Source organism: Mesocricetus auratus, unplaced genomic scaffold, assembly GCF_017639785.1.
Source record: "Mesocricetus auratus isolate SY011 unplaced genomic scaffold, BCM_Maur_2.0 Super-Scaffold_15014, whole genome shotgun sequence".
Taxonomy (NCBI): domain Eukaryota; kingdom Metazoa; phylum Chordata; class Mammalia; order Rodentia; family Cricetidae; genus Mesocricetus; species Mesocricetus auratus.
The window spans coordinates 887,195-959,283 of record NW_024429186.1 but is presented as its reverse complement, the minus strand read 5'-3'; the positions used below and the strand labels follow the sequence as shown (position 1 = coordinate 959,283).

At 43.3% G+C, this 72,089-nt stretch overlaps 1 protein-coding gene and 1 long non-coding RNA gene across 7 annotated transcripts; one reads left to right on the top strand and one right to left on the bottom strand.

The window, feature by feature from the left end:
* Window positions 1-50,805: 50,805 nt before the first annotated feature.
* LOC121139185 lies at window positions 50,806-56,471 on the bottom strand. Of its 4 annotated transcripts, XR_005876033.1 has the most exons (4): window positions 56,337-56,471; window positions 54,782-54,888; window positions 53,981-54,049; window positions 50,806-52,325 (listed from the first exon to the last, which is right to left on the bottom strand). It is a non-coding gene; the product is annotated as an uncharacterized LOC121139185 (long non-coding RNA). The 4 variants fall into 4 exon arrangements; XR_005876031.1 differs by having other exon boundaries at window positions 50,806-54,049; XR_005876032.1 differs by lacking the exon at window positions 56,337-56,471 and adding an exon at window positions 54,986-55,061 and having other exon boundaries at window positions 50,806-54,049.
* On the top strand, window positions 55,610-61,064 carry Sp8 (Sp8 transcription factor). Of its 3 annotated transcripts, none has more exons than XM_005084464.3 (2): window positions 55,610-55,799; window positions 56,846-61,064. In XM_005084464.3, the coding sequence occupies exons 1-2, from the start codon at window positions 55,779-55,781 to the stop codon at window positions 58,337-58,339; spliced, it is 1,515 nt and encodes a 504-aa protein (XP_005084521.1). In that variant the 5' UTR covers window positions 55,610-55,778; the 3' UTR covers window positions 58,340-61,064. The 3 variants fall into 3 exon arrangements, with proteins under 3 accessions (XP_005084521.1, XP_040598244.1, XP_040598245.1); XM_040742310.1 differs by lacking the exon at window positions 55,610-55,799 and adding an exon at window positions 55,810-56,200; XM_040742311.1 differs by lacking the exon at window positions 55,610-55,799 and adding an exon at window positions 56,556-56,690.
* Window positions 61,065-72,089: the final 11,025 nt, after the last annotated feature.

Genomic DNA, 72,089 nt, shown 5'->3' with positions numbered 1-72,089 from the left:
CATGATCACAGAACATAAGCATCTCTCTATTTTAAGAGAAAAAAAACTCATGACAGCCAATGCATGATGACTGCTTTGTAGGACTTGGAAGTTAAGGTCAGAGGGTCTATAGACTGTGCTCCAGGTACTCACATCGAGAAGGTGCTTGTTTTGTTTTGTTGTGAGGTACTGTGTGGTACTGGAGGTTGAACATAGGGCCTCATGCACGTGGGAATACACTCTACCCCTGAGCTACATCCCCAACCTCTACACTGAGAAATTGTAATAAAATAATCCAAATTAAATATAATCTTGTGAACTGTTTCATCTGTATTCAATGACTTTCCCATTATTTTTTTAATGTCGGTTTCATAATTTGGCAATTTGGGGCCCCACTAGGAGAAGAGTGTATCTGGACCAGAGTGCTTGGTGCAATTCACCGGTCACTACCCATGTGGCCCTGAACAAGCCATTCATCTCCTTCTGAAGATGGAAGGTCACATAGAGATGGGTAGGTGTCATAGTCAACGTCCTATTGCTGTGAAGCTACACCATGACCACACAACTCTCATAAAGGAAAATTGTTTAATTGGGACTTACTTACAGTTTCAGAGGTTTAGCCCGTTATTAGCAAAGCGGGAAGCATGGTGACACTCAGGCAGACATGGTACTGCAGGAGTTGTGAATTCTGCATCCTTTTCACGGGCAGCAGGAAGAACAAAATGCCACTGCCCCTGGTTTAGACTTTTGAAACCTAAGAGACCATCCCCCGCCTCCACAAACTTCTTCCAACAAGGCCACACCTCCTAATCCCTCAAATAACGTGAGTCCCTAGGAGATTCTGGGGGCCATTTCCATTCAAATTACCACAGCAGGGGATTCTCTTTTGTTGTCTTTGAGCTTTTCCTGGAATTCATGTTCTCAGATCTATGACAAACTTCTGTGAGTTCCTTGGGTTTGGGTTTGGAGTCGCAGTTCTCCATCATGAGGGAGTACAACGTCCCATTACAGAGTTCCCACTTTGCATTGGGAGCAATGCCCTGCTAGGTATTTGAATATGTGAATACTCTCAGACCCAGCTCATTTGAGCCTCTGATGGAGGCTATGGCTGGCTGTTTGGCAATTCTTCAGAAAATGACAAAGAGCTAATTTCATTGTCAACCACTACTAACACTAAGCTGATGCTCTGGAGGGATTCTATATTTCCTCTTCTTTATGCAAAAGGAAAGAAGCCTATGCCTCAACTTTTTATTCTGTTCAGGAGGATATACAGCACTAGTGGAGTTTATGAGGAAGACCTGTGGTGTATGTGGTGGTAAGAGTCTAATTAAGAACTTCCCTAAGCACAGAAGTACCTGAGTCCTATACTGTGGAAAGATCACCGTGAAGACAGGCCACAGAAGGACGATGCCCTTGGAAGTCAATCAGAATACATGTAAACCCTTCTGTAGCCTTTCAGGGCACAGGTCAACCATCTATTGTGCATCAGCCCGGTTCATGGGTCAGCTTTGTCAAGCACTCCAACACTCTGGCCTTCCTTCACATCCTTAGACATGCCAAGTTGTTCCCACCTCCGGGTCATTGTCCACCTATTTCTTCTTTCAGAATTGCTCTTTTCCTCTTTCTTGGCTAATTAATCCTCCTCAGTTTTCAAATTTCCAAGCCAGTGTTAAGTCTCCAAAGAAACCATTCCCCTGGAAATTATCACTACTCTCCCACTGCCCCAGAACCACCACCAATCATATTTCAATTACGCTATAAATAACTGATGAAGTGTTCCCAGAGGACAAGTTATGACTTGAACAGGGAGCTAAAGACCAGTATCTCCAGGCAGACCTGTAAGACCAGCGACTGAGCAACTGGGGCAGGGAGCAAAAAAGTTCAAAGCTCCCCTGGGGAATTTAGTGAGTCTTTAGCTCAAAATATAAAAGTAACAATAAGGCTTGGAATACAAAGACTAACTGGTTGAGTGCTTGTCTAGCACCTATGAGACTCCTGGTCAAATTTCCTTCACTGGGGAAAAAGTTTACAATGTTTGCAAAAGTATATTAAACCAATAGAGCAATCTATGTGGAGTTTATAGTCAATGGGAGTCAGTGAAATATGTGAATTAGTCCTGCTTTTTTTCTGGAATGTTATAGTTATAGCCAATAGTTTTTGAAGTATGGCTATATATTACGTTCCTTTTTTTGTATTTGTAAATGTATGTTTGTGTGTGTGTGCGTGCATGTGAAGGCATGAGTTGACACTGACTATCTTCCACTATCACTCTCTACCTTATTTGAGACAGAGTCTCTCATTAGTCCAGCATTTACTGATTGGCTGGACTGACTGGCCGGGTAGCTTCAAGTATTCTCCTGTCTCTGTACCACCAATCCCTCTGTCAGCTTTAGGGTCTCAAACATGTAACCCAAACCACCATACCTGGATTTTACAGGGCTCCTGGGGATCCAGAAACAGGTCTCCATGCTTGGATCAGGCACTTTACTGTCTCTCCAGCCCTGACAGGTTTCACTTTGAACATTAAGATCTGATAACCTTCCTATCCTCAATGGAAGATCAGTCCTAGTCACTTAGGTTAGGGCTCTCTGGTTTCAATATTCAAAATACATTTAATGGCACTGTAGACCATCTTACTTTGACTCATAAGTTTGCTTCATAGCTAGCTGTACCACCATGTCAAAGTTCTAAAGCCTGGCTGCTTTCCCAGGGGCTGAATAGCTGAAAGTTAATTGTGCCAAGATGGAAAACAACACACAGGTTTAGATTCCTTGAATATAGCAAAAGGAACATAAAGCCCAAAGGTTTTCTCCCCCAACACACACAGTAATGAAAACCTAGGAATTGGAACTGATTAAGAACAGACAGAACTGAAGAAGGGCTGTTTATTAAAGTCCAAAGCAGCAGAGAAACCAGTATTTAGTGTAAAACAAGTGTTCAATCTTACTGTTGGATGGATGTAACACAAAAAAATAAAAGCCCAGAGTCTGATATTGGGGTTCAAGCTTCAAGTGGAAGATCAGAGAAGCAAAGCAGTCAGCAACTAGCTCTTAACTCTACTTTAGATTTAAAGGGTTGATCCTGTCTCCACTAGCTCTCCTCCAAGCATCAGACTGCTGCCTCTCCTCAACTTGGTTGGAGACTAAATTTCAGAATGCAGCTCATGTCTTTCATATACGTCTCTAGGACTGGGATTAAAGGCATGAGCTCTGTTCATCTTTTACACTGATTCACTCTCCTGTAGCCCTGGGTGGACTTGAACTCACAAAAATTCATCCTGAGTCCTGGAATTAAAGGTGTGTGCCACCACTTCCTAGCTTCTATAGCTAACTAGTGTGGCTGGCTTTGTATTCTGATACTTCAGGCAACCTTTATTAAATCATAAATAATATATCACCACAGATGAGCTCATGCTCTGTAAAACAGGAAAGCCAACTGAACCTATTGGGTACATATCTATCTTTCCTGGGCCCCCCAAGGTCTTATGCTCTGAACTCTAGGTATGTTGTAGTCAACATTTAGTTTCCTCTCTGTGATACAGATGTATACCTGATAGGTGAAGTCCTTCTGTGTATATGTTGATGAATAAAGCACTGTTGGCCAATAGGGAAGTAAGATGTGTGGGACTAGAAGTCTAGGAGGATTCCGGGAAATGTAGTGAAGTGAGTCATCAGGATGCCGTCCTTAGAAAGATAAGCCTTTATAGAAATATATATTAGTAATGTGGGTTAGTAATTAACTCAGAGCTAGCCATTAAGAAACCATAGCAAAAGGCCAACAGCTTCATAATTAATATAGCGTCTCGTGTGTTATTTGGGAGCTAAGTGCTGGCAGGACCCAGGCGGCTGGCGGGAAGAATACATATATGTCTTTTCTTAAAGATTAGACAATAAGAAACTTAGTAAGGTTCTTTTTGTCTTTTAGTAAGTTTTATCCCTGCTTCTCTTGGAAATAACTTGAGAACTGTGTCTCATTGCAGAGAAAGTAATAAATATCTCTACTCTGCCTTCAGAAGGGCAAGGCCAAAAAAAAAAAAAAAAAAAAAGAAAAGAAACCACACAACTTTCATTCCTCCAAAGAAAGAGGGTATAAATGTGACACATTTTTATACCAAGCAGCTACAGCTTTTAGCAAGGAAAAACCATTTTAAAAGATTAGAATTGTCATTATTTTGCAGTACAACAAAATAACTGAAACATCAGGATAAAATTCATAACCCTGCAGCTAAGTGTGGTGGTGGTCCATACATTAATCCCAGCCCTTAAAAGGCAAATCTCTGCGAATTCAAGGTCAGTCTGGTCTACATAGCAAGTACCAGGTTTAAATATCAACCACACCTATGAAAATCTGAAAGAAAATTTACTTGATAGGCCATCTGCTGGTACAACTAAATCTTGGAGATATTTTTTTTCTTGTTTTGATAGTTATCATGACCTGTATCTACAACTCTAGATCTCTTAACATTGTTACTATGACTATCTAGTCTCAGGTTCCTGGTCACCCTAGCACTGTCTGGTATGGGTTCCATCTTGTGAACTGGACCTTGAGTCAGATAAGATGTCGGCTGGTTAGTCCCATACACTTTGAGCCGCCATTGCAGTAGCTTATCTTGCAGGCAGGATATCATTGCAGATCAAAGAGTTTGTGACTGGGTTGGAGTGTTTATGTTTCTCCTTTGGTAGTATGCAGAGTACATTCCTATACCAGACACTAGAACTTAGGAGTGAAGGCACCAGCTTGACTTTCCACATTACGCGAGTTGTGTAGGTGTTGTCTTCAGCCATGGGGCCTTGCTACGTGTTTGTGGAGAGCAACCTGTAGTCAACAGCAGCCTGGGTTGTTTGGGGACTCTCATGGAGACCCTTTTGGAAAGCAACTCAATTAGATGCAACCCATCCTCAGTACTAGGTATCAAACCATGGGGCTTTCCAATTGGGCCTCTGTGTCTCCTTATGGTCTCCATTGAGAAGTTAGGTGTTATTGTAATAGGTCTGCTCTTATGTGTTATTTGGTCTTGTTCCTCTGCAGATTTTAGTAGTCTTTCTTTGTTCTGTAAGTGTTTTGATTATTACATGCTGAAGGCCCCAGAGAATAGCTGCTATTGTTGGAGGCTGTGATAATAGGTTGAGTGTGGAGGAAAGTAAGAGGAGAAAAATCTTCACAATCTATTATCTGCTGTATATGGGGGCAAAAAAAGGGCCCCTACATAGTTTGGGCGTTTGGTTTGGAGAAGAGGCAAGAGAAATGAAGATATGAATTTAGTCTACCTATTTCCCTGGCCAGATTGGCCTGTGGGTTTTCAGGGAATACCTGCTGGAGTTGAGGACTGAACTAAAGTAGTCTGTAGGGGAAGGTAAATTTGAGGGGAAGTGTAGACAGAAGTTTCTGTTTCACCCTATCCTGCAGCCATTCAGTCCCAAATAAAAACACAGAGGCTTATATTAAATATAAACTGTTCAGCCTATTGCTCAGGCTTATTACTAACTATTACAACTTTAATTAACCCCTAATTCTTATCTATGTTTAGCCAAGTGGCTTGGTACCTTTTCTCAATAAGGCATTCCCATCTTGCTTCCTCTGCTTCTGGCTGGTGTCTGTGTCTCTGCCTTTCCTCTTCCCAGAATTCTCCTAGTCTGGTTGCCCCATCTGTACTTCCTTCCTGACTACTGGCCAATCAGCATTTTGCTAAACTAATACGTGTGACAAATCTTTACAGTGTACAAGAGCCTTATCCCACAGCAGGATCAATCTGTGTGATCCACTCACTGGAGATGGGGCAAATGGGAGGGGGGCTACAGTAGGCTGTCTGCTACAGAGCTGGGGATGAGACTGAGGCATTGGATTTGGAGGAGAAGAGGTAGAGGTAAAGATCTGCAGTTAGCCTACTGCTTCCCTGGATGGAGTCTACTTCATTTTTAAAATAATAACATTGATTGTTTTTATTTGTTTCTAACCTTCTGGTTTTCAATCTTCTCATTTAATATGACTAGGAAGGAGTGGGCTTATCACTCACTGGCAGACTGCTTGTCTAGCATGTAAAAGGCTCTAGGTTCAATCCTTATCAAACACACACATACATGCACACACATACACACACATGCACGCATGCACACACACGCACAGAGAAAGAGAGAGAGAAAGATAGTGAGAGAGAGAGAGAGAGAGAGAGAGAAAGAGAGAGATGGAGAGAGAGGGAGAGAGAGGGAGAGGCAGAGACAGAGAGCCAGGCATACATGCAGGTACACACACATACAGGTATATACATATACAGGTACACACAAATGCATGTGCACACAAACACGTCTTTGAAGTTTTGAGTTCCAAACAACTTTTAGATTCTTCATCTAGAAGGCAATATGCATCCTCCACGTTTTATCTGAAGTCAATCATGAAACCTCTGAACCTAAGCCACTTTCAGCAGAGGTGAAAAGATGATGAATGTCCCCAGTTCTTTATAACAATAATTACAGAAAATCTGCTAGGTGCTAAATAGCACAAATCACCCACCTTTGAAGGTTCACCAACTTGGCCTGGTCACTGGGGGATATGCTTAGCATCTTGGAAGAAGTAATTAAATAAATGGGCCGTTGTGGCCCAAAAAAGCTAATAGCACTGCCTCTTTAATAATAAAACATGCCATTTCCTCCTGACAAGATAGCAGTTAATTTCTAATCTGAAAAATAGGAGCTGCCAGCATTGGCTGTGTTGTTCCTTTCAAATATGCTGCCGATGACTCGGAATTACAGTTTTTTAGCCAACTTACCTGTATTCAATCTTAAACTCCTCCCTGAGTTTAGATGAAATGAAAAAATGCGAAGGTGCAGACGTGTTTTGCTGCGTCTCCAATTTCTGTCCCTCAATGCTTTTACCCCTCTGACATGTTCTTAAGTGACTATTTTAAAGAGTAGCAGCCGCCTTTGCTTCTAGTCTTATCTATTACCAACAGCATCGTCAAATAATGTAGCTTTGGAGTCTTTTGGAGAATTAAATAAATCATTTGATTACTTTCAAACCTAAAATTAAGGTCAGGATGGTGGCACATGCCTTTAGTCCTAGCATTCTGTAGGCAGAGGCAGGCAGATCTCTGTGAATTCAGGGCCAGCCTGTTCTACATAGAAAGTTCAAGCCTAGCCAAGACTACATTGTAAAAACAAAATAAAATAGAAAGATTGAAATTTATATGAATTACATTAAATCTGAAGATTATTCTGGAACAATGTTGTATGCCTTCTTACACAATCGGTTTCTTTTCATTCCTCATGTCTGTATCATGATTTTTGGGAGATGACATCTCTGACTCCTTTGTTCATGACATCATACATCCAACATCATCCCTCTCCCTCACCCTTAGACACAGATACCTGGGTTCATACATACACACACATACATACATATACAAACACATGTACCACATACACACACATACATACACACACACGATACTAATCAAAATATATAATCGTCTCTTCTACCTGCTGTTTCCTGTTGTACAAAAAAAAAGGTTTTTTTGTGCAAAGAATAAGAATCCACCTACCTTATCAGAGGCACACTGCCAGAGTTTGCACAATATGGAACTCACAGGTTCTAGGTTCTCAAGTATTTACTGAGAGGATGAAACAAACTCAAAACCAAATTCACATATTATAAACTGGACATACTATACAGTTTAAATCTTGCAATCTGTGACGAGACAATGCCATTCCTATATAAATATGTATGGGTGGCTATGACTTTGTAATGAACATTTATTGGAGATTTTTCTGTGTGTGTCAGACATTCAATAAATGTTATGAATGAGTGAATGAATTGATCAATCCTGGAATTCCAGTGTACCTCTATGGTGAGATATTGTTTATGAGTTATCAAAGCCACTGAAGATCAAAATAGCAATGCAGTCATACTAGTTAGCCATAGAAGCAAGGCAGTGGTGGCACACACCTCTAATCCCAGGATTCAGGATTAAGAGGTAGACAGATCTCTGTTAGTTCAAGGCCACCTGACTAAACAAAATTGATCCAGTCCTAAAAGAAACAGCTCACACAAAGGTGGTCTCAGCACCTGAGATCACATGCCTTTAATCCCAGCACTAGGGAGGCGGAGACAGGAGTGATATGGTTGGTCGGAGAAAGGAATAAAAGGCAAGAGGAGACAGGAACTGAGAGTCTTTGCCTCTGAGGATTGCCATTTCAGCTGGGTAGAGGTAGGATCTTCTGACTTGGCTGCTTTGTTTCTCTGATCTTCAGCTTGAAGCTTGAACCCCAATATCAGTCCCTGGGTCTTTTATTTTCCATGCTACATAACTCCATGATCAGAGGAAAGCAACAGAAATTTGCAAGCAAATACTGTTGCCTTAATTTGGGCTTAAAATCTCTTAAGATGATACCATGTGCATAATCGTTTAAATATGATCAAAAGTGCCGGGTATTGGTGGCACTTAACCTTTAATTCAATCACTTGGGAAGCAGAGTGGTTTATGTAGTGAGTTCCAGGACAGCCAGGACTATGTAGCAAGACCCGGCCTCAAAAATAACAACAACAAAAACAAAATACAATCAAAAGTGAATAAGATAAATGATTAGATATTTAGCATGGCAATGGTATAAGTGGGCCATTGCCATTCATTATTCATTTTTAATGTTAAAATCTAGTTATATTTCAAATTATTTTTAAATTAAAATTGCATTCCTCTGTGTGTGCATGTATTTGTATGTATGTGCTTTTGAATGTATGTTCGAATGTATGTATATGTGTGTGCATGTATTCATTGTGCATGTGTGTGCATGGCTGTATATGTGTATATGCATGCATATGTGTGTATGCATGTCTATGTGTGTATATTTGTGTACATGCATGCATATGCATGCACATGTGTCTGTGTGAATTTGCATGTGTGTGTAGGCCAGAGGACATCTTGTGGGAGTCAGTTGTTTTGCCCTCCCAACATGTGGTTTCTGGGGAACAAACTCAGGTCCTCAGACTTGGTGGCAAGAGCTGTTAGCAGCTGAAATCATATTGCCGCTACATTTTCTAAACCTCAACAAAATTTCACTTACTTGCAGAGAACATCTCAAAACTGTCAGGATGCTATGAAACATCTTAAAAATGCATGTAAACAATTATTGTAGAAGGCACCAATATCACCTCACTTTCCATCCCGAGGTGCCCTCGGGTGGGTGAGATGTAACTTCATGGGATGATATACAAAGCAGAGAGCGCTAGGTAATTTACTGACTCTCCACCCCACTGCTAAACTGATCAGCAGCAGAACACACAGGTCCTCGGGTTATTTTGTGTGATCTTCATAAAAAAACACACACACAAAAACACATCTTCACTGCCCTCCATATCTGCGCCATTCTTTGAAGAGCAAGCACCTGGTTCTCACAGCGTTTCACATAATTCTTCAGGAGACATGTCTCTTGCAACCTATTTTTGTTTCCAATGAGACCACAGCTGTCTTTCATTAGACATGTTTAACTTGCCAGCTCTACATATGCAGTGTTTTACATGCTTAACGTAGATTTTAATACAGTTTTGGCTCCTGCTTGAGATAAATCAAACTCAAAGTGACAAATAAGCAAGTGTCTGCAGGAAGTGTGGGGGGGTTGCTGATTTAAAACTCCAAGAGGCTTAGCGAGCCTTCAATCTCAGATTGCACAAATGCACATTTTATTCAGCAAGACATGATAGATACTTTATTGCGGGGCTGTTCTTTTTTAAATTCACTAGATGCAACTGAGAACAATCTAAAGCTATAATATATTAATAAGATTAGCCAGGGATAGAGAAAGAAAAACTGGTAATCTAAGTAGTGTAATTTATCAAATGCTTTGAAGATGTTGCATAAACATTTTCTGATCTTAAGTGCCTTTCCTGGCTCCCTTGTTTTCCATTTTTCTCTTCTGTTGTACTCACAACCAGCCCTTTGTGTATGTGTGAGAGCGTACACTCTAAACAGTTTCCTGATTATTAGGAAGCATGATTGTATGTAAATGCAAAGCAATTTAGCATTATGCAGGGGAGATGGCTGGCATTTGAGTTTTACTACATGGACCTGACTTGTGATCTCCCTGCTGCTTGATGAAAATTCATACATTTATTGAAGCAGCTTGGCTATCCAATGAGTGTAGTTTTTTTGGGGGGGGATTGCCTCTCTTAATTACATATAATAACATTTTGCCCTTTTAATTGTATAAGATGGATTAATTCCTGTTCCTACTTTAAAAAAAAATATATATATATGCTTAACCCAAAATTCAAACTTGAGCATCCTCCCCACCTCCTTCTGACAAAAATACATGGGAGAAATAACTTAACTGATTTGGTCGCAAAGTCCCGAATTTAGAGACAGCAGTCACCCCTTTGAGAGAGTTGTCGGGTTAGTTTTACCAAGAGCACGCTAACTCAGCGTCACATGCCAGGTGATGAGATACACTGGAAAGGACCAAAATCTGTGGAGATAGTATTGCTGCAGCAACAACAAAATCAAGTGTCCATTTAGGCTGTCACCCTGAATCTCTCACCAGGAGGAAGCAAGCACAGCCTGACGAGATGTCGTACCTGCCCCCTGCAAAACTGTGAGCACTAGAAGGATTGGCGAGCTGGTATAACCAAGACAGACGGGGTGATGACCCTGTGGGTAAACTGCTTACTGTGCTAGTGTGAGGACCTGGGTGCACATCCACAGCACCCACACAAATGCAGCACATGTCTGGAACCATAGGACTGGGAAGGGGTGGAGATGGGTGGGGACGGCCAGTTCCCAGGGACTTGCTGATGGTCATCAGCCAGCCGCCAGTTGGTGAGCTCCGGGTTCAGTGAGAGAGATCTTGCCCCTGCAAACAAGCCGGAGAGATGCTCAGTGTGGATCTCGGACCTCCACACATGCCAGAGAACCCTCTCTCACACACAGAAGGAACTAAAGCGACAACAGCTAAGCACAAGATGTAATTCAGACTGATGGCAGTGGGGGCGGGGTGGGGTGGGGAGGGGTTGGCTCTGGGATTACTTGTTTAGATTTATTGTTTAGGCAAAATTGAATATAAACTTATTTTAGGTGACTAATGTTGGATTTAAACTTAAATTTTTTTTTAATTTGAGAGTCTCCGGTTTCCTCGATCTGTTGGTACACAGGAGAGTGTAAGGACACTTGTAAGTGTTTAAAGATGAAGAGTAAAGATGCCTGGAGACAGGCTGAAGATGGCAAGACAGATGGATGGATAGAAAGATGGATGGATAGACTGATAGATGACAGGTGGATTATAGGCACAGAAAGATAAAGCAAACACCAGAAACTCTCCTGGCTTTTGGGAGCCTTATGTGAAGTGTATGCTGGCGCTCATTGTTCTCCGCAGTTCTTAGTTTTATGTTTGACACTTCCAAAGCAAAAAGTAAAAATAGAGGGCTATCTGTGAACCTCGTCACAAAGACAGTCATGAAGAAAAGAAGAAAACAGACGCTAAGAAGAAAGTAGGCTTCTCTCATTTAGTGGTTTTGTTTTTTTAATGATTTATTTTTAGTGCGTTTGGTGTTTCTGCCTGCATGTTTGTCTGTGTGAGGCTAGTGGGTCCCCTAGAACTTGTTGTAAACAGTCATATGGATACCGAGAATTGAACCCAGATTCTCTGGAAGAGCGGTCGTTGGTCCTAACCACTGAGTCATCTCCAGCCCATTTTTTTTTAACTTTTTCTTAGCATTGGGCTACTGTGTCAATACTGGTTTTCCTTTTCTTTTAAAGTGGGAGCTCCCTCAAACCTTCCATAAACTAGAGCTTCCTAATAAAAACAGAAAACACAACGATCCTGTAGCTTTGAAATCAGGTGCCCGATGAAAAAACTACACAGAATAGTGGGCATACTGCCGATGAGAAGGCGGTAATAAAACCGCCGCGGGCTAGAGAATGCAACAATTCCAAGTGAGGTCCTTGTGGAACAATCTAGGAAAACATCACTGAAGGTAACTAGTAAACTCCCGGAGTGGGTGGATGTGATGGCCTCACGGAAAGTCAGACGTATTAATCGGCTTCTTTTAGCCGCCTATCATAAGGTACCACTAAGGACATACGCACTTAGGGAAGAAGAGAGGAGCCAGAGCACGCTAGAAAGGAAATACATTGCCCCTTATCTTCTATCTTCCGTCTCCCCAGTCAGTAAAAAAAAAATTGTCAACCTAAGAAATGGCTTCGGGGTCAAGATCAAGTCAAAGTGTGGCTGTAGCTCCCTTGTTAAAAACTCTGAAATCTCTAAGGTGGTGTGTAATGCTTTCAGACGAAATTGGCTCTTAAGACTTGGAAGGTTGTGTTCACCCTCAGACTGGCACACCACAGACAGAGGAAGCCTGTCTCTGTAAGAATTGTGGATGTGGCTCCTGTGGCACCAAATGAACCTGCCTTGGCTTTACAGCATGTTGTTGCTTCGCTGCAGCTGCGGGAGATGAAACACACGAACCACAAAACTCAACAAACCCATGTGAAGTTTATTGGGGAAAGGGAACAAGTTGGGTGGGGTAGATGTTGGCCAACAGTGATCCAAAGGGGCAAAGGGGTGGGGGGTGCTCGCTTAAAAGGGGAAGCTTGCACATGGGTACAGAGCCCTTAAGCAGTCCCGTAACGAATGACGTAAGTAGTCATGCCTTAGCCTCGCCACACAGGGTCCTTTGAACTATCTAAGTATCTGCCTGAATGCCGATATGCGTATCCCACCTACTGTCGGGGGCGGAGTCAACATAATGCCAGGATACCAACAACTCATACAAACAGAAGTGCCACTGTCTTAGACTAAAATGTTCATGTTAGCTCAAAAAAATAAAAAATAAAAGGATGTACCTGGGAGTCAGGGGCTAGAGAAGACACTCGGCTGAACGCAGAGGACATTTCTCAACTTTTCCTAAAAGGAAATGCCATTCACAAAGTAGAATTAAGGGCTGTAAGGACTAGTAAGCTGAATACCAAGCAGTAATGAACCAGTAAGAAGGCTCTCAGGAGGCATCTCAGCCTCCCAAGGGGAGTTCCCTCGTCTTGGTGTGCAAGTACCCAAGTGTAGGTCTGGATGGGTTTACATGTGCGTTGGTGCATGTGTGGGACTCAGGAAACCTTGCATGACTGGAGCCTCTCCTTTCTACTATGGTGGACCCAGGGACTGAATTCGTATCCCTGGACTTGGCAGCAAGCGCCTCTACCCACTGAACAGCCTTGCTAGCTTTAAATAGTAGTTGTCAACTGCTAACTTTGAGATTGGCAGGACACACAGCAAAGAATGTTCCAGGTCAAGACCAGAATGACAGTTTGAACAAAAATGGCTCCATAGGCTCATAAGAATTGGCATTATTAGGAGGTGTGGTTTTGTCAGAGTGGGTATGGCTTTGTAGGAGGTATATCACTGAGTGGGAGGGGGCCTTAAGGGTTCAGAAGATCGAGCCAGGCTGATCTCTTCCTGTCTCTTCCTGCTGCCTGTGGATCCAGACGTAGAACTCTCAGTTCCTTCTCCGGTACCATGTCTGCCTGCCTGTCACCATGCTGCAGGCCATGATGATAACGGACTCAGCCCCTGAACTGCATGTCAGGCCCAATTAAACACCTTCCTTTATAAGGGTGGCTGTGGACGTGGTATCTCTTCACAGCAATAGAAACCCTAAATAAGACAACCGGGAAACTACAGCCCTAAGATGAAATCCAGTCTACTGTGCTATTTTGCAATCCAACTAAGAGCTAAAAATGATTGATGAATGAATCTGGGTGCAGATGTGTATACCTGTGAGGCACACCTGGGCTGCATAATGAGTTTCAGGCTACCCTGGGCTGCATAGCAAGCCCTGTCACCAAAAAAAAAAAGAAAATGAAGGAGGAGGAGGAGAAGAAGAAGAGGAGGAGGAGGAGAAGAAGAAGTGGAGGAGGAGGAGGAGGAGGATGGAGGAAAAAATTAAAAGATGAAATAACTTTGTGAATGTAATACGATATGAAATTCAATTTTCAGTGTCTAAATAAATAAACTTTACTTAACAGATTGGTTTCACCCTTCAGTGACAAAGTTGGATACTTGTGGCAGAGTCTACATTGCCTGAAAACCCTGAAGTATCTGCTCTCTGGCTCTTTCCATAGAGTCTGGGGAGCTCTGCTCCAGTTGTGGCTCAGAATTGTTTACTTGCGGTCAAACAGAGCCCCGCCTAAGCCTGGCATGAAGAAGGAAAAACGGGTGTGCTGTGTCTTGGCACCCATACCCAGTCAAGACCATCCGAAGCCAGAGCTTGGGGAAACGCATCAGAAGCTGAGAGTGCAGCACCCATGACCAAGGACTGCCCTGCGGCGAGAAAAGTTTGGAACTGAAACAAGGGCACGGTGGCTACATGAGTCCCAGGAGGGAATCCGGGTTGTCAGTACCTCTCCTCACCTCCCCTCTGCAGGTTGAAGCTGTAGCAACATAGGTATCAACAGAACTGTGGCTTCGGTAATCCAGGTTACCTACTGCGTTAAGGAAATCTAAGTCTTCAAGCCAGCAAGCCAGCAAGCAGGCAGGCAACTAAGATGTCTAATCTTACCATGAATACTCCCCAAGCACAGACTTGGAGAAAGAGGATGACAGAGGCCTGGAAACAAATGACTGATGTGACTTTTATGGATTACTCTCCTTCTTCCCTTATTTCTTTTCTAATTAAACTGACTGAAGCAAGAGCCAGGATGTTACCACCAAATAAATGCCGAGGCCCATGATACCAAACCTAGACTCTTCAGTAACTATTCTGGGTGTCTAGAGAAAAGCCAGCAAGACAGGACAAGCAACCATGAAATGAGGCAAAGCAAAAGAAGAGGAGGGAGGACAAAAAACAAAACGCAAAATCTGATCTGTTTACACATAAGCAGATATATAATACCGAAGCCTTGTGGCTACCAGAGGATAGCAGTAAAACAATTCTCACTGGCCTATAGTCCTAGCTACTCAAGAGGCAGAGGCAGGAGGCTGACATATTCAAGTTCTCCCTAGGCTATAAGGCGAGTTCAAGGCCTCCACCAGAAATTTATCAAAAACCTGTCTCAAAGAGAAAGAAGCCTGGTGAAGAAGCAGTAGGGTGCTTGCTTGACATGCACAAAGTCTGATGTTCAAATCTGTGGCCACAAACAGAACTGCTACAGATGAAGTCTGTAGTTATATGGGATTTAGAAGTTCCTTAGCTATATAGGTACCTACTGTGTCTCCAGTCTGGGAAAAAGAACAAGCCCCTGATTTAAGTTACTAGAACACTCGTGTGTGTGTGTGTGTGTGTGTGTGTGTGTGTGTGTGTGTGTGTGTGTGTGTGTGTGTGTTGTGCGTGATGCTAGCTAAACACTTTACCTGCTTAACCATCCCCAGATCACTTTATTTGGTTGGTTGGTTGGTTGGTTGGTTGGTTGGTTGGTTGGTTGGTTGGCTGGTTGGTTTTTGAGCCAGGGTTTCTCTAACAGCACTAGCTGTCCTGGAACTCACTCCCGTAGGCCAGGTTGGCCTCCACCTCACAGAGATCCACCTGCCTCTGCCTCCCAAATGCTGGGATTATGGCCAGTTTACTTTAAATTAAAGCTCTTTGCTAATTTTTAATGTCAGATAAAAGCAGGAGAGTGTCAAGGGTAGTCCCCCTTCCATCAGGGGCACATGCAGAATGAGTTTACTAATATAATAAAAAATAAATAGGACTGGTGAGATAGCTTAGCAGACAAAAAGCAAATGTTTAATGCACAAGGCTCACAACTTGAGTTTGATACCTGAACCCATGTAAAAGTAGAGAGAGGTGATCCCACAAAGTTGTTCTCTGACTTCCATATGAATGTCACAGCACATACATTTTATACGCTCTACCCTCACAATAATAACAAATAAAATTAACTTCTAAAAATAAGTATCAGTCTGCTGGGTTGAGGATGCTTTAAATCCAGCCACACAAAGACATGTGGCACAAAAGAAGTAGAAACACCCAGAAAGCACCGACCAGCGACTGGCTTTCCCGGACGTCATTTCCCTCCTCAGCCCAGCCCTCTTCTGTCTTGGTTCCAAACCCTTGTGTTCTTGCCTCCTTTTCCTGACCCTTCCCTCTGGAGAAACTCGTCCAGCTTGCATCTTTAGCTAGTGCCTTCTCCATAAACTAAAGTAATAAAAAAAAAAACGTGTCCGGGATTATCTGGCCCCTTTCAACAACCTAGAAGATCAGAGGTGGGTATGAACATATACAAAACAAAACCAGGTGGGGGTGGAGCACACCTTTAATCCCCACATGTGGGAGGCAGTGGCAGGCCAGTCTCTGAGTTCCAGGCCAGCCTGGTCTACAGAGCGAGTTCCAGGACAGGTTTCAAAGCCACATCGAGAAACCCTGTCTCAAAAAAACAAAACAAAACAAAACAAGTAAATCATATAAATAACAATGAATTAACCTACCCAGTTACCCCAGGACTGATGGTGTGGGCACCACATGATAAAATATGCATAGGGTGAGCTATAATACTCACTTAAAACACATTACAGAAAATCACAAATGCATTAAAGCCGAGAGAGGAAGCATTCTCCGGGGGCGTTCTCTTTTATTTACATCACACCTCCTACAAGAAAGACAGCATATTTACCCACTAGTTTAGCGTTTCTGACTTCTGATCTTACAGAATCTTTAATGCCAAAGGAGAATTCCCAATAAATTAAAAAAGAAAGAAGGCTAGCATTCTGAGAGTCCAGAACCACCTAAAGTGCTTATCTGGAGTGCGTTTTTCTGTAGTAACCCTCTTTAGAGAAGTTGCTTATAATGAAATTCTCCAATAGTGAAGTAGAATAAAAGCCCTAAATTGCTTCAGCACAATTCAGAGAGATTTCAACCGTACTTATTGAAGTATGCCTTTCCCCACAAGCATGTGTGGCTCCTAATGACACACTTAGTACTCATCGGGGCAAAGTGCCTACAACCATCCGTGCTTGCCCAGAGCTCAGGAATGAGGAAGCCAAATGGATTCCCTTCTTGCAATCTGAAGTGACAGGACACTGCTGTGTGAGGTTTAGCTCCTCCTGATAATGATTCCCACAGCATCAGGAGGAAAACAGTCGATTTGACAGGTTTTCCGTAGTCGTGCGTGTCAGGAAAAATGCTATGTAGGCACGGTGTGGGATGTGCATAGACTCAGTTCTCAGAAATGGAGGCAGAAAACTCAGGACTCAAGGTTTTCTTCAACTATGGAGTAAGTTCGAAGCCAACCTGAGCTACATCTCAAAACAAGTGCACACACCCACATGCACTCACGCACATGCACGCGCACACACACACACACACAGTTACTTGTTTGTGTGTGTGAACATGTGTGTGTGTAGCTAAATATCTGAACAGCACTTATTTACAGAGGATGGCCTACTCAGAAATGTGCTATCCACAGTGCGTGCTAAACAAAATGTTTTCAGAGAACCATCTCTCACTCATCCCTTTGGACAGACTCTTACCATATCTAGTGCCAGTGATTTGCCTGAAGATGAATCTAAGCCAGCTGGACTCTCTTGCCCATTAAAATATAAAAACTGTGTATTCCTGTTTGCAGCCTTTTGGTTAACAATCAGAAAATTTGTTATTGATCACTCAAGGAAGACTTTTGTATGATTTGTGTGCTCTAGAATTCAGGCTTGAAATTACTATATCAATAAAAAGCAAGCATAAACTGCAAATAATTATGAATGTATTCTCTTGATTTTATACATATACATGTACATATACACACATATATACATATATGTGCATATATACACATATATATATACTTAGGTGATTTTCAAAATGCAAAACTTAAAACTGGGCTTGCAGCTCACTGGTAGAGCACTTACTTGGCATGCTCAAAACTCTGAGATCAGGGACATACATTAGTTTAAAAAAACTGCAAGTTTATAGATTAAGATAACTTTACACAGTGTGTTTCTTAAGTGCTTCTGAAGCCATTTGTTTTGTTTTTGAGGTGCTGGGTTCAAACCACAGCTTCACACATGCTAGGCAAATGCTGTACCACTGGACTATACCCACAGCCTTGATATAAAAAGGAAAAAGCAATTCTTGTCAAAAATGTTATATCTACTAAACAAGTAAGATAATACATTTCAATAGCTTTACATGGATGTGTGACACTACTGCATACAAACACACACACAATAAAACTTAAAAATATGCTGGGCATTGGTGGCGCAAGCCTTTAATCCCAGCACTGGGGAGGCAGAGGCAGGTGGATCTCTGTGAGTTCGAGGTCAGCCTGGTCCACAGAGCAAGTTCCAGGACAGCCTCCAAAACAATACAGAGAAACCCTATCTTGAAAAAAACAAAAAAACAAAAACCAAACAAACAAAACTTAAAAACACAAAAGACAAACTGCATAGGCTTAGCATGGTGGCATCTACCTGCAGCCTAGAACTTGCTGATACTGAAATTTCTAGTTTCACATCCCTGACCAAACTCGGGAGACTGAGGCAGGAGGATTACGAGTTGAAAGCTAACCGGGGCTACACAGTGAATTCCAGATCAGCCTGGACTGTACAGAAAGACTATGACCTGAACAACAGTCAGCCGATATTTTTTTTAAGAAAATAAGATCTATACAGCACAAGATAGGCTGGCACTGACACCAAAAGAACATCCAGCCATGCAAAAGCTAGTCACCGTCTACTGTTTCCCTCCCTCTGGGCCTCCTCACTCAGTGAAGTGCAATGGCATTGCCTTTCCTGAGCTACTGGCACTTCCTAGACTGTCAAGCAGTAATCAGCTTGGGTAGGAAGCAGAAAAGCTGGGAAGGAGAGGGAGCCAATGGAAGACAGATGGTTGTCACTGAGGCATTCTGGCCATGTGGGACAGAGTTCTTGCCAGGGTATGCATTCCTCTGCATGCTGGGGAGATGGAAGGTATTGAGACGTACGGCAAGCAAAGTCCTAAATACTCGGATAATAGAGGAGAGCAAAGCTGAGACCTCAGGCCACTCAGGGCACGTTCGAGATCATTCACGGGGATACAATATTCCAGGGCCCAGGGCTCAACATGGTCTCTAAGATTCTTTCCCCTAATCAACCTAGGGGTCAACAGAACACAGAGCTGAGCTGGTGGCCTCCATTTCAAAGGCGAATGTGGTGTCATTAATACATGGTCTAGGAAATGAGTGGCCTGACCATGCACTAATAGTCTGAGAAAAGCAAAGATGCAATGAGTGACTAAAACTTCACCCTGTGTGCTAATCTTTTCATTCACTCATTGAACAAACTTACCAGGCTTACACTAGGTGCCCAAAAACTGCATTGATTTCTGGAGTTATAGTGTTACATAAGGCCTAAGTGCTGGGGGTAAGGTGTTAAGTTGAGTCCAGTGTAGTAAATCTTTCTCTGTCCCACCAGCCAGCTCCAGAATAGCTCCCTGGGAAGGTGGCATTGTAACTTAGACTTACTGGTAGATAGAACAAGTCAGAATCTGATAGAAATGCAAACAGCAGGTAGAAGACATCTGGTGCAAGAATGTCCTTGAAGAAGGTGCTGAGGCTGAAGCAGAATGAGCTGAGAGGAAACCCTATAAAATAGGAATGGCAGGAATTTGGTGGCAGATTTGTCAGTCAGTGGTGGGTTTGAGATGCCCCAAGTTCAACTGGGAACCTTATCGGCAGCACAAGTCTTTATGAATCACCTAGTACAACTCACTGATAGTAATGTCTATGGTTCCCGTTAGTTGCCTCCACCAAGCTGAGGAGTTTGGGACATCTACCTGGACAACACCACCATGCCCTTTGGCCTTCAAGCAAACCAGCATCAAAGGCTAGAGCAAGTAGAACATTAAAAATAATCTAAGGCAGCTTCCTACATCACCAATCAATGAGGCTTCTCAGCCTTGCGGTGTCGTGGTCTTCAGCATCCCCTGAATGAGCCTGTCCCTTTATTCTTTACATTTATATTTGTTTAGTATTGTGGGGTGGGGTAGGGAGGTGTTCAGGCCTTCGCATCAATACTGGAGCTTGTCCTGAACACTGGGATTGGAAGTCACAGGACAATTTGTGGGAGACTGCTCAGTCTTTCCATGAGGTAATCAAACTCAGGTCCCCAGGCTTGGTGACAAATCATCTCGGCAGCCTCAGAGCCTGTCCCTTTTGGTGACCTTAGAAGCTCTGTTTGTCTTGAGGTTTTCCTCCGTCTTAACCATCCTCACCATAGGAAGACTCACTCTGAATGCAACTCTTGAGAAATTTACTTTGGGTTGGGGTTTGGTGGTAACATAGTAGCTTAGGGTAGCAACAACCCTCCTCCAACAATTTTTTTTTTTTACATTGAGACTTGGCTCTCAGGCTGTGATCTGGCTTGGTAGCTAAAAGGCTCTTGCTTCCACGTTTGATGTCCTGAGTTTAATCCTCAGAAGCTACATGGCAGAAGGAGAGATCCAACTTCTGCTGGTTATCCTCTGGCATCCACATGAAAATTGTGGGATATATACATATAACGTAATTTAAAAATAAAACGACTTCGGTCTTGCTTCCCTTTCCCTTGATTGACAGCTCTGAGACTCAGTTGCTGTGGTACGTAGACTGGCATCCATGATTGGGTACTGCAGTGGAGGACGGTTCGATATCTGTGTACCTCATTGAATTCTTGAGTGCAGAGCACACAAGATGGCGAGTCTCCCTGGGTTACTTTCACAGCCTCAGGACTTTCCCAGGCACAAGGCACTTTCTCAAATGCATGCTCTGCTATTGGCTGAAAATCTAGCAGGGCTGCTCATGTCCTGTAGTCGAATGTATCTACTGAGTTAGAGTGGCAGGTCATATTTGCTCCCTCTGTGAATCTCTTCAGTTGTGGGCTACTATGAAATTGCTGTGTCCCTGCCCTAAAGCTCTCCTGTTATTGAAGGACTGTGATTAGTAATTACCTCTTCACTTCTGTCTCACCTCTTCAAAATGATTTTGTAGTACATCAAAATGCTGTACTCTGTGTATGTGTGTGTGTGTGTGTGTAAGCCATCATTAAAATATTTGAGATCATTGTTAAGCAAATTATAGGCAAATTTCTTTTCCCTTTTCTTTTCTGGTTTTGGGATTTTTTGTTTGTTTTGGTGGTAATAGGGGGTTGAACCTGGGGTCTTCTGCATGCTAGGCAAGCATTCTACCCCAGAGCAATATCTAAAGGTTTATTTGTTTGTTTGTTGTTGTTTAATCTTGCATTTCGAGACAGGTTATCACTAAACTGTCCAAGCTGACAACAATCTTCCAGTCTCAGTCTCCCAAGTACCTGATATTATAGACTATGCATGCAGCACAGCAAATTTCTCCCATTGTTTAAAACACAACAACAACAACAAACTTCTTACCTCCTAATGAGCCTGTTTAAAATTTGGAATATTTTTAATGATCTGTTAGCTGACAGGTGTGAGTGTCAGGCCCAAGGTGTATTGTGGGGAAATCCTGTGAGTCTGTCAGTGTTTCTTTAAAGATACCAGAGCCTGGTATTGTAACTTGCTGGTTAAGTGCTTACCTGGCTCCCTCCTAACCAAAGCTACCCTGTCTGAGAGAAAAAGTTGAGGTGGCTGCCTTCTAGCCAGGGGATGGGATCTTGGGGGGGGGCACTCCGGGAGAAGGGATCCCTGCCCGTGCAGCCAGCGTGGGCCAAGGACATTTTTCTTAGGCATTCAGAGCCCCTGACTGGCATCACCTCCCAGGACTCCGAATGCTTCCTTTCTTGTTTTAATCCTCTTAAATTCTTTTTCCCATTCCCGGGTGGCTCGCCGGGTTCCTAGTCCCTCGAGGGGAGCCTCACCCGGCAGCCCAGGGAGGCTCGCGCTTTCAAGTTTATGGCCCATTCGAGGTGCTGCGCAGGGCTGCGGAACTAATCAGTAATCTTAACACCACCGCCGTCCGGCCAGCGTTTGTGGACGGCGAAATGTCACCGCGTATTTTAATTGTGAGGACACAAGGAAATTGGTCTTATGAATCGCTGATCAATTCTATGATTTCAAAAGTCCACAGAATCACACCTCAGAAAAAGACCAACTCAAGAAAGAAAGAACTGAAAAGAGAATTCTTTGCTCAGGGAACAAAACCGAGGGGGAGGAAATTCAATGTACTGCAAAAATTGCTAATGAAACAAAGAGCCAGGCTGCATGCTCAGATGGGGTTCTTAGGACCTACACTGAGGGTCCACACTCAGGGTTAATCACAGAACCATAGAATGTGGATTAAAACCACCATGGAAGGGAAAACACAAAGCAGCCGAGCAGAGAAATTTTAATCAGGAACAAAGATTACCATAATCCCCTCGATGGGCTTCCTTTGCGAAGAAGAGACGTTTGTAGAGGACAAACCTCTGAAAAACAATAGGAGCGGTGTGCTAAATTAACCCGGGAAACATCTAGGCTGGGGAAATACTCAGAAGGCTTGTCCGCCGCAGGTAAACTAACCTTTCCTCTGCACCTGCTCAGCATGGTCGGATTGCTCCAGTCCTTGAGGATAAGCGTTTCTGCATGCCTCGTGGTTTCCTTGTATGTTAGGATTACCTCATTCAAAAAATTAAATAGCCCACTCTCCTAAGACTGTCTTATTTTCTCAGGCATTCCTGCGGTATAATTATTACTGTAAAGCTTCTTTACCATTCATTTCATTTTCCTGGGGATTGGGAGAAAAGTCCAAAAGGATTATTGCACAAACAAAATCATAGGCAGTTATAACGAAGTTACTGTTTGGCAATAACCCCATTGGTTCAACAACCATAGAGAATACTGCAGGGGAAATGCACCGGTAAGGATTTACAGGTGTCATCACACCTACCAGGCTCGACACACACACAGACCAAACAAGTTCCTTCCCCCGCCCCCAGTACCCTTCCAGAGAAGCACTGCGGAGAAATGGAGATTCCTTCTCCAAAGAGTGCTCCAGACATTTGTTAAGAATACTGCATTCAAAGTCCAAAGTGTTGGTGACAAAAATAATTGGTAAGACATAAATATGGTTTGTGAGCCAAGCATGGTAGCAAATGCCAACAACCCGAGCATTTGGCAGATGGGAGAAAAGGAGGGTGAGCTCCAGGTCGGACTGAGCTAGTGGGACCCTGTCTAAAAAAATACATATATTTTTAAAGAAGTAATTTGTAGAAAATTAATATTAATATCAAAGGAGAAATTACGAATTGTAGAATGGAAGCTAGCATTGTACAACTAGCTAATTGTGATACTGATAACGTAAGATTTTACTATGTTACTCTCTTTTATGCCAAAATTGCTTATATTTACCATCCCACTTTTGTTTAGCAGATCACACTTTGAACTCTTCAGGACATAGTAGAAAAATAAGCAGGGCATGATGGAGCACACCTTTAATCCCAGCACTCAGTAGGCAGAGGCAGGCAGATCTCTATGACTTCAAGGTCAGACTGATTTACAAAACTAGATTCAAGACAGCCAGGATTGTTACATAGAGAAACACTATCTACCTGGGGGAAAGAGGCTGCAAAGATAAAAGTACAATGCCCTATGAAGCCCAGCCCCTTGTTAAACCAATACAGGTAACACCTGTAAGAGCAGACTGCTAACACTTTTATGATAATGATACTGTAATAATAACAATCTTGCATTTATAGAAATCTTTTCACTCTCCAGAGTGCTTTTCCATTTATTTATAGTCTCTTTGATATTCCCCCAAATAGTAAGCATTCATCATTGGCCCCTGAGGAAAATGTGTTCTTCATTCAGAGAGTCCTTAGCCGGCTGGCTTTTTGTAAGAAAACAGCTACAGTGGGTGAGTAACTTCGCTCACAAGTATGAGTCTTGCTTTCGATATAGCACGATAAAGCATCACTCTCACGGACTATGAAAGCAAGTTTAAATCTCTATGAAGTCGGTTGAAAAGAAAGCTTGTTGAAATAACTGTTTGTCTTGGAGATAATCCTGCAAGTCAACAAAATAATGTTTTGATGAAAATAGCTAGCAGTCTACCTAACCTATTTCCTTTCATTCCTGGCCATATGGCTTCCATGAGAGACCATTGTGGGCTAGTGTAGCCATGGAATATGAAGAGAAAGGACCGGTTCCTTGTGCTGAACCTGAAGGCACTGAACATGTTTCCTTGTGTCCTAGAAAACTAGAGAAGGAACAATTAGTTGCACTGTATCCATGCAGATGGCAACAGTGCCCCGGCACCTGCTTGCACAAGCTGAAGGAAGACACCTGATCACTTGAGTGATTTCAAAGACACAAACTACCCAGTGCTATTCTCCAGTGTTACCTATGAGAAGATAAACATCTATGCTCTTCAGGCATACATAGATATACATATATCATATATATGTACATATATACACACACAAATTTATCATTACTAAAGAATGTTTTCCTCAAGAGTAGAAGATTTTCTCATCATAATAATTCTTACATATTTGTGAGAACTGAGGTAACGCAGGGTTTTTTGTTTTGTTTTGTTTTTTTAAATCTTGTTGGGGGTTGTTATTATTTATGATTTTGGGTTTGGGACCTGGATGGATGTCTGCGTGTTCACAAGGATAGAGGTCAAATGTGTTTCTCGGTTGCTCTCAACCTCAGTTTTTGAGGATCTGTCACTGAACCTGGAGCCTGCCAGTTTGGGTACACCCAAGACGCAAGGATCCTCCTATCTCTGGCTCCCCAGCATGGGGCTGACAGGCACACACCGCTGCGCCTGATTTTTATACGTGGGTGACTGGGATTGAACTCATGCCCTTACACTTGTACAGCAACTGCTTCACCACGGAGCCCTCTCCCCAGCCACACTGGGCTTTTGTTTGCTTGCTTTGTTGTTGTTACTTGTTTGCTTGAGATAAGGTATCACGTAGCTCAGACTGATCTAAAGATCGCTAAGTAGCCGAGAGTGGCCTTAAACTCATGACCTTCCAAGTGCTTGGATTGCAGGTATGAGGCACTGAGCCTGACAAAGCAATTTCATCTTCCTGGATTTTACTTCGCTTTATTGATTGATTGATCGATTGTGTAAAGGGGTCTAAAGGTTGAACTCAGGGCCTTGCACGTGGTATTCAAGAGTCCTGCCATTGAGATAACTTTATTTCATCACTGTTAAATGCGACAATGTTCACATATACATGGTAGTCTCCAGTCGTTATTCAACTAAACAAGCAAGTTAACCTGTTGTGAAGCTTGTAAAGTCTAATAATGGCAGTAAGTGAATACCATTCATCCCAAGCAATTTAAATAGTTTAGTAAATGAAACCAAGGAACAAAGGGCATAGTGTCCCATCGGTGTCTCTAATATCAAGGAGGCCTGGGCTTTACCTGGAAACAATTTTTTCCCCAGTGCTTGGGATCAAACCCACACTCTTGCATGTCACATACCACCACTGAGGTATGTGCCCAGCTATAAAAATTGTTAACATTTGTTAAGTGTGGCCAGAGCTCAATCTCCACGCTTAGGATTCTACTGTCCTCTATGTTTACTCCAAAAGTGAACTGGAAGATGTATTTTATTGCACATATTTGGTACCCAGGTTTATTCATTTATCTTGGGCTCTCTAACAAATGGCAACCTTGATTCTGTGACATGGCAAACTTTTGAGGCTGCTTATCTACACAAAGTTTCTATTTTTGTGAAGACTTTATATTTCTTGTGAGAGTGGAGTATAAGACAGCTATCTTATGCAGAGTAAGTTTGTGTAAAAATGTTACAAAAGATTAAACAAGATTCTAAAATAGTCCTCTCAGTGTCTTCAAGACATTGGCTGAAGAGCCAACTCCCCACCCCGTATTTAAGCCCTCATATGTCCCTTTTATAAAATGCTCTGGTATTGGGGGGCTGGAGAGATGGCTCAGAGGTTAAGAGCACTGACTGCTCTTCCAGAGGTCTTGAGTTCAATTCCCAGCAACCATATGGTGGCTGACAACCATCTACAATTCAATCTAGTGTATATGTAATAAATAAATACATCTTTAAAAAATGCTCTGGTATTTATAACTTTCACGTATCTCTGCATTACTTCTGATACCCAATGCAATGTAAATGCTGTGTCAAAATGTACTATCCTCTGTTGTTGAAGGAACAATATCGGTAAAGATTCCTCAAAAGTCCATGCACTATTTGACTTCTAAATATGGTTCATTCATAGTTGGTGAAGGTACAAAGAGCTGTGCGTAAATAGTAGTGCATCCTAAGCAATATACGCTGTGTGCTATTCCAAACACTTTAATTTCCTGTTTGTAGCCATGGTCTGGTCCAAAGACTCTGATGCTCTTAACTATGACCCACTCTGTCTCACAGAAAGTAGACAATAATTAGAACTTGTTATACATTAAACAATGTTTTTTTGTATCCTATTAAACTGAGTTTTCACAGCTTCATGGGGTAGAATGTATGAGTCAGGGACTAGGAATCATTTGAAAACATCAGTCACTTGCCCTATATTCTTTAACATGAGAGTTCAGAGACTGGCAGATCAAAGAAAGGGATCTGAATCTGAGCTTCTAATCCAAGTCTAACATCTCCCATTTCAACAAACTCTCAGCATTGTACTTGTCCCAAGTCAAATAAGGTTTGGTAATTACTGTGCTTCTGTCCTTGTGGTTTTTGACTGGCTGTGTCTGGCATATGGTTGAGATTTTACTGCAACCTAGCTTTGTGAGAACCCTTATAATCTTAGCCATACCAGAGGTCAGGAAAGCACTGTAAGGCTTGCTACGAACAACTGAAAAGTGTGTTTATAAAGGGAAAGCTCCCACAATAAGATTGTTACAAACCAGAAGGGATGTGGGTTCTTCAGGATGACAGAGTTTCTTATCTCTTGGTGAGCTTAACCCAGGGAGCTAGGAATGCTGGACAACCATGATGACCAAAGCTGCCCAAGACAGAGAATCCTAGGTTCATGTCCATGCCAAAGAATAAAGATAAACATCACAAAGAATAAGCAGAGTAAATGAAGTAACTATATTAAGACAAAGTGAGGAAAACCTCTCAAATGGAAAGGGTTATCCTGAGAGAGACAGAGATAGCCTATTTTAGAGGCCTTTAATGGGTGAGACTTATGGCAAGAATGGGTGGACATCAAGGTAAACTTTATTGAGACTGATCTTTCTTTGAGTGCATTTTCTGCTGAACCAGTGAGTGATCCATATACCCTTTGTGTGGCTATTGAGCCCAACCAGAGGGGTGACTAGATGTTGCTCATCCGGTTAAGAGAGTGGTTATGATTCATGGTTTTCTCTGTTCATGCTCCTTCAGTTCATTTTTCTCTCTCTGTAGACTTCTGATCCAGTCAAGACCCTTTTGGGGGCTATGTGACTAGTTTATGTTTTACCTTGTGTCCTTGTCCTGGCTGCTCATGGAGAACTCACTCCTATCCTAGTACAAAGATTAATATACATCCTGTAATCTCAGTAGTTAGGGTGCAGAGGTGGAAGGATCCCAAGCTGGAGCCTAGACTAAGTTCCATAGTGAGACCCTGTCTGGGAAAAAAAATTAGGAGGCTGATTAAGGAGAGATTAATATTCAAGTCGATTTATTTAAAGATTAGTAAATGAGTATATTATTTTAAATCTAAAATGACTAGTTACAGAATAAATTATGCTGGTTCCTTTCAATCTATTTCAAACACAGTGATAAGAGATACGCAAAATCCCCAAAGTTAACAGTAGCCTAACTGACCACACGCATGGACTTCCTGTGGCTTGAGGCACCTGATGAGTTTGCACATTCCACATGACAAGACAAATGTTATGGTCAGTGAAAAACCACGGTGTTCATTGACTTCTGTGGGTTGCTTTATAAATTCAAATTGTTGGGTTGAAGGTGCAAGATAGATCGTCTAGAGAAACTGACCAGCACTCACTAATGAGGAAAGAACTTCTGAGGCTCTCCACCAAGTATTATGAATTATGTGGCCAGGATCACAATATCATAGTCAGGGCTCTGCTAGCAAATCAAAATTTCTTTAGAAAGGCTTACACATTAGGATCACACTGGATTTTTTTTTTGAAAGACTGTTTTTTGATTCTGAGATGGGCTCAGTCACTTTAATCTAGTGTCTGTGTCTTGGAATTTGATTGCTGTGGGTTTTATCACTTCATTATAAATGAGAAAGGTATTCAGTCATGCTGAAGGGGGATATTTATATGGAAATAGAGGATGCTTGCATTGACAATACCACTACTCCTGGGACTGAAATACATATGACTTTCTGACTGCTGCACTAGACTCTAAAAAGTTTTTTTGAAAGAACCAAAGACTCTATGCATTTTGAATATTAATGTTCTTCCCATTTTAGATTAATGTTCAGGATGGAACAAGAGAAGAATATGAAGCACTGTGTCTTACATAAATAACTCTGTGTTCACCCAAACTCTGTGTTCACAGTTATTTGGAGAAAAATACCTTGACTGAAATATTTCACTAAGAAAAATTGCCTAGAATCCAAGTATTTAATTAGTATTATTTTCTAAAATCTCATGTCTGATCTAATATTAAATTAACTTAGAGACTGATTTTCTAACAACAGACAGAAGTTGAAAGTCTCCTGAATATCAAAGGCTATTAGAACTGTGACAGAACTTGAATGGAGGGTTCCTTCCAAACATGCAGATCCAGAACCTGTCATATTCATGAATTCATTCGTTTCCTCTTCTCTATGTGAAAAGAAGGTGATGTGTGTTACAAGGAAAGCAAAGAGGCATGAAATGCTGCTGCCACTCTTGGAGAACAGTCAAACAAACTGAAAAGACAGACAAGAGCTCCGAGAAATTATTGATTTGGGCTTCTAAGTGGTTCTGCTACCTTATCTTTGATTCATAAGCGTCATTTAGACCTCAGGTTCATTTCAGATCGACTTTACATGGGAAGCAAACCTTTCAAAACTCCATCGAGTATTCTTCTTTTAAAAATTGCCCCCAGAGAGGAACAAGAGGTGTGGCTTATCGGTGAAGATCATAGACTGCTCTTGCAGAGGACCCCAAGTTCAGCTCCTAACTTTCATGCTTACAAGTGCCTGTAACTCCGCAGAGGATGTGATGTCTGTAGCTTCCTTCAGCACCTGTAGTCACGTGTGCACCAATATATAGACAGCCATGCTTAAAGCTAATGAAAACAAATAGTTTATTGTTTTAAGAAGAATTGCCTTGAGGTCTGGTGACATAGCTTAAGTGGGTGACAATACTTGCCCCAGGAGGGTGAAGACCTGAATTCCATTCCTGAGACACACAAAGGAGGAGGAGAGAATCAACTCCTACAAGTTGTCCTCTGATCTCCACACACACTCTGTGGTACTTCCCATTCCGCCACCACAAGAAATGAATACAGCAAATTATTTATAGGGAGAAAGGGCTTATTTTGGCTTAAAGTTCCAGTAGGATATAGTCCACCATGGAGGGAAAGACAGGGCAGCAGGAAGGGAAGGGCGGTGTGGCAGGAACAGAAGTCCGGCTGTTCACAAAGTATTTGCACTTAGCAAGCAGAGAACGTTGAGCTCATGCTCTTTTCCCAGTTCCTTTTTCCAACTTCTTCCGTCCAGGGTCACAGCCAAGGAACCGACACTGCTCACAACAGGTGAGTCTTCCACATCATCTAATGTATTCAAGATAAGTAAATAGGTGAGTCTTCCACATCAACTAACGTATTCAAGATAATTTCCCACAAGCGTTCCCCACCTCCCAGGTGATTCTAAACTGTCACATTAACAGTTAATACTAGCCATCATAATCAGTAATGTGCACAAGCCACTTAGCAGGACCCTAAATTCCGCCTCAGGTGTTTGTAATGGTTCATGTTTATCTAATCTTCACAACTATGTGAAAGTAACTGATACTACTATGCTGTCCCTTTGCAGAAGAGGGAAATTGGCACTAGAAGGTTAAGTGCCTAGCTCAGGATGACCACAAACTGTAGTTAATAGTCATACCACCGCACACTTGGCCAGAATATTCCACCTTGCCAGAGATGTGTTAGGAAATGCAGTCACTCACCCGTACCCCTTCATAGCATTCCAGCACAAAGAATTCACAGTTGCAACGAACAGACCAGAGCAGCACATCCTAACTCATGAGGAATCAGCTTGTGACCCTTAAAGAGATCCCATATTCCTCCTGTTTCCAAAGGTACCAGAACTTGCCAGAGGTCATGAGAAATTTATATTTCTCAAGTGTCTTCATGAGCTGAGACCCAGAGAAGTAAACTCAGTCAGCTATTCAGTTAAAAGTTGGCCTCTGGGGCCAGGAAAGTGGCTCAATGGGTAAAGGTGCCTTCTTCAAAGTCTGGTGACCTTAGTTCCATCTGTGGGACCAACACAGCAGAAGGATAGAACTGACCCCTACCGGCTGTCTCTGACAATTGGTAAGTACAAGAAACACACACACACACACACACACACACACACACACACAAATAAAACCTTAGAAGAAATTATTCAAATCAAGCAAGATAACTGTTTGTCCTGGCAAGTAAAGATCTATGCATTAAGATTTAGATAATAGGATGTGAGGGAGATCTGGCTGCAACATCTGTCATCCCATTGATCGCCAGGGTTGATTAGGCTGATCTGGCTGGCTAGGTGGGTGTCCCTTTCCTCCCTCCCCGCTCCATGTGTGTCCCTCTGGGTCGAAGAAGACAATCTTCCCCAATAGAGGAGGGCCGGTCTTCTGTCAAGGGTATGCGAGTAGCTGTGCTCCCCTGCTAGACCCTCCAAACAAGCTCTCAAGGTTTAGATAATGATTCACGTTTCCCAATTTACAGTGAGCTGGCAATGACTTCTTTGACTGTGCGATAACATCACTGCAAAGTGCATTCATCACAAACCGTGCTTTTGTGTTTGTGTCTGTTTGGTCTGTTCTGCATTGTGACACTTTAGTGTAAATCTGGGGATAGCAAGCTCCCAACCATGAGAACAAACAACCAGACTGTAGCACATGTTCAGCAGCTCAACTGCGATCTGCATTTTTTGAGTTCCGGTATTCTGATTTTGCAATCTGTTCTGTTATTCTAGAGGACCCTGGCCAACGCACCCTAATAGATAGGGTGCATCTGGTATCAACGCTCTTAGTCTCACCAAAATCCCACTTCTCAGTCTCAACCTTGCCACCAAATCTTACGGCCCAAATCACATACATGCAAAATCGTAACATACAACACGTTGATATCCTATGAATGATGTGGCTAGCAATTGTTTTTGTTTGTTTGCTTGTTTGTTTTTAAGGAGAAAAGACAACTAAACACAGTTTCTTCCCTGCCTCAGTGCTTTGGGAGCGCCTGAGTTAAATGTGTGAACAACTGTGCCCTGCCTGAGTTTTTGCAAACCAACCCACCTTCCAAAAAAAAAAAAGACACACTTCTCTCCCCGGCTATTCCATATAGTTACATCAAAAGATTTACTTAAATCAGTAACTGGAATCACCCCGTTATAAACTTATACTACTTACACTGTTGTTTATATTGTTTATACTGACTGTGTGTATATTGCTTGCTATTGAGCTAAGTGACACTTCAAATGTTTCTTTTTCTCCTTTCCCTTTTTCTCCCTTGTGGTAATTTATTCCCTTAATGGTTTGATTTTCTGTGTAATTTACAGGTATTTCCTTTCCCCCAAAAGTCGTAATAGATTCATAAAATGTTTATAAACTTTTCTAAAGGTTCATGAACATCAAATAACCTGTTCTTTTTGTATTTTTGTTTTCAAAATTCTCCATTTTAACTCTTCTGCTTTAGGATATGGTCTGGCCACTCCTAAATCTAGAAGCATTTGTTCCCTCCCCCCCCCCCCCCTTCCATTCACTTTGCTGCTTGGATGCTGTTTGCTGGGTCCCATGACTGCTCATTTCTCGGTTTGATATCTGGTCGCTGGTCCCAACTCCTCCCTCTCATATTCTTTATGACCTCATAAGTTTCTATGGAGGGGACACAAAAGTGTGTGTGATCAGCCTATGGAGTTTAACTGGAAGTCCCTAAGCCACATTTTTCTTCTGATCCTGCTTATACTGAGGTAGCCTTTGATACTGCGATTGGACTCCTTGACTTTATGAACTTCAAAAAAGGAGAGACAACTATAAGTGCAACTTAAATTACCACCACCACCAGCTGCCCCCTGACTGACCTGATTACATAAATAATTTGCCCATATGGCTGTAGCACAAATAATAAAAACCCAGAGACGGATATGGGGGGGGGGGGGTGGAAGCTGAAAGATCAGAGAAGCAAAGCAGCCAGCCACTAGAGTTCTTACCTCTACCAAGGCTCAGCCCAAAAGGGGCCATCCTGTCCCCAGCGTGGCTGCAGACTGAATACCCTGCACTCCTGTCTCTACCCGCCTTATATTCCTCTCTAGTGCTGGGGTTAAAGGTGTGCATCATCACTGACCAGCTTCTATGGCTAGCTAGTGTGGCCAATGGGTTTAAAGGCATGTGTATGCCACCACTTCCGGTGGGGACACCAGACCTTGAGCAGAGACCCACTTCCCCTTCGGCCTGGGAGCAGGCAGCTGTGAGATAATGTTTACTGAAAACAATTCAGTGCTATAAAGCTCTTGATAGGGCTCAGATAAGGGCTCGCTCACTGAAACACCATGATTTTGATCCCCCCTAAGGCTAGATGCTTCTTCCTGCTCCCTGCGGTTTCTCCCCGATTCTGGGGCTGGAGATTAAACCACCAGCCAGGAGGGTGAGAAGTCTGGGAGAGAGCTATGAGAGGTGTGTGAGAGCTGTTGGAGAATTGTATGTAGTTGGATGGCAGAAGTCCTTAAAAGGGGAAGCATTTTTTTCTTGGGGAGTTCTCCTAAGCCGACTTGGGGAGCATAAAGTTTTCTTAAAGCAACCGACCCATCTCTGTGTCATCTATCCCGACCACCTCGCTACATTCTCGGATGCAGGCTGCATAGCAGGTGCGACAACTTCCTGGCCTCTATGGCTGACTTAGTGTGGCTAGCTTTGCACTCTGATCTTCAGCCAAGCTTTAATTGTTAGATCATAAACAAATATCACCACACGCAGTTGCTTGCTACACAGTTTTTTGTCTGTTCAATGGTCTGCAGTTGACTGAGGGGAAAAGGAAGTACTATTTTTCATACTGTACACACCGAATTTAAAAAGCAAATCTTGCTCAACTTATTTTTTAGCATAATTACCCTTCAATATAAAATGAAAGCTTCTGTTGCAGTCAGTGGGTATTTCCTCCATTAGTAAAATAGAGCAGAACTGATTTCACCATTTAAGGAATTTTAGCCGAGAGAGCTGGGAGATGGCTCAGTCTGTCATGTGCTTCCTGTGAAAGCAAGAGGTCCTGAGTTCAAATCCAGCAGTCCCCACATTAAAAGAAAAATGTCTGACATGGTGATCCACAGTTGTAGTCCCTAGGGAGTCAGAGATAGGCAGATGGTCAGGTCCCTCCAGTGTATTAAGACACTAGTCTTAAAGTGTGCCTGTCTCAAAACACTAGGTAGATGGTGCCTGAGAAAGGAAACTGCATGCACACAAATTTACCAACACGAACAAATGGTATTTGTGGAGACAAATTCAGGGTAAGCTTTTTTTTTTCTCTTCCCACCAATAACTGCACATGGAGCAAGGATGGAAAGTAACGGAAGGGTTCCGAGGGTCAGTAGGACAGCTGGTTCAGTGTTGGTAAGGCGCTTGCTTCAACCCAAATGTGATCCCTAGAGCCTACACAAAGGTCAAAGGAGAAAACAAACTTCATGAAGTTTTCCTCTGACCTCCACACGTGTTAATTGTGCATATACACACCATAAAAGAGGAAGGTCATTAAGAAGACTGTTATTCGAATAGATGGACAAAGCTATTAAAAGCACATGGTATCATACACACAAAAATGTAAATTGTCTTTAAGGGTTGACTAAATTATCTAACACGGAAACAATAGCACATAAGAGCAAACGTTTATGTCACAGTGTAGCAGCACAAATAATGGTTGTCTCCTTCCACCATGTGGGTCCCAGGTCATCAGGCTCATTGGCATACACCTGCTATACCATCACACCGGCTCCTAATCTCGTATTTTTGGCTTTCTTTCTTTATGGTCCAAATACAAGAAACAGCTAATTCTTCCTTAAAACTTTGCAGTAGTAGAATATGTCTTCACTTTGGATCCAAAGGTGAGAGACAATAGACTTGCCACCAGATAGTGTGTTTATAAATCACAGTAGCTATAATTACAACTGTGGATCAAATGATCGTAACAATCACAGTTGTCCAATGGGCCAGAATGTGACTGTATTTATCATCTTCCCCATCGAGGTATCTGCTGTCCATTTCCTGTGGTTGGAAATAATGATTCCAGTAATATTTGGGGGTTGTTGTCCCTTCATCTTCTTAACTAAAGTGAAATAACTGCAAGACCAACATTGCACAATTTTTTATTTAATTGCTGAAATGTATATCTTAAGATGTGTAGTCTGCCTTCTGATTGAGTGATTATCCAGCAAGCTTTCCCGCCAGCTTTGCCTAGTGTCGTGTCTTGGTCATGCTTCTTCTACTCAATGTTAGGTAATTATTGTTCAACTCTAGCCATTTGGTGCTGTGTTTGGTGTGGTTTTTTGGAGTGTTAGTGAATATCTTCACCATGTTTCAGGTGTAGGTCTACCACATGATGGCATGGGCTTTCAAGTTTGACTATGGACCTCCCATCCAGTGAGGAGGGATTAAGACACAGAAGATCTTGGGGACTGATACATTTTAGGGCAGCACTTACATACAACTCTGCCTCTAGGTATGCAAGTCCTTATGTGACCTCTTCCCTTTAAGTATGACAGTGAGTTACTGTCATCAAAGGTAATGAGATTCTCTCCTAGGGCTACATACATTTCATAAATACATGATGTAAGATTCCACATTGATAATAGCCTTGCTCTGAATGCTTTCTTTACTGGCTTGATGAAGGCAACAGAAGCTTGACATGGGACTGTCGCAGTCTCTAGTTTCTGGGCAGCACACATAACAGGGCCGTTAATCATACATTAATCATGTATTAAGCACACATTTGAAACAGGTGAGTGGCTCTCATTCTTGGTAGAAGTACCTGACCTTGGCTTTTGCGGTGGTGAGCACTGGACTGCCATTGATTGGAATACCTTTGAGAGCAGAGAAGACCTTGGATGGAGAAGGAACAATAACATTTGCCGATGATACTCGTACAATAATCACTGGATTTCTCTGTGTTCCCAGGGCCCTGTTTTGATGTCAATAGATCATTTGGCCTTATGTTTGTGCAGTATTGATATTAGCCATACACTTTGCTGTATTACTCAGCCTCTCTCTACACCTGCCAAAACAGACACAAATTGCTAATTGGCATGCCTAATGTCACACGTCCACTTGTATTAACAGAGTCAAAATTTGAATTCTGAACTACAGAGCCACATCTAGCTATGTCATCAGATTTATTTATTTATTTGTTTGTTTGTTTGTTTGCTTATTTATTTATTTGTGACTGAGGGTTCTATTGTAACTTTCACCACCAGGCTGATCTCTGCTTTAACTCACCACCACAGGGTGAGCTTCCCAGAAGCAGATCCTGACCCAGAATGTCAGGAGACTTCTAAAGAAACACCTCAGAGGGAGGCATGAACTGACACACAGCTGTGACAAAGCGTCACCCAGTGTCACAATCCACCTGAAGCAAGGGTCATTTTTGGGAGCTGTGTGTTGAGGCATAGAATGGGACTTTATCCTGAGCATGGGTCATCACTAGTGTGGTATGCTCTGGTGACAGAGGCATCGTCTGTCTTAATTCCCGGATAAAGGTGACAATCTTCCAGAAGGTTCTCCCAGGTGAAGCTTTCTCAGGGCTGCCTTTCCTCTGTCTCCTTCTACCTGATCTTGCTGACCTTGCTCACGGTTGCTTCTGAAGGTACTAATACTGAAGAGGGATCAGAGCTCCATAGATTAGTACTTATTACACTGGGTTCCTATCCAGCTCAATCATAAAGACACATACTACCTAAGATCATTCCCTCCTTCGATCCCTGCTGTGAGATTTCTATAAAGGATCCTCACTGCAAGCACAGGGACTCAAGTTCAGTTCCCCCAACATCCACATAAAATAAAACAAAACAAATAAACCAAGCATGACCATGTAAGCTCTTGTAACGCCAGCACTGTGAAAAACAGACACAGAAGGATGACTGAGGCTTGCAGGCCAGTCAGATTAGTGGAAACCAGCTAGGTCCAGGTTGAGTGACTCTGTCTCAAGGTAATGAGGTGGGCACAGCATTCTCCTCTGGCCTCTGCACATGCACCTTCACATACACAAATAAGCAAACCAATAAACAGAAAGGATCCTCTGTAGCCAGAATATGCGAACTCTACAAAAGGAATTAGAAAAAAAAAAAAGGAGACCCTTTGTGGTAAATGCAGTGGTTGAGAGAAGGAGACACACAACATGGAAGGTTGGTGAAGGAAGTGAGCCCTGATAACTACTGAACTAATAATAATTTGTCCGGCCACCCAGACTAAAAACAGTTTCCTGGCAATGTTTTAAAATACCAAGACTTGACCTACAAAAGGAGGCCCAAATGAATTATCCTTAAGTAATTTCAAGAGCAGATCTCTGTGGACCAAGATCATTTGGCAGCAATTCAGTATGGGCTATTCCTTTTATGTGGACATGGCCTTTACTCACTGACCTAACTTGCTTTTTTTTTTCTTGTTGGTATTTGAGATGTTCAACCCTTACTAAAGACCTACAGGAATGCCCCACTCTCTTGTAACCTCTCACACATACTCCAAATAGCACATCCTTGGTCCACAGTTTTCCAGTTTACCTGAAGATTAGTCATCTCTCAAGGCTCTGATATGTGTGTGTAGGGGGTGTCAAAATTCCCACTGATCGGCTGGGCATTGGTGGGACACGCCTTTAATCCCAGCACTCGGGAGGCAGAGGCAGGCGGATCTCTGTGAGTTCGAGGCCATAATGGTCTCCAGAGCTAGTTCCAGGACAGCCTCCAAAACAATACAGGGAAACCCTGTCTTGGAAAAAAAAATTCCCACTGATCACGCACATGTCAGGCCACTTACATCAATATCTGAGAGTCAATTCAAGACAGTGGGATTGCTCAAAACCCAAGAGAAAATGAAGTAAACAGTCAAAGTTAAGAACTACTGAGACTTGAAGGGAGAAGCCAAAGGATGTGACAAGGCAGGCAATAAATGTACACATTTAAGTCCACAGCAACTGTGTATCAATGACCAGATAGAGCCCAAGAGATGGTTTAAAACAATGAATAGGGTAAAACACCAAGGACCAAAGTTTAACAAAATGTCATTCCAAAGTAGACCCAGCTTGGTTCAAACTCAATGATTCCCATCTTCTTCACAAATTGAGCTTCTAAATAATCAAGGATTACTAAATTTCCCCAACAACTAACAATTTTTAAAGTTTCACTTTATCTTGCCTCTCTTCCTCATCTACCTTCTGTCCTTTCTTTACCCCTTTCTCTCTCTCTCTCTCTCTCTCTCTCTCTCTCTCTCTCTCTCTCTTCCTTTCTCCTTCCTTTCTTTCAAAGGGAGGTTGTCTTATTAGTATTCCTTTTGGCATTAATTCAAGTTAGATCTGTTCGGTTATCAGTGTGCAGGGGGAATGTATATGCAGAAATCTTATATTCTGCATTATTCCTATCACTAACATTCTTGAGGTGCACAGGGTAGAATTCTCTGGCAAAATACACTTAGATGTAAATAAAAAAAAACTAAAAACGAAACAAAATTCCAAAACAAATAGAATTTGCAAATAGAAAATGTCTTCAGAATTCTTGTTTGTCTCATAATGTGTACTTTCCATGTCTTCCAAGGAACCTGGCTCACTGTCAAGTGACTCCAAATCATACTTCATGGAACTCTTCAAAGCCACATGTGGAGTGACAGAAATTGATGGAGTTAGAATTACCATAGCTCTTTTCCATCAGGATTACTGGGACAGTCACAGACAAATTCAAATACACACCACAGGCACACACACACACACACACACACCACACCACATGTATGATACAAATTCCAACTGAAAGCTGAAAAGTTTGACCAGAATTCACTCAAATCAAAATTTTTTTTAAAAATTAGACTTTTCTACATTCAAGTTCCTGTGACAAGGCCAGGGCATCAGTGCTGAATTAATAGAACTGGCTACTTCTAAACACAAAGGACTCTGCTTATGTCCACAATTTTTATTTGGTCAGTCAACAGATTAGTTCGTGTTTAGAACGAAACCCAAGTGGAACTTTCTGGACTGTCCTACTCTCTTCCTTTTCCTAACTGCTTCCGGCTACACAAATGCACCCATGTGGACATCAGGCATAAGTTATGGCTACAATTTGGCACCATTGTTTTATTAACAAATGTGATCCAGAGTAGAATAGTCAAATGGGCACACATCGTAAAATAAAAATCAACATTCCATTGACCTTTTAAACTGAAAAATTTTTTTTTGCCCCACAAACAAAGGGGAAACAATACAATTACACGATAGTACTCGTATGGGCTTGCTGAATGTGTGATGGAGCCTTGGCTGGCTGGGCCAGTCTTCTCGACCTTTCCACTCAAGAAAAGACTGAAAGGAACAGGACAGCTGTCGTGTCTCGACTGAGACTCAGTAGTGAACGGAGTGACAGATGTAGAGCTCGTGCCCCAAAGTGGGCAGGGTCCTGTCCCCAACAAACAAAAGAGGGTGACAGCTCGGAGACCCATTTATTTTAGTAACATTTTTTAAAAGCCAGCTGTCTTTATGTATATGATGCTAGTATGAGGCCGTATTTACCTACCTGTTCTCAAATGCCGTCTCCTCTGATAAGCCAAGCAAATCAACTTCCCCCACTTCATGACTACTGACTTTATATTGCACTATGTTCTGCTACGTGCAGACTGTATGCTATCACTCTGTCCATTACTTTGGTTCATGTCTCAAGTATGAGCTACTGCAGTTTATTTTAAGATGTCCCATCAACAACCTGAAACGTTTTGTTCTACCCGCTGTGTTACTCCTGGATTTCTTGGCACAGGGTCTCCCTTGGTAATGCAAGCTGGTATGGAATTCATGATTTTGTAATCACAGGTATGCACCACCATGCCCGACTACACAATATCATCTGCATTAAAAAAACGAACAAACAAACAAACAAAAACACCCCTGGTGAGGTCATGCGTGACTTAACTCCCAGAAATGAGGAAGCATGTAGATCTCTGAATTAGAGGTCATTCCTGGTTTACATAATGGGTTTCCAGACCAGACCAGCCAGAGATGCATAGTGAGACTCTGTCTCAGCAAAATAAAAGAATTAAACCAAAGCAACCCCCCAAAACTCTTGGCTTTGTCTTCTAGTGGGTCTCTATTACCCAAAGTATTGACCTTGATAAACCCATTGAACATGTCTTGTACAGCCTCCCGCATGCTGCAATGGCAACTTCCTGTGTTGTGTTTTTTTGTTTGTTTGTTTTGTTTTTTGTTTTTGTTTTTTTTGCTTTTCTCACTAGGGACTATTCATATCTTACAACTGAGCATGGCTATTGCTTAACTGTGTCTAGAGTAGATGTTCAGTAGGTATTTATTTCTTAGTGGTTTCCCTGTACAGTTGGCAGGGCAGCAACATATTTATTTAGTAAATAAGCAAACAGGGGCTTGGGTGGAATCATTGATACGTCAACTAACCGTCAGGGAAAAGCAGTGAAATTAGAGAGACCAGTTTCCCTAGTCTATAAGTTAGTGTCCATTTCATTATAGCACAGTTTCTCCAAATGGATGGAAAACTTAATTGGTTTTAGATAGAAATATGTCAATTTCCTCTTTTTTGAAATATGTAAATTTCTTTAAGTTGATCAGCAATAATAAATTTCTCAGGGACAGAAACAGTAACCAGAAAGCATGATTTTTTCCTCATTTGTGGCTTCTAGATTTTATAAAGACACAAAAAATATGTGTGTGTATTTGTCATGAAAGCAAATGTGAAACCATCCAGTAAACAAGGGGACTATCAAGAGGGTAGAGTGATATATAATGTATACCATGTACGATGAATACATACAATTAAAATTTAAAAATTTAGGCTCTTAATGTATTTTATTGAGTAAAATAAGCAAACTTTCTAAGGAAGGAGGAGGAGGAGGCATAAATTCAATATTCAGGGGGCTTAGGTAGGAAATAGTCACTCACTTCTAGGTCGTTCTGGGCCAGATAACAAGATTGTGTTAGTTATTTTTCTATTGCTATTTTAAAACACATGACCAAGGCAACTTACAGAAGGAAGAGTTCATTTGAGTTTTTGGTTCCAGATTGGAGCCAACAGCAGGTAGGATAACAGGAATAGAAGCTGAGGGTTACTATCTTGAACCCCAAGCATGAAGCAGAGTCCAGGAAAGGAGTTCACAGTTGTCCCAGTGACAAGCTTCACCCAACAAAGCCATACCTCCCAAACCTACCCACACAATTCTACCAGGTGAGGACCAGGTATTCAAATGTCCGGGACTATAAGGGGAATCTCATACAAACCCCCACACAAAGGCCCTGTCACAAAAAGCAGACAAAGGATGGTGATAAATCAGCAGGTAAAGACACCTGCTACCAAGCCTGACAATCGAAACTGGATTCCGAGACCCACAGGTTGGAAGGAGAGAACTGGCTCCTGCAAGTGTCCTCTGACCTCACATGTGTGCTGTGATATGTTTTCACACACACACAAACCACTACCATCACCACCACACACACACACACACATGCACACCCATAAGTGTAAGAAAAAATTAATTAAAAAAATAAGGTGCACTATATGGCATAGTTCTAGAATCACTCTGGAGGCTGAGGGGAGAGGGCTGCTGTGAGATCATGGCCAGCCTGGGATACATAGCATGTTCCCATCCAGCCAGAGCTATATATCAAGATCTGGTCTCAAAGAACTAACAATAACAACAAAAGCACAGCTTATAATGTATTATTATGATGACGATGTATTACTACTTTATATGTATTATAACTTAACTGTACAGGCTGGAGTACGGTTTCTATAGCTAAAACTCAGGTTTACAAATCCACATTGCAATTCTTTAATAAGCTTAACACAATCATGAGCATCTTTTTTTACTCTGCCTTAAAAATATAGCTTTGGAAGATGAAATAGTTATTGAACTATGGAAGGGCATGCTTTACAACGTGAACTACATAAGAATAAGAGAAAACATTAAATCAAGCTTTTTTTGTTTTGTTTTGTTTGTTCTGTTTTTATGACAGAATTTCTCTGTGTAACATCACTGGCTGTCCTGGAACTCACTCTGTAGACCAGGCTTGCCTGGAATTCACAGAGATCCTACTGCCTCTGACTTGCGTGCTGGGATAAAGATATGCACCACCAGGCCTAGCTAAATTAAACTGAAATAATCAAAATAAGAGTAAATTAGAACCAAGGAGGTAATTACGTATATAAAAATTTGATGTTCCCATTAATTTTTACATAAGGCTGTATGAATGTCACACCTAACAAACTGCAAAAATTCATCTACATTGATTTAAGAGATGGGCTCCAGCTCCAGGAATATCATGCAGTATGAAGTTGACTTTTTATCAGAAGAGAAAATAACGCTAATGAGCAAATACTAAATACAACACAGTAATTTTACAGAGGTAAATACCTAATTACATCTATTTCCCAAAGTGGGATAAATCACACATTAAGTTATATAATAATTTAAGGACTTGTAAGAGATGAGAAGATGTGCTTGATATTCTTCAACTAATTACTTTTAATTAACATGCCTATATTATAAAAACATATTTTGAAATTAAAAATGTAAAAATATTCAATGCAAGAAGAATATGGATTTGTACAGCTAATGGCAACTTACTATTGGGGGGATGAGAGGTCTTACTTCCATTTCCCCATTAAAGACTAAGTCTAGACATTCATAATTACACCAATTAATTGGCCATTTTGGCTAAATTATGTAAATTGTCTACATACACTTCTCAAAGTACATAACTGCCAATGCTATTTTCACTTTGGTCAAGTCTATGCTACATAGCAAATGAAGTGGATAATTAAGGCAATTATTCTGATACTTTAGATCAAACATTAATTAAGGTAAAAACATAGATTTCTTTTTTTAATTTGAATTGAAATATAAATGGTCTGCTTGTATTCCATAAGCATGCCAAAAAAAATGGCTTTTTCAATTGTTTTTGAAATCTGATTACATGGCAACTTTGTAGTCAGATTTCTAAATTTCAAGAAAACTCCTACGATGCCTACATTATAGGATAGTACTTTAGAGTTATTTATACCATTGTTTGCTTAAATCTTATTTTCCAAATTCATAGGCAATACTGATGAAATGCATGGATGTTCTGAACACAAAAATAAAGTCACTGGAATGCTTTTAACACTCAATGAGTAGAATGTCAGAGGGCATTTTCTTTTTTTTTTTTTTTTTTAATTTTATTTTCCAGTTTAAATTTAGATAAGAATCAAGGTTGCTTCACAAGTCAGTTCCAGGTCCCTCTCCCATTCCCTCCCTTCCTCCCGTGCCCTCCCCTCCCCCCCGTTATCCTCTCATTTCTCCAGGGAGGGTGAGGCCCTCCATGGGGGTGTCCATAGTGTGTCATTTCATATAGGGCAGGGCCTAGACCCTTTCCCAAGAGTTCTGGGTGAGAGTGCACCTCACATTGTTCTATTGGAGTCCAAAGTCCGTGTGTATACTTGGGATGGGTACTCAGAGGGCATTTTCTATAATAGCATTAAAGCTATACAGAAAACACTCTCTGGAAAGGAGACTTAAGAATTGTCCAGTGTTGCTCCTATAGATACTCATGAATAAACAATTACTCAGATCCTAGCCAGAGTAAATAATACATGACATTCTCTATCTATGTATCTAGCTACCTGTCTACCTACCTATCTATCCATCTGTCTATCATCTCTCCATCCATCCATCCATCCATCTTTTATCAACCTAGAGAGAAAACCTAAGCAATTGTAATAAAATCTTGCAAAGGAAATATGTTCTTTTAAATGAAATGTTTCATTGGACTATTATTTTCAACTTTTTTGTTAGTTTGAAATTTATCAAAATAAAAAGTTGGCCAAAAAGTACATTTTTAAGCTCCACATATAACAACTAATAAACATTCAGTACCCACCAAACCCCCATGAATATGATATGCCTGAGACTGAAAATTCAGCAGTCCCTCATTTCTTAAAATCATACTGTGAAATCTATACTAAAAGATTCTTTCCAATAGGCCTTAAGTAAGCTCTTTAAAATATCCCCAAGGTTTCCCATGCAGGGTGTAGTTAAAGAGCATTCCACTTGAGATCCTTGCCTGAAAGGCCCTATAGAATTGCAGAGTATCATTATTAAGCAAATGTTCCTGGGCCCTTGGGTGGTTCACTTAAAACACATTTCACTGTATTGAATATTCAATGCCAAAAGCACAGTGTTCAGTGTTAAGATTTGCAATTTAAACCCAGTTGGGAGAAGTAAAAGGTCTTGTAATTTGCCTATACTGTATTGCATTGATGTAGTAGCTTTCGTTGATAATTAAGTTCCAAAAATATGAGTTAGATTGCGGGAACAATGGGGGAAAGCTAACCTTTCTATTACAGCTTTAACTCTTGACTTCTTGTAGTTAAGATCACAGATGCTCCATTAAATCGATTTTGTGTTTAATCTCCTCTTGAAAACCAGTGAATGCAAGTCCCCAACTTTCTTCCCTTTGAGAGTACCCAAGTATTTGACAATGAAAACTACAAGGCTCAAACTAGATAATTAACACCACCCACTGGGGATCAGAAAAGTTTAGCGAGTCTTTTTTGGGTAGTTTTTCTCAACCAAATCTCGCTGGGTTGGAATGTCCAAATCTATTTCAAGTTGGATTTTCAAATAAAAATGTAAAGAAATCAGATTTGAGAGGATAACAAGTTTGCTTTACATGATAAAATTAACTACATTCACTTTACATACATGGATTATTTTTTTTAAAAAAGGAAATTTCGAATGTAAAATCGTGCTTTTGTTTTTTAAGGTTCCTTTAAATCGCTGCCATTTAGTAATTTGCTATTTTAAAATAAATCTTTTAGGTCCCCAATACAATACAATACAATACAAATGCGTGTGCAGGGTACAAAAGAGAAAAAGGCCAGAGATTGTCGTTAAATAAAAAAGGAAATCCGGGCCTTGTAGGTCATGCCTGTAATCTCAACCACTATGGAGACTGAGGCAGGAGGATCGTAGTAAGTTCGAGGCCAGCCTGGGCTAGAGAGACCCTGTATCAAAGGAAAACCAAAATTACTTCTCTCTGAATCCGTGCATAGGTGCTGCGATCCAAAGTTCTGATCCTGCTCAGGTGGGGAGTGTCACGCTGACAGAGGCCTCGTCTTTACTGAAGGAGCACAAAGATTACCTCCAGCTTTTGGTCAGTCTCAAACAGTTCCCTCTGGGAAAATGCAATCGGTTCGCCTGCAGTTCACCTACGGGAGAGTTAACCTCCAGTGGCCTGGGCGTGATGGGAGAATGAACCGCGTAGTGTGCTTACCAGTGCGGTGCCCGGATCAGCAGCACGGGTAGGGCGTGGACACTGGGTGGAAATTTACATTATCCGGAGATAGCCCCAAAACTTAAACCGACCCTCTGGATTTGGCCCAGCAACCTGCCTGGCAACTGGAATAGCCCTGCGGGTTACGCTGACACATAATTCCGGACGTAAAAAAAATCAGCACCTCACTTTTCAAAAGAAGCCTTGGAATACTACCAAGACCCGAGGGGTTGGTTTTGGTCACAGTGGGCTATTGCCCGGGAAACGAGGTCCGTGGCCGCCTGACCCGGCAGCAAACCTGCGCTCGCACCCCCACCCAGCGCCCGCCTCCCGGGCCCGGCGCAGAGCAGGTGTCAGGTGGGCGGCCCGGGGCGCGACGGGTCCCTCCCGCGGCCGCGCGTGCCAGCCTCAGCCCCCTCCCGCCCCGCCAGCCCCTTTGTCCGCCCCGAGGGCGGCCCCTTCCCGCCCGCGGGGTGTACGTGCTCTCCGGGGGAGGGCTTGGAGGAGGGCCTGGGAGGAGCGGGGAGGAGCGGGGCGGGAGGCTGAGCGCAGGGGTGGTAGCTGAGGCGCGCACCGGGAGAGGAGCCGCTCGGTGACCCGAGCCCCAGCCGGTGCGCAGCAGCCGCCCCGGGGCGCGCTGGCGCCTCCCTCTTGGCGGTGTCCACTCCAACGCGGCGGGGGAGCCTGGCTAAGCGGAGGGGAGGGCCGGGGGAGGGCCGGGGCGGGGCCCGACCGGCAGCGAGCAGCCCGGGGCGCGCGCCTCCGTCTCCCGAGACGTCGGAGCTCTCCCGGGGACGCGTGTGCTCCCAGGCTTGGGGAACGCGGCTCAGGGGAGGGCTAGTCGGCAAGGAAGAGAACACAAATACTGTGATTGCCGGGACGCAGAGTATTCGAGGCGTGTGCGATAAGATCCTCGCTCCAGGCTTGCGCCTATGACCGCAAAGCCCAGACGGCGCTGTGTGGAGCCGTCACGCTTCCCTCTGACTGCTACATCCTCCACCGTCGACCATGGCTTTCTCATGCGACTGGTGGGAAAAAGTGACCCCCCATCCACTCTCATTCCACTCCCCCCCAAGGACCTCAGGCTGCTAAAACTGACTTCTCCGGAGACTAGGTGGCTGTCTCCCACCCTGGAGGAGACAGGGAGCCTGTCCTCCTCCTCCTGTACCACCCCCACTTCCTCTCTATCCTAGAATCTTCCAGTGTCTCGGGCATAGCCTGGAAACGGCTAGCCAGATGAATCGGTACAGCAAAACCATCCAGGTTCACGTGAAACGGAAAACGAGAGCCACTGTATGAGGCACTAACTCCAGACAACACGGCTGCGGGTGGTTTCCTGCGTGCAGGGGTCCTCACTGGGCCCTGCCCTGACAGCCAGGACACATGCAGCAGCTGAATTGCCTTGGATACACTCGGTGTTCAAGTCTCTCCCATGACTGAGCCATGAACTGGGGCGTTATCAGGCGCTTTCAAAGTCAGCATTGGGTTGTAATTTCTCTGCAGACTTCTCACCCCTTCAATTTCCCCCACCCATTATTAACCACTTTGGAGTTTCTCTTCCTAAATCTTGGCCGAGGAAGCTAAGGGAAAGGAAATTCTGCTCATCGCCGCTTAAGAAAACGTGTACTTTTGCTTGGCTATTGGCCTAACACAGTTATTTATGAATATCAAAGGCATATAGTGAAGTTGTAAACGCCATATGTCAACTAGCTATTTCCAGTTGTATTTGATAAGGTTGATTTCAACACCATACGGATTAACACACTCGATATCCTAGTATCACTCAAGAAAATAACAGTACAGGTAGTTTTTAACTTAAAAACTTGAATATTTTTGGTTTGCTGTGGGCTCTTGGCTTGCTGCAGCCTTGTCCTTAAGACTTCACCTGGTCACTGCGTTAGTTCTGGCAGTCGCCTCACTTTCTTCCTCCTGTTCTCTAAGACTATGGGATTTCTTAACCAAAAGCAGACAAAGAATGTAGATTTGTTGCTGTCCATATTTCAAGGGTACAGGCAAAGGATAGCACTGGTAACAAGATTGTGGTTGGTGACAACTGATTCTCCCTACGTTGCACCAAGGGGTGGGGATCAGGGCATATGCCCAGGCTGAAATATCACTTAAGCACCATCTATAGGAAAACTCCGTCCTTAATAGCCACCCTTTGAAAGCAATGGAAACTCCATTTGAGGGCTGTAAATACCAAGTGTGGACAGCGGAGCCGTGGGTCTCTGTTCTACAAATGTTTGCCTTCTTCAGCGTTGATCAAAGGCCAATGTGTTTGCCTTATGAAGCTGCATTGGATAGTGTTTTTAGAGCAATTACAGAATGACAATAATCGATTCAACTTTCTTTTACCTTACAGAATCTTCTCCCCCTTCAAAAAAGCGGGGGAGGGGCTGTGAAAAGAATGATTCATTTTAATAAGGACAAAGGAGACAGAAGGAGGAATGACATTGGCTGTGGCCGGTTAAGTGCAGGCGTTGCTTGAAGAAAAGTTAGATCCTGCCTCCTTCTGCACTTCTGGGCCTTATTTTGAATGAAAATAGGGCAGACTCCTTTGGTGGCCGGCGGGGGTTTTTGCTTGAGACCGAGAAGCTTCTTGGCTAATGTTGATGAAGTAGGTGATTTGAAGTGTTTGGGAGAAACAAAGCTTCCAAATGTAATTCAAATTCGAATGATAGGTTGGAGCTGTCATAAGGTTCCCAACATTCAATACTTCTCTAGTTGATAAGCAAGAATGAAGATTGCATTTCCTCTTAAAATGTAACCACTGCTGAATACAGGCAGGATTCTTGTCAAGACCTACAGAAATTAAAACAAAACAAAAACAAAAACAAAATAAGGAAGAAAGAAAGGAAGGAAGGGACTCCTGTTCTCTCTAGATGAGAGGTTTTCTTCTGGGATTGGAAGAGGGAACTTGACCCTGATGGTTGTGGAGTCCAGTGCCCTTGAACCCTGATTTGTGTGGATTAAATAAATAAATAAAACAAACAAACAAAAAACCCCAGGATCTTTTAAAGTAGAGGAGGTTGCTACAAAATGGGTCTCTGTGTAGGTATATACCCTGCTGCCTGGCCCTCAGCCCACGAATTCTAAATTCAGGTAGGAAAGAGCCTAAGTTGCCTAATGCCTCTCTGAAGAGGTGACCACATAGACATCAAACAAAAGTAGCCCTTTCTGCAGGCAGGACAGAACTGATGGGAATAATCGCTTGGATTCCTGCAGTTTCCACCTAGATCTCATTCATAAGCAAAACTGTTGTTTACTTAGGAGGAGGAAAATATGGTGAGTGTGTGGCTCTTTGGGCCAATAACATTTCTAAGTGCTGCAGAACTCACTGACCAAAGACTTAAAAGATCCTTAGAGAATGACTTGTGCCAACACTTCCATAGAGAAGAGATGAGCTGGAGATGGGGGAAAGAGAGTGCCCAGCCTAGTCTTGGGGGCAGGACACAAGGCACCCAGCAAAACTGCTGCAGTTTCAGGCGCTTAGGACCAACCAGCGCAGACACCCAGTTCTCCTAGGGGATCCAATTTAACTCATAGTTGAGAACCACCTGGCTAACCAGGGAAAGGGTGGGCTCTTGAGTCCCTTCCCTTGAAGGCACCTGAAAGCCATTCAGTTGAAAGCAACTCCCTGTAGCAGAGAGACTAGCACAACACTCTTCCTGAATAGCTTCTGAAGCTGTGGTCTCATTTGTCGTTTACAGACCTGGTACATTTCGAAGAGCTTGATGGTGTTTTCAGACTCCTTCACTGCACTGTCAGCCTTCCTCCAAAATCGGGTTTTCCGTTTTCCTCTTGGCTTATTTTACTGAGAAACCTGTGAACTCACACATCTGGACCCTCTACGTGCATAGGAGCCACTGAGAGAAACAAGCTAGATTTGAGATCTAATGAGGGTAGATTTTAGTAAGAAGTCCAGGAGAAGGCCACAAGCAAACATATCAATATCCTTCATACACAAGCAAGCCAAACACTAGCACCTCCTCACAAGAACCCTTGGCTCTTATGTCCTTTAGAGTGGCTTCTGATATCCCCACTTGAGAAAATAAAAGTCAATACAAGCCTGTGCCCAAGTTTTGGTTGGGATTCAATATTCTAAGCAAAATATGCTCAACAGATGATAGTGGAGATGAAGCCAGAAAACAACTCCAGCTATTTAAACTGCCAAATGAGACATAAAGCTGCATTGTAAAAATCATCTGGAAAACAGGTTTTCCCATTGAAGTCGCTATGTGTTAATTACTGTGAGCTGGAAGGCTGGAGATCGAACGCCTGGAAGCCGACTTTCACCCCGCATACGTAAACGGAAAAAGTGCTGAACCGCAGCCAGAGGGCTCCTGCCTGGACTCATTGCCATGCATGCCTAGACATTAATATGTGTTCATGGAGGGCTCGTACAGTACGAGGTGTTATTTCCTTATAAAGAAACACCAGGTCTCGCTTTCCATTCTTCTTACAAAATTATTCGCATTATTTATGCTACATTGAGCGATCTAATTTCTTCGTGATAGTCAGCTAATTGCTCTGGCAGGTAATTAGAAGCGGTTTACAACGCAAAGGGCTTTTGCATTGCCCTTCGGATTATTAAGTTGCGCTGTAAATTATACTATATTTGCTGGGGAAAAATTCTTTTGAGCAAGTTCTCTTCCTGCGATCCGAGATGAAATCACCCCCACCCCTCCGTAGCCACCCCCACTGCCACCACACCCCCTGCTTTTCCTGGACTCAGAGTCGAATGATTCTAAAGCACGCGATTTTGTTCGTGTTCACTGGGCCGAAATAACGTGGCCATTATGGCCTGAAATGGGCCAGGTTTGAAGCGAGCTTCCTGCGCGCCGGCAATATCCAGCAGGCATGTGGGAAAAGAACGGTTTAAATGGGGACATCTGCTCAGTGCTGCTCATCTTACTCTTACAGCCAGGTCAGGTTAAGAGAATAACCTGTTCACCACCTTTTTTCTTGTTAATAAGACTATTAGAAAAAAGCAAGAACACACACACACACACACACACAACAGCACTAATTGACTGCCATATAAGCAAAAGATCACATATGCACACACACACACACACACACACACACACACACACAGCAACAGCTACAGGAGGAACTGTAAAATATAACCATTGAATGATTTCATCGGAAAGGCACAGAATTTCCTGCAGAAAAATAACCCGTGAAGAACATCTACATATGCGAGTGCAAAAAAAAAATGCTCCCTATAGAAATGGATTTGTGCAAAGGATCTTAAGAACTCAAATTAAGAAAATTAAACCAAAAGTAAACTCTAGTGAACATTTTCTTCCTCGGGCTTTTAAGTATTTTGGGACCCCCACACTTTTTTTTGATGGTGTTGTTTTGATCTGTGCCATCTCTTGGGTCCTGATGATGAAGCCCAAGGAAAAGCATTCTAGGTTGCTCCATGGTTTTAGAAAGGGAACTGTAACCCCTGTCGCAAACATCCCCATTTTCGAACCGTGTGCTCTGATCTGAGCACATGTGTGGTAAAGCCCAGAGACCCAGAGCGGCTCCTAGATTATTTGTAATTAGACACAATTCCCAAAGTAACATTTATCTTCCCGAAACTGCGATTGCAATTGTCAACCGTCTGGAGGAGAAGGCAGCAGGGTGAGCTGGGAGCATTGCTTCTCCCAGGAACAGAACAGAATGAAAAGAAATCAATAGTGTTCAGGATAAGGATTTAGTAGTTTTTAACTCTGCATGTTAGCTGTGAGAAAGTAATATATAATATCAAAAGAGAAAACAGCCCAAACAAATCTATTTCAGAAAAAAAAATCAGACACACTCATCTGAATGTTTAAGCTGCTGTTTGTTTGGTTGTTTTTTTTTTTAATACACCAAGTCTGCACAAGAACAGCAACACCATGCCATGCAAGCAAGCAAGCCCTTTTCCTTACAAGTGTTTCCTTCATTTACATGATGAAGAAGTATGGAATGCTGTGAAACTGATTATCAGTTTCACCTATGGGCTGGGAAAGATGAATCAGAAATAAACCATAGAATATATGTCTGCCTGCAGAGCTAGAGCAAGGCCACATCAACCTGCTGTGAAGACATGAGTATTGCATGGGGATAGTAAATGGGAAATGTGCTTTTTCTTTATTTAAATACGCTATACACATATAGTGGAAATTTGGGGGTATGATTCTTTGTAAACCAATCTCTCTCTCTCTTCTCTCTCTCTCTCTCTCTCTCTCTCTCTCTCTCTCTCTCTCTCTCTCTCTCTACCTAACTATCTTGTTAAGACGACTGTTTGATGCATGGGGGCAAGTCCCTCTCTGCAGACTGTATGCAATTTGAATTACCCAGTTAAAGGAAATCAAAGCTCATAATACCCTAGGTTAAACCGGTAAACATCTTTTAATTATGAAGTGATCCTAACTTTGAATGCTTTAAAAATGACAGAGAAGAAAACCAATAAATATTAAGGAGAAATGGAAGAATATATCGAATCGATTCAGACAGAGGCAAAGAGAAAAAGAAAATACTCTCATTTATTCAAGAAATAATGCTTTGCGAGAGTCCCCGGGGACAGTAGCTCAAGAGTCATGGCGGCTTCGCTGTGGCCAACAAATGCATCCAATTAAGCGATGCCAGGAAAGTAGGGACCCGGCTGTAAATGTGGCCGGACAGTTGAAACCGAATAACCTCGCTAATAGGGGCTATTGTTCAGCGTGGAAGTTCCCATTTTCCAATCAGGAAAATACAGCCCTCTCTCAGCTCCAGCCGACTGATCCCTTCCCACCCACGGCTCAACAATCTGCCACCAGCGAGGGGCTTTTATTACGTCCCTTCCCAGGAAATGTCAGGCAAGTTCTTAAGTAGAACCACCCGAAAGCAGGGATGGGCCGTGGAGGGGGCACTCGGGAATCCACAGGTCCAATCCTGGCCGGGCTTTTCTTTTCAACAGGAAAGAAACTTTGACCACAGAATTCCCAGCAGCCCCCACCTACTCCCACCTGGTTCAACCCTCTCATCCCGTGGCCGCCAGCGGCGCTCGCCCGGCTTCACGCTTTATCTACGCGTTCCTGCCCTGGGTGCCCACAGTGGGGAAAGGGCGAGGCTGTCCCTTCTTATCTTGCCTGCCAGGGTCGCGCCGCTGGCACCGCGCTCCCTGGCTCGCTCGCGGAGGACACCCGCGGGTCAGCTAGCAGAGCTGGGCACTCGCCGCCGCCAAGTCTCTGGCTATCCAGACGCCTGCAGCTGTTTTATCCGTACCCTGCAGAGGTACGCGCGCAGTTACCGTGCCTTCATCCACCAGGCTTTCCCTATTCTTGCCCCCTCTCTTCCCCCACTTTATCCTTGTATAGGTAGACCATACTTGTATTCAAAACTATATTTGTTGTAAATGTGCTGCCGTACAGTTGAAAGCATGGATAACTTTGATATTTTTTTAAACTATAAATCTCCATTTGTATTCAGTGGTTTCAAATGCCTTTATTAACTTGTCTCGGAATCTACGCATTTTAATTTATTAACTAAGAAGCAGAGGCATATCTCACTCCCTGCTCTCCGGAAAGAGAATGTAGGGATCAAATCACCCTGATTTGCTTTTAGGACCTGGTTTCTTTGGTCGCTAGAGATTCTTCAACCCCGCCTGCAAAGAGAAACACACACACACACACACACACACACACACACACACACACACTCACCCCAAACCTTCATCACCACCAACCAAAAAAAAAAGTCTACATTTCTCCTTTCTCTGCTCCATCTAAAGAGATGATGATATATACTGTAGCTGCAAGGTGTTAGATATACTTGAGTAAGTAGTTCCCAGGATGTAAATTAGGTCCCAAAAGCTGTTGTCCAAATCGAAGAAACAGAGAAATTAATCTGGGAGACTATCCATCATCACCTGTAATAAAGAGAGCGACATGGATGAGACAGATGATATGATTAAGGGGCTGTGGTCGTTTTAATTAACTTTTTGCTGTCCTGTAATGATCAAACTGGTCACCAGACCCGGTCAATAAGCATGTTAATATCAAACAAATAAAACCAGGGATGATTAAAAACCTCCTGGTTTATTAAATTTGAAATTCAAATGAAATTTATGCTGCAGATGCATACAGAATGCTAATAGATTTAGCTTTATTGATGGTGGATCCCACAGGTTTGCAAGAAAACAGCACACTGTCTACCCCTGTTCCTTTCCAGCATGTTAAACTTCTTATTGGGTGGGGAAACTTTTAATTGGTGCCTGGAAACCTGAACTTCCTGTATTTCTACCTCCTTTTCTTTAAACATCTCAATTATTACGGAACAATACTGCAAAGCAATGATCAATATCAAAACAGGTGAACTGAACTCTGCCCTCAATGGCTCAAACAGGCTGTCTGTATCTGTCATGGACTACATACAGTTCTCTTCCATGGTACAGGATTCAAGTGTGCTGGGTTACTTCTCCAAAGTGTGGTGGTGGTGGGTGCCATAAAGACTAGTTTCATTTAAAGTAGAAGCAAGGCTGTGAGTGTTTTAACTTTGCTGTTCCATAGCCTCATGGTACAAACACTAACCACTTCATGAGGGAGGGGGAGAAAGGAAGTCAAAGGAGAAAGAAGCCCTTGACAAACCCCTCACTTCGATAAATGTAAGCAAAATGTGTAAATTTTGATGTATATAAATGTATGCATGTATATGACACATTAGTGACAAACTGATATATATTTCTAATGAAAACTGCACATAGAAACCTTTACAAGCCTCCAAAGCTGAAAGCAAGCATCATGCAAATTGAAGAATCTAGTATTTTCACTAAATTCACACCAACATTGTGACTCATTGTCATAGGAAGAATGACATGTGATTCTAAAATGCATTTATACAAATGAAGTTTATCTTAGAGTTACTTAAAATTGAGTAGCTCAAAATTGCAGTCACGTGATGCTGAGTTTTTCTATTTCCAGGCAGTTTTGAGGAAACAGTAGTTAACACCTCTGTTTACTCTCATGCTTTAGCATTTAACTTTTTAATAGTCTTGCCTCTTTCCCTTCCAGAAGATAGGAGCATAAAAAGATAAAATAACTATTCATAGGAAGGAGTCTCATTTCAAGGCACTTCCTGCCACCTTTGAGAATGACGGTATTGATTAAAGTTAAACCCCAAATTTGAACAACTGTATATTAGGTTCTTAAAATGAATATCATTACAGAAGGAGACCAAAGCAATGAAGTTAATTCTCTTTTATTTGTTAAACGGAGTTCCCTCCTTCCCCCACCCCTTCCTCCTTCTGGGCTGGCCTGTCACGCCTTCTCAACACGCTAAAATCATTCAGAGGGGCTTGCAGGGAGAAACACGACATTTATGGTAAGCATCAGCCTTCAGAGAAAGAAAGCAGTTCATTAATTTGCTTCACACTTACTTCAAAGTATGTGGATGTCCCTAACTCCCTTAATCAATAGATATGATGTCCAGTCAATACTGGCACAAGTGAGAGAGAAAAAAAAAAGACTCAGAAATGCAAACTCCTGCATCACAAACAACACCCTCAAGAGTGCAGGTGAAACTTACAGAAATGACGAAGCCTGATTTGGACATCAGCAAAACCCAGGAGGAATTTTTTTTTTACAGTTTCAGATGCTGCAATGAGAGAGGAGAGAGAGAGATCTGAAGTCAAAACAGAGAAGTTCTGTCATGTACTCACATTTTAATCAATTCCCCCTTAAAATTAGACTGATGAGAGTTTTCCTAACAGGGCAAAATAGGAATGACTTTGGTTTTAAAAAGCATGAATATTCAATAGGACTCCAAGGACTGGATTTGTTCCCTTATTCTGATGTTGGCTTTTTTTTTTTTTTGTGGTTCAAGAAGTTCAGTTGTGGTGACCAGAGAATTGTAATGGTATTTCTGAAGGCAATTAATAATAAAAACAAGAAACAAGAGACTACAAAACGCAGCGAGTTTGAAATGCACATGATGACTCGATCACACTCATAGATGGTCTGCTCGTCTCACAGACGCCTCTATAATGTAGCCCAAGCTTTGTCAAAAGCTCATTTCCATTGCCACATAAATGAGACCAACAGATTTCGGTCACTCTGATTTTTCTGTCAGAAAGGCACAGTGGGGTTTCCTGTGAAAACTTCTAAATTGGGTAAAATGCTCCTCAATTTCTCATCCAATGGGGGAAAAACCACACCCCCTTTTGCTCCCCTCACCATCTAATCCTTTTGTAATTTTACTGCACGCCGAGGGACAAACACACCTCCTCCAGGACGTGCACCTCCCGAGTCCCACCTCGGGAAAGGGACGAGGGGGTGACCAGATCAAAGTACTGACTGGAAGACGCAGGCACACACATGCTCCACATACATCATCACCTCCCTCCCGAGCCTTTCCATCCTTCTGTTTGCCCGAAACACCCGAAAACGGAAGGTATCAAGATTTTCTTCAAAGCTATACTGACAGAGTCCAGGAAGCTGAGAAACAGAGAAAAAAAAATCACTCCATATTTTATGTTCAAGGAGGCAGAGGAAGTGGATAACTTTAGTAGGGCTTGGGAATATTTATTTTTACCCGGCCTCACTCAACTTCGCAGTCAGTTTCTTCGGGCCGTCCATCTCCTGTGCACGCACACTTTATTGTATTGTCCCTGCTCCCCTACCCACCCCCCAGCTTTGGCGCGCGCGTGCACACGCGCGCACACACACCCTTCTTCCCTTCTCGGTCGCGCGCGCACGGGCGCGCACCCCTCACTCCACCTACATTTAACACTCGCGCGTGCCCCTCTCCGCCCGGGACTGAGCTCCTGGCTCCCTAGGCAAGAGGGTCTCAGTTACCTTACACACTCCCCAGCTCTGTCCCCTGAACTCCTTTGTCACACGCACACACACACACACACAATCTCCCGGTGGTTTGCACGACCTGTGTGTGTGTGTGTGTGCACGACCCTACTGGGCCAGGACCTTGCGACCCTGCCCCAGCTCCCCCTCCAGCTCTCCGCATTTCTCTCCCCCCCGAGGGGTGGGGGTGGGCCACACTCGCGACCTTTTTACACGCGCGCGCGCGCACACGCACACTTTGCGACACTCTCCACCGCCGCCACCACCACTAACCCCCTCTTCCTCCACCCCCCACCCACCCCCGCCGGCGCCGATGACCTCACGGCGCGCGCGCCGCGCGGCCCAGCGAGGCCGCAGATTGGTTGGCCGCGCCTCCGCGGCACTTCAAAGCCGGAGAGGGAGCTACAATTGTGGCGGAATGGGCGGAACTGATCATTGTATTGCACACCTCTTAAAAAAAAACACTGCCTCTGATTTATCAATATAAAAAAGATCCTCTGAGAGGAGGAGGAGGGCGCTTCTGTGTGATGGCAACTTCACTTCTAGGGGTGAGTCTCAGGATCTTCTCTCGCTGGTTTAATTAGTTTCCTTTTATTGCTGATCGGAGGGGGTTAAAGTCGCCTCGGCCAGGCCACGGGCTATCAGTCTCTCTATTGAGAGCCCCCCCCCCGCCGCCCTTAAATACAAGTGAGTTTAGAGAAAAAGAAAGGGGGGGGAGAGGAGGCAGAGCCACTTTTTTTTTCAGCACAGGAAAGGTTCTTAGGGCATTGAGACCCGCCACCTCGCAGCGCCCGGCTGCTCCCTGCCCGGGAGACCAGCGCGTAGCCCCTACTACACTCGACGGTTTCGAGGGGGAACGCGAATAAGTTTTTCCCCCTCCTGGGCATACTGCGGATTCTTCCCCTTCCCCTTAATTTTTTTTTCCTCCTCAGCCCGCCTTGTATTGCAGGTACGTTGAACTCGTCTTATTTCTACCATTATAGATATACTTAAGAAAGAAAGAAAGAAAGAAAGAAAGAAAGAAAGAAAGAAAGAAAGAAAGAAAGAAAACTAAAAGAAAGGCTGGAAAAGCGAGTAAGCCTTACAGTTCGGCCTCTTTGGGGCCCGGGAGAAGCAACCAAGGATGGGTTGAGGGGGACCGGAACAGGATTTTCAAAGCTCTCTCCGGATTGCAGAGTAGCGATCTTAAACGCAGTCCAGCGATTTCCCCAGGTGGCACGGCAAAGGAAACTTCTCCCGCCCCAGTCTGGACTTTCTGTTCGCTTGAGAAAAAAAAAAAAAAAAGGCGTCTAGGGCTTTGTGCACACAAGAGTGTTGTCTTAGGTGAGAATTCTTGCTAAACTCCTTCTTTAGCGTGGAATCAGACGCCCGCAGCCAAACTTGTCCCCTCCTGTAGAGTATAGGAGGCAGCCGGGCGCCGGGGCAGCTGGGGGTGTCAGGTGAGTTGGTGGCAGCGTGCCGCAGCGAGAGATGGGGGAGCAGTGGGGCGTCTAGAGGCTACCGGGGGACTAATGCACGGTTCTTTCCTCCCTCCCCCACCGGCCCCTTTGCCCGCCACCCCTCCCCCACCCCTCTCCTCCGCTCGGGGTCTCAGGAAGAACCGAGGTTGGGATCCACTCCTCTGGCCATGCTCGCTGCTACCTGTAATAAGATCGGCAGCCCCAGCCCGTCTCCCTCCTCCCTGTCGGACAGCTCTTCTTCCTTCGGCAAAGGCTTCCACCCCTGGAAACGCTCTTCATCCTCCTCCTCCAGCAGCTGCAACGTAGTGGGTTCCAGTCTCTCCAGCTTCGGTGTGTCCGGGGCTTCCCGGAACGGCGGCTCGTCCTCGGCCGCAGCGGCGGCGGCGGCGGCAGCAGCGGCGGCCGCGGCCCTGGTGTCCGACTCGTTCAGCTGCGGCGGCTCGCCGGGCTCCAGCGCCTTCTCCCTCACCTCCAGCAGCGCCGCCGCCGCGGCCGCAGCAGCGGCAGCCGCCGCCTCCAGCTCGCCCTTCGCCAACGATTACTCTGTGTTCCAGGCCCCGGGCGTCTCCGGGGGCAGCGGCGGCGGCGGCGGGGGAGGCGGCGGCGGCTCCGGGGCGCACTCGCAGGACGGTTCCCACCAGCCGGTGTTCATCTCCAAGGTGCACACGTCGGTGGACGGGCTGCAGGGCATCTACCCGCGCGTGGGCATGGCGCACCCGTACGAATCGTGGTTCAAGCCCTCGCACCCGGGCCTGGGGGCCGCGGGCGACGTGGGCTCCGCGGGCGCCTCCAGCTGGTGGGACGTGGGCGCTGGCTGGATCGACGTGCAGAACCCCAACGGGGCGGCCGCGCTGCCTGGCTCGCTGCACCCAGCCGCCGGGGGTCTTCAGACGTCGCTGCACTCGCCACTCGGAGGCTACAACTCGGATTATTCGGGCCTGAGCCACTCGGCTTTCAGCAGTGGCGCCTCATCTCACCTGCTCAGCCCGGCGGGCCAGCACCTCATGGACGGCTTCAAGCCGGTACTGCCCGGCTCCTACCCGGATTCGGCCCCGTCGCCGCTGGCCGGCGCGGGCAGCTCCATGCTGAGCGCTGGGCCCGCGGCGCCCCTGGGGGGGTCCCCACGCTCGTCCGCCCGACGCTACTCGGGCCGAGCCACCTGCGACTGCCCCAACTGCCAGGAGGCTGAGCGGCTGGGTCCGGCGGGGGCGAGCCTGCGGCGCAAGGGGCTGCACAGCTGCCACATCCCCGGCTGCGGCAAGGTGTACGGCAAGACGTCGCACCTGAAGGCGCACCTGCGCTGGCACACGGGCGAGCGGCCGTTCGTGTGCAACTGGCTGTTCTGCGGCAAGCGCTTCACGCGCTCCGACGAGCTGCAGCGGCACCTGCGGACCCACACGGGCGAGAAGCGCTTCGCCTGCCCGGTGTGCAACAAACGCTTCATGCGCAGTGACCACCTGAGCAAGCACGTGAAGACGCACAGCGGCGGCGGCGGCTCGGCGGGCTCCAGCGGCGGCAAGAAGGGCAGCGACACCGACAGCGAGCACAGCGCGGCGGGCAGCCCGCCTTGCCACTCCCCCGAGCTGCTGCAGACCCCGGAACCGGGCCACCGCAACGGCCTGGAGTGACTGTGGCGCAGCCTCCCACCTGGGTCCCGTCGGGCTTGTGTGCCTGGCCCAGGGTCGGCTCGCCCGCTGTCTCGCGCTCTCTTCCCCACTCCCCTGTTTCCCCTCTCTCCGGCTCCCCTCTCCTAACTTTATGAAAGGGATGCGGACCGTAAGTAAGCACGCCTCGGTGGCTGGAGTCCCAGCTCCCTTCTGCGCGGTGACAGCCAGGCCGTGCTTAGTAGGAACCTGCTCCTCCAACTCCGCGTTCTCGGAACTTTAAGAGGGCAGCAGCCTCTGCAGTTAGGACAGGGTTAATGGGGTGTCTAATGGACCCCCGGCCTCTGCGGCGGCGGCGGAGCGCGCAGTGCTCAACGGGCTTGAGCAGGAGCTGTGGGGAGGGAGAAGCGGGGGGTCAGGCAAGGCACCCCCGCCTGGACTCCCGAGCGCGCCGCCTGGGCGGGCGGCTGTTCCACTTGGAGCACTACCCTGCTCGCAGGCCTGCTGCACCCTGGCCGGGTGAGCAGAATTTAGCTCTCCCCACTCACCTCTGCCTAGCTCTTTGTGCCCTGCGGGTGAACCGATGTGAGGTCTGCGAAGGGGAGTCAGTGCCGCTACCCTCTTTCATCTTTGTGACTTTTTTTTTTTTAACTGAAAAACTGAGAGGAAAAAAATAAACAAGCAACCTTCCTCTTAGCTTCCCGTTTAGGTAATTTTCCTCTGCCTGTGAGCACGTCTTTCTTCCCAAACTGCTAATATTAATCCCAAAGTTATTTTGATCGCAGTAACTTATGGGGTGGGGGTGGGAATGAGGGTAGGTGTCTTTTTCTTATGCAAAAATACCCCCCTTTCCGGTGAGACCAGATCAACCCTCTTCGTGTTTGTCCTTTTCTACCTCGTTTTTCACCATTCCCGAGCATAGTCTCCCAATCTTTTTTTTCTCTCCCCCTTTAGGTTAGTCCAACAGTCAACTTATCTACTCATTTCTGTAAATTATTGCAAGTCATTGAATATTTTAGGATTAAACTCTTTTTCTTTGTGATTTTTAACTCAAGTGAAGAAGCTTATCGTTTATTTCAAATGAGGCTGTGGCTTAAATGCCAAAAGAGGGAAATAGGAAATAAAATTAAACTTTGTAAAATATATCTGAACCTAATGGTTTGTACAACTGGAAAATCGTTCTAGATTAGTTTTCCTTTAAACATGACTCCGCCGGTGTGAGGTGTGAGGTGTGAGGTACATTGTCCAGGAGACGATTTTGTATAGTATTTTTCTTGTACATTACTTCCGGTAAATATTTGAAAATATATTGAAGTAAACTTGATTTTTTTTCTTTTTGTCAGAAGAAAATATTAAGAGTTATTGCTGAGGTTCTGATGAGCTGCAGGTTTTTTTGAACTCGATTCTGGAGGTGCAGAGCCACACACGCACTTTCCGGGCCTAGTTTTGCTCGAATATGAATTTAGATAGGTATCAAGCTGTAACTAAGACACTATTTGATAAATGTTGGATGACATTTAATTTAATGGCGCATGTACTTATTTGCATTTGCTGGCAGTTCAGGCGTAGTTAAAGTGAGAGTTCTTCTATACTTCATAATAACGGGGTCTGCCAAACCCATGTATTAAATAAATTGTCCAAGTGATACTCGACTAACTTTGGCCTTTGTGTATTTCCTGAAGGTGATATTGTTAACTGTTGACAAACACTCCTGACACTACATTTAAGTGTTGTTTGCAGAGTCTGCAAACTAACTATTCATTGTAATGTTGAAATAATTTGGATATTTCACATTGAAATGAAAAGCCTTTCTCTGGAACATTTTAGACTTGCATTTTAAATGCATGAAATGTAATTGATTTATTTGTAATATTTTAAATGGTATTAATAAACTCAGATAAAAGACTAGGTCAGTTAATTTGTATTTTTTCCCCTTTTAAAACTATGGGCATTTGCATTTTATCTTCAGTTTTAATGTCTAATTTAAACAAAATATGACCCTGTTTTGTGGTAATATTTAAATATTTGCCTTTAAGATATTATGTAGATGGAAGGTCTATTTGGCAAAGCTGTGTTTTCTTTATTTACCAAGATAAAGATTATAGTGTCTAAGATGTAATTAATTATTTACCATTAGATTTAGCTCATAGCATCAGGATTTATTGACCTCTTAGAGCATGCAGTAATTCACCAAACAATTCAAAGTAATTTCATGTTGCTGCTTCCTTCTCAGTCTTGCTGGCCTTTGATTGCATTTAGTATTTAAAAGGCCAAGACTTAACATGAAAGATCAATACATCTGAAATAAAAGCATCGTTTGGGGATAACTTCTGTTGTTTGGAGGCAGAGGAGGTCAACCTAACAAAAGCTTGTTTTTTTTTTTCTTTTTTCTTTTCCTTTTTTTTGGTCATTCTGTGTCTTAGCTAAAGATTCTGCAGAGGTAAATATCAGTAGATTCCTGTTGAAATGAGTTATCTGTTCTTTAAAAGTCTCTAAACAGCCACCAAAGAAAAGGAAGGTTAAACCTTAATCTATCTACGAGGCTATTGTTCAAAGGTGTCAATGATGCCAATAAAAAAACATTGTCTTGTTATGTTTAAGTGCATTTAAGCAATGGGTGTTCCTTGAGCCATACTTTGAAACATAATATACTTTAAATGTTGATTGATGTTATATCAAACTATTTCACTATTAGATTAATATTATTTTGAATCAAACTGAATAAAAAGTTAGTGTGTTCAGATTCTAACAAGTTTAGCTTCTTTCTTTCTGTTTGCATGCTCCTCACGCTCAGTTCAGCCTTGGTATTCATCTTGAATTGAAAAATTTTCATTGAAATTTATGTAAATTCATAATGCATAGTCAAGTAAAAAAAATGCAGGGGATTATAAATCCTGTATAAAGTCTGGGCAAAAGCAATCAGGTTTGTAGTTCAATATGTTGCATAATAATACAGTTGGTGCCCAATCAGCAAACAGCCTTCAATCTAGCTGTCCAGACTCACACTCAAGCCCTTATGGTTGTAGATAAACAAGTTAATTTGATATTTTGGGACACTGTGGCTCTAAGAAGTGGTTACTAAGAAAAATAAAATAGTTTCTGTCACTTTTTTCCTAGGAATAATGCAGAACACAGTTTAAGTGTTTCTTTTTTTGTTGTTGTTGAAAATTGCAGCAGCTGGGGGATGCGGAGAGGCCAGTTCTACAGTTAATGTAGAGGCAGGTAAGCCGACAGCTGCTTGGTACAGTCTTAAGAGTGAATATTTGATTTGAGAGGTGGATTATCTGGAAGATGATTGTTTGGGGTGCAGATAGTAGGGCTTATTTTGGTCTTGTAGTTGCGCAAACTTTCACTTTCTTCGGCTTCCCTCTGTGTAGCTTGGCTTTAGTTGTTTTGTCGTCCCCCCCTCCCCCGGGCATGCAACAGTATTTCTAACTTAGTTTAACCCAGAGTGGGTCGAGTTCCCTTTGGGGGCTGAACATCGCATCTCTTTGGGGAGGAAGGAAGATGAAACACAAAAGGGATTCTTTTCTGTGTAGTCTGATAATGGCTAGAAACTCAGTGCTATGAAGCCAGAGTGGCTGTCACTTTGAACCAAAGGACAAGCTTCCGGGCTTGCAGATCAAGGTAGAGTCAAACTAGCTGTTGACCCAGAGGTCAGGCCTGCGTGTATCAGCCCATCCTCCCGAGACTGGGAAGGCACTGCCCTCCTCCCCAAGGGTTGGTGTTATCCAGCCCTCCTAGTTCCTCCCTCACCCCTTCCCCAAGCTTGAGTCTAAATTTACCCCACCTTGCTCGCTATCCCCCCCCCTTACCCCCGCCGGCTTCTTTATCATCGTTCTTTTTCGATGAGCTTGTTCACTTAGGTATATGGCTGATTTGGTAAAGCTGGACTGTCCGCTGAGATATGTTACGCATCAAACCACTGCACGGTTCCCTTAGCCTTGGCATAACTTCTCAACTGGGTTCCTTAGGTAGGGAACCTACAGCTAAGCCCAGAAGCAGGCAATGAGCTTCTTAAGTAGATCCGGTCTACCATTCACATTTTTGTTTCCCCGGCGAATCTTTTGGTCAGGTTACTAAACGGAGAATTTTTATTGAAAATAAATGTTTTATTTGTTATAGAAGATTACCTCACTGAGGACGAGCGCGGGCTGCTAAATTAAAGCAGAAAACACAGGGAAAGAGTGTATTTTTAAGTATACCCAGACTGCCTAAGATAGTAGAGATAAATTTTACTCATTTTTCATATAAATGAGGTACCGATTTGATCCCAGTATTTTTTGAATAAAGTATGATTCAAATTTTTCCGCCTTAAAAAAAATCCTTGGGTACAAACAGGCATTTCTATTTCATTTCTGCCCCCTCCCATCACTAAAATAACTTCAGGTTCGGATTCTCTAGCCCCTCAACCCCACCCCGCTTGTTTCTCCTCCAAAACAGCCTTTAAATTCTACGACTGAATTTGGAGAAGAGCTGTTGTGTAAGAGGGTGATGCAGTCCTAGTACTCTTCGGATTCACGCCGCAGTTCTCCTCGGCCGTCCTCGGAAGGCTTTGCTCAGCACAATGGTTGCTGTTATTTAAAAACTAAGATGCAGAACTTGCTTGCGCCCTGATTTCCTGCTTCCGGATTAGGGGAAAGCCGGTAATCCCTGGGTGTCCAGGACCTCAGCCCCTGATTCCTGGGGCAGAGCGAGAGGCCACCCCGTAGACTCTCCCTGGCAACTGAACTTTGATTCGCTGCTTCAGGAGGGAGGGAAGGAGTCTATTTAATTTTAGTCCCTGGACGCTCGTTTAATTTAATTTAATTTTCTGTGGGCCCTCTTGGCAGCAGGGAAGCAGCAGCCTTCTACATTGGCTTTGGTTTCTAAGGAGAGTCGAGACTCCAATAACCCTGGGGACAGCGAGGAGAGGCTTGGAGTCACTTAGCCCTAGGCATTATGCGTTCGTTACAAATATGTCCCTTAACGTTAGTTTTAAAGCCATCTTTTAAAGCTAGTACACTTGGGTTCTTGTTTGAAGTCCACTTCTCAATCTGGCTGCTCAGGCTTCCTACATTCTGCTAAAGGCCCACTAGAAGTGAGTGGTCTGTGCTTTGCTGAGGTCCCCTCCGGCCACCAGTTTCTGCGGTTCTCTGACAACAACCTTGGGAGCCGGGGAGGAGTTCCCAGCCCTCTTCTCTGCCACCCAAGGCTCGGCTTGTCCTCTTCCATGTGCAGGCAACTTGTCCGAAGGATCCCCAGCCGCCCTGGGGAGGCTCCCCGACAGCCAAGCTGCACCGGCGCTGGCTGTTCCCGGGTAGCAGTGGAGGCCTAAGGTGTCCGTGGCCGTTCTGCGGGGACTCTCTAGGCTCTTCGCACACACAAAGGCTCCGCGGCGGCCTGCACCTTCTGCGCGGACAGCGAGCGCCACCCTGTGCCCCGAGGCCGCGCTGCAGAGCCCGGGGCCTGCAGCTCTCCAGCCTGACCTTGCTTGGGCTCCAGCAGCCCCCCACTCACCACCCCAAAAATCTCACTGCCACCAAGAGCCTGGCTCAGTGAGAAAATTTTGCTGCGGTTTTTTTGGCTTTAGGAATCAGTTTAAGCCCTCCAGGAGAGAAGAGATTTGGTGGAAAAAGGTAGAGTCATGGTACCTTGAGCAGAACTAAACTTTTCTTGAAGCCTGGTACCTAAAACTCAACCACCTCTTCATTTCTTGCTTTCTTTCTCCTGCTCTCCCCCTTCTATTCCTTGGGCCTCTGGGTGCCATATCTTGGTGATATTTGAAAAGGCTTTGAAAGAGCCCTGTAAAGGTTCTGATTTAGAGCATGTACCTGCGGTGTGCAAGCTGCCTCAGGAAAAAAAAGCTGGCATTTAGCAAAAACTCTTCCCATCTTGGGCTTTCGTGGGCTCCTCTAGGCTCTAGGCCAACGGGCGTTCGTGTTACCTGGAATCCACTTTGTATCCTTGAGATTGGCCAAGGATCAAATTTGGCGCTAATTGACGGCTCACATCTATCATCTGTATTGATGTGGCGCATCCTCAGACCGAGGCCTTGCGGGGAAACTCTTCTGAAATCACTCTCAGGGATGCACACCTGTGCAAAGACCGGGCTCTCGAAATTACTACTGTAGTTAGAAGACTTATTTCCACCGACTCCTCACTTATAGCGGGGGAAGGAAAGGGGTTCATTATTTGGTGTGTAGCGTGTCCAACTCAAGGAAAGCAAAAATCTTGCCCCAGCAGTGCAAGTAATGCGGCCACCAGCAGCTCTAGAACATAATTGACAAGTCCCCCTCCTGAGCACCACCCTCCTCCCTAAAACCAGCTGGCGATGCAGCCCCCACTCCCCCCTTCCATCCTCCCCCCCCATCCTCCTCAGTCCGGAAAGCCAGGAAGCACTGGAATGCCGCGTTCTCTCACCCTATTGTGCCTAGGTGTTGCAAACCACTGGAGGACAGAGTTTCGTTCTTTGATCTCATGGCCCTGCCATTCTGTAGCACAGAGGGGTGAGTTTAAATTAAATTTCTTTCTCTGCTGATAAGTTCTAATGGGCCTCAGAAGGTGAATAATTATGCAGTAACATTTCATGGGTTGTTGGAGTGGGAATTCCCACTGCGCTGTCACCAGGAACAGAATGCTCAATGCTAAATGAAGCTTCGCCAGTAAGCCACAAGTGTCTTTCAAATCCCCCTGCGATAATCCAGGCCATTTCTACTTTTATCTTACTTGCTCGGCTAAGCAGTGTTTTTTTTTTTGTTGTTGTTGTTGTTGTTCTCTCTCTCTCTCTCTCTCTCTCTCTCTCTCTCTCTCTCTCTCTCTCTCTCTCACACACACACACACACATTCAAGTTTTTTTGGTGATTTTAAAAAATATTGGAAACAATACTTACAAGATCGTATTTTTGAGGGTAAAAAAAAACACTGTTTTGATGATTAAACCATGACAAACACATGGCATTGACAAAAGCTGGGTAGTGTTCTGGAAAAAGAAACGTGTATGACCAGGTTGAAGAGCCACCTGAGGTTTGCCCTCACGTCCTAGATTTAGGTCTAGCCCTTTCTTGACTTTAGTGAACTAATGTTTTTTGTTTGTTTTATTTTTTGGTTGCAGAAGGAGTCAAGCCTGGAGCAGCTGGCTTTTTTAAGAGGTGCTCTGATCACTAGTATTGTGAAACCTACCTACCTACATCTGCGCCCACACAGTTTAGAAATGGGCTCTTCACTAGAGGTTGAAAGGAAAAAAGTGCCTCTGCTGCTCTGTGCTAGTTTGTTGAGGAGGACTAAATCTTTGAGATTCTAATTTACATTTAATCTTCTGCCAAGCTTATTAAGAACTGTCAACAGTCTGGACACTGTATATGTAGCATGGCTATTTAATATCAAGAGGAAATCAGCCCCTGAACCTAAAAATAAAGGAACTCTAGATTTGTCATTTAAAGCACGATGAAGTCTTTATTGCTTTTTTATATTATTATTATTATTATGGAAATTCCTTGTTCTTCATTTGCACCAGTGCAGTTTCCCCTCTTTAAGTTTCTTCCCTTAAGTGAATTGAACTCCCACAAGCTTCAAGATTTCTAAATCAACACACAGAAATTGGAGCCTGCTTATCAAGTTTTCGCTCCCCTCTTGGCAACCCATTTGAAAGGGCCCAAAACAATGAGTTGATTTACATTACGTTCACTTCACCCTGAACTCTGTGTGAATGCTAGAAATTTTCATCTAATTCACCTTGGGTTATTTTTATGTCTGTGGGGGGAACCAATCCTTCTAGCTTTCAAGTTTTTTTGGCCACTCCATTTTTAAATCCTGAAACAGAAGACAGAAAGTAGATGGTCTCCCCCTTACCAGAGTTCAAGTAATTGTCTAGTTCAACTGAAAGCAAAGGATTTGTATTGCCCAATTTTGCACCCCATTTAACGCCCCTAATTGCAAAGGGACCCTGTCATCAAGTTTCCCATCCCTTCAGGAAGCTGTATCCTTGCTTGTATGTTGATCAGTCCTTTGTTTCCCTTGCATACCTATCCCTTATTTCAGCCCCCCCTCCCCTTCCCTAAGCAGGTTCATTCCCCATTCAATTTAGCCAACAATGGCCTTTGTAAGGGAAGGAACTTTGTGGTTGGTGGAAATGCATTTAAAAGATATTTTCATTGATTTAGTGACATTTTAATAAGATTGTTGAATTATATATACTCTAACTTTTGTTAGATATGTGAACTCTGGGGGAAAATAGTCTTTACAGCATAACGTCTCCCCTCAACTTTAAATGAGTTTTACTGGGTTACAGTTTACTAACCTTTATACTTTGAAGTGAAGTACTTTGTGTGTGTGTGTTTTTTTTTCTCCCAAAGAATAACTGTTTTACTTAAAACTGAGGGAGTTAAGTTTGGGTAAGGCACACGCATGCATACATTATACTTTTCATGTCCTCAGTATTGACGTATTTTAGACAATAATCATAGTTAGGTATTGTAGTGATGACTGGAGAGCAATGGAGCCACTTAGCAAATATTTTGAGAACAGATCATTGTGTTTCTGTCTGCTATATATACTTTATGGGAGGCATGACTTGCTTTCTTTAGTATGTAATTATTAAATGAAATGTGTTGCCAGTGACATGTGTTTGTGTGTTTTAGTATGAAACACAGATTTAGTGAAGCTTTTCCATTCTTGAAATTCTACCTGTTTTGTGTGTGTGGGGGGGTCACTTTCACAAAGGTGGTGGTAGATGCTTCCTGGTGCAAGAGAAATGGTCCTTATGTCTGTGACTTCTTTAGTTATTTTACACTCTGAAAGCATGGAAACGCACTTAAAGGTGAATTATTGGCTATGGGAACTTAGGTAGTATACAGAATTCCTGTGGTTTCTCTTCCTCATTGCCTTAATCAAAAATTTAAAGAAAATATATCTAGTTTAAGTCTATGTTTTTATTTCATGTGTGGACAACCAGGTTAAAAATAATCTGTCAGTCTCCTCCCTCCTTCCTTTCCTTCCTCTCTCCCTTCCTTCCTTCTTTCTTTCCTTTCTCTTTTTTTCTTTGAGAATAGGGTTTCTGGATGTCCTGGATCTCACTCTGTATATAGACCAGGATGGCCTTGAACTCAGAGATCTACCCACCTCTACCTCTCCAGTGTTGGAATTAAAGACATGTGCAACTTACCACTCAGCTATGGTCACACTTCAAATGATTAAATGTACATTTTTAGTAGCATTCTATTTATAATCTATACTTTAAATTTTTTATACTTTGAAATGACTTTCTTACTTTCCTTAAGATAATAATTTAAAATACAAATAATTTTTTTCATTATTTCTCTCCTTATTTTCTGACTTAAGTTTCTGGCTTAAGTTTCTGTTTGTTTTGGAAATTGAGTTTGTCAGGGTCCCTCTTTTCTGTCTGTCTTTCTGTATGTCTGTCTGTCTATGTCTCTCTTAGTACAGACATGTCTCTTACATTTAAAAAATGCATGCATTTTTGTCTTGTTTAAGATTATGGCAAGAAAGAAAATATATTTTACTTAGAATATCCTTTCCTATAACTATACTTGTCAGGTAAAAATACTAGATAACCAGTTAAATTTGAATTTCAGGCTAATAGCAAATATTCAAAAAATTGTACCTCCCACAAAATTTTTATCATATTTATACTAAAGTTGTTCAGTAGGTTTTTTAAAAATAAAAGTTTAATGAAAGCCTTGGTTTTCTATTTTTCTTTTTAAAAACTAATTTTTAAAATAAAATTATAGCACCCCATCTTGTTAACTGTTCCCATGTCTACCCCCATTCCTCGGCCACACTCCTCAATTTCCTGGCCTCTTTAATTGTTATTGTTTATATAGATATGTGTTTTAGGCAGATTCTCTACCAGATATATCCCTGACTCTGATATTTACACTTCTGACATGTTCTTTAGTACTCTAGAGAAGTACATATTACTTCAGAATAAGAACATTATAAAGTCCCTAGGTAGAAATGATCACATTACTCTCCCAAGGAGGACAAAGCAGTTCATACTCCAAGAAACAGCAGCTGAATTAGCCTTAAGTCACACCATCATTGAATTTCTCTCTGTCTCTGTCTCCCTCCCCCTCTCTCTCTTACACACACACACACACACACACACACACACACACACACACACACACGTTGCTTTAATAAGGAAGAAACCATTCCCTCTTACCTCTTTCTTCTTTGTTTTGAGAAGGTCTTTGTATTCTAGGCTAGCTGAAACTGACCTGTAGTTGAGGAAGGATTCCTGATTTTTTTCTTTTCTACTATGTCTTTGTGTGTGTGTGTGTGTGTGTGTGTGTGTGTGTGTGTCTGTGTCTCTGTCTCTCTATGTCTCTGTCTCTCCGTGTCTCTGTCTCTCCCCGCACAGGGTTTCTCTGTGCAACCCTGGTTGTCCTGGAACTCACTCTGTAGACCAGGCTGACCTTGAACTGAGTGATCTGTCTGACTCTAACTCCTGAGTGCTGGGACTTAGGTGTGAGCCACCACAGCCTGGCTAAGACTCTTAACTCTTTGCTTTGAGAGAAGGAAACAGAAGTTGGTGAGTTCATTAGGCATAGATGTTTCTTGAATATGGCCTCAGAGGGAGCAGAGACTGGTTCTTGCTTGTGCTCTCTGTCTCTGTCTCTGTCTCTGTCTCTCTTTCTCTGTCTCTCTCTCTCTCTGTCTCTCTCTCTCTCTGTCTCTCTCTCTCATTCTCTCTCTCATTCTCTCTCTGTCTGTCTCTGTCTCTCTCTCTCATTCTCTCTCTCTCCCCCTCTCTTTTTCCCATCCCATCCTCACTGTCTTTCTTTATTTCTTTCCTTCTTTTTTTTTTTTTTTTGTGGGGGACATGTGCAGAGAGACAGGGCTCCGGAACTATGTAGACCAAGTTAGCTTGGAACTCACAAAGATCTGCCTGCCTCTGCTTCCTGAATGCTGAAACTAAAGGCATGCACACTACCACATCTTCCTTCCTTCCTCCCTCCCTCCCTCCCTCCTTCCCTCTCTCCCTGAGTCCCAGTTTGGCCTTGTGCTCAATCCTCTTGCCTCAGCATTCACATATTGGATTACAGGAGTGTGCTACCACACCCAACTTATAATGATTTTTTTAAATTTATTTTTTACATTCCAATCCCAGTTCCCCCTCCCTCCTCTCCTTCCACTGCCCCCTCTCTCCCATCTGCTCCTCTGAGAAGGTAAGACCTCCCCTAGGAAGTCTACCAAGTCTGTCCTATTATCTTGAGGTAGGACCAAGGCACCTCTCCACCTCCACACCCCTGTGTCTAGGCTGGGCAAGGTATCTCTTCATATAGGATGGGCTCCACTAAATCAGTTTGTGCATTAGTGTTAGATCCTGGACCCACTGCCAGTGACCTCATATATAATGATGTCTTAGATGCTACGTTTGTTTCTGTTTAGAAACAAAACTTTCAGTCAACAAATACTGAGCGCCTCCTTGTGTTCAGTAGTTCATTTAAATTATTAAAAGTAAGTCTGAGTATGGTGATGATGAGTGAGTCAGTCATAATTTCAGAACATAGAATCATAAAAGAAAACTGAAACTGTCCTTGTGTTCTTGCTTCAGGGAAAATAAAATGTGTTTGAAAAGTAAATAACCCCCCCCACCATTATCCTGACCTTATGTCACTACAATTAACTATTTAAATTTTTCTAGGAATTACATCTTCATCATCTCACAGTGCTTTAAAGTATATTAAAACAGTATAAGCTTTAGTCTCTGGGTATACAGATTTACTCAGAATTCAGTATCTACTTTTGTTTAAAACTATTAGGAGAATGAAGATTAGTTTGTCCTTATAGTTACTGATTATTTCATATTCTCTGTCTTTCAAAAACCAGGATCTCAGTAATGCTATTCACTAGACTTTTAAGAAAGTGGCATATTTTTCCTGTTTTAACGGCACATATATTCCCAACACTGAAGAGAATAAAAGTTGAGAAAAGAATTATCTTCCTGACTTTGAACCCACACAGATCCACCTGTCTCTGCCTCCCAAGTGCTGGGATTAAAAGTGGGCACCCCCAACAACCAGCAAGAATTATCTTTTTAAAATTCAACTTATGGGTAAGAGCTCCTGTCACCAAGCCTGATGACCTGAGTTTGATTCCCAGAACTCACACGGTGGCTAGAACAAATTCCCACAAGTTGCTCTTTGACCTCACTGCGCACTGTGGCACATGTGTGCTCCCCCAATAAGTGAATAAATGTAAAAAATCCTTATTAAGCAACTTTCAAAAGCAAAGGTAATGCTTGTTAGACTTTACTAGTTGATCAAAGTTTAAAACTCTTACCTATAAATTCTGAATTATAGAGTCATTGGTTTTTAAATTTTTCTATTTATTACTCGAATTAACAAATTCTTTTTGGGATGCTGATGTAGGCTGTGGATCTTCTCTTAAAAAATACATTTCTTGGGGCTGGAGAGATGGCTCAGAGGTTAAGAGCACTGACTGCTCTTCCAGGGGTCCTGAGTTCAATTCCCAGCAACCACATAGTGGCTCACAACCATCTACAATTCAATCTGGTGCCCTCTTCTGGCATGTAGGCAGAACACTGTATATGTGATAAATAAATCTTTAAACAAAATACATTTCTCAGCCTTTAATTCCAACACTTGGGAGTCAGAGGCAGCCTAATCACCGTGAGTGTGAGGCCAACCTTGTTTATATGAGTTCCTGGACAGCTAGGGCTACATAGAGAAATGCTGTGTTGAAAAACCAAACCGAAAGAAAAACAACAGCAAACATCAATGTGTGTCATACACTCTGATGCCTGTCATGGCACTCCACCTAGGGAGTGAGCTATTATATTTGTATGCTGCACTAAAATGGGACTCATTTCAGAAACATTTGTTGGAGTTGAGTCAAGGAAAACACCTTTAATCTTTGGTTCAATAGTCTACCCTAACAAAAGTTAATGTAGAGAAAGGAGGGTTAAATCTTATCTGACTACACTTTTGTGTTCTGTTTTTAAATGAAGATGATAATCTTTGCCAAAGAGAAAAAAAAGATGGAGTATTGTTCAAGTTCAGAGTAGGACTGAATGTTGGGATTCCCGTTTCTCTGGTTAGTTCTGGCTATTCTGGGTTTGTGAAATCATTTGACAAATGCTTTAATTTTGTCTTGGTTAATGTCATAAGACTTCTGCCAATATATGGAAACATACCAAGTAATTTTGGGCTATCACTAGTGGACACCCCATTTTTTAAATGCCTTTTTAAATTTTAAATTTAAATTAGAAATAAGGTTGCTTCACATGTCAATCCCAGGTCCCTCTCCCTCTCCCTCCCCTCCTCCCACACCCTCCCACTAACCCCCCCCAAACCCCACTCCTTTCCCCAGGGAGGGTGAAGCCCTTCATGGGGGGTAGTGGACACTCCAATTTTAAAACCATTTAATTACTTGAGTCAGTATTTAGGAGAGAGAATGAGAGAGAGAGAGAGAGAGAGAGAGAGAGAGAGAGAGAGAGAGAGAGAGAGAGAGAGAGAGCGTGTGTGTGTTGCCGGAGATAGAATCCAGGACCTTGTGCATGCAAGCCAAATTCTGTATATCCTCAGTGCTTGAGTAGTGTTCTGAGAGTTGAAACTTAGTAGAGTTGTGGGCCATTACCATTACCTTCTTCCAAATCTTAGCCGTTGCTTTACTCAACGTTTATTCTGTTACTTAAAAGACACTTCCCCCCTAATTTCAATATTGTAAATCTGTCCCGTATCTTTTTAAAGCCTATAGCTCAATGGTGGGGATCTTTGAGAGTCTGCTTCCTCAGTGCTTCTCTTGTTTT

Bases quoted from the DNA above. Each gene is read 5' to 3' on its own strand.
- Sp8 (XM_005084464.3), top strand. From the start codon at position 55,779: ATGGCAACTTCACTTCTAGGG. The intron at 55,800-56,845 runs GTGAGTCTCAGG...TCGGGGTCTCAG, and splicing joins TGGCAACTTCACTTCTAGGG to GAAGAACCGAGGTTGGGATC.